Source organism: Lactuca sativa, chromosome 1, assembly GCF_002870075.4.
Source record: "Lactuca sativa cultivar Salinas chromosome 1, Lsat_Salinas_v11, whole genome shotgun sequence".
In the NCBI taxonomy this organism is placed as follows: domain Eukaryota; kingdom Viridiplantae; phylum Streptophyta; class Magnoliopsida; order Asterales; family Asteraceae; genus Lactuca; species Lactuca sativa.
In genome coordinates this window covers 236169859-236241947 of record NC_056623.2, presented here as the reverse complement: position 1 = coordinate 236241947, position 72089 = coordinate 236169859, and the positions used below count along the sequence as shown (strand labels likewise).

The 72089-nt window shown below is 39.4% G+C and overlaps 2 long non-coding RNA genes across 39 annotated transcripts; both read left to right on the top strand.

Moving 5' to 3' along the window:
• The first annotated feature begins 37113 nt into the window (after positions 1-37113).
• On the top strand, positions 37114-41353 carry LOC111906727 (uncharacterized). Of its 38 annotated transcripts, none has more exons than XR_006184532.2 (11): positions 37114-37272; positions 37424-37875; positions 37984-38087; positions 38348-38397; positions 38479-39098; positions 39286-39386; positions 39577-39837; positions 40127-40170; positions 40249-40366; positions 40666-40704; positions 40802-41353. It is a non-coding gene; the product is annotated as an uncharacterized LOC111906727 (long non-coding RNA). The 38 variants fall into 38 exon arrangements; XR_006184503.2 differs by having other exon boundaries at positions 38466-39098; XR_006184543.2 differs by having other exon boundaries at positions 38348-38401.
• Positions 41354-48330: 6977 nt separating this feature from the next.
• On the top strand, positions 48331-48942 carry LOC128131923 (uncharacterized). The gene is made up of 2 exons (XR_008229846.1): positions 48331-48615; positions 48708-48942. It is a non-coding gene; the product is annotated as an uncharacterized LOC128131923 (long non-coding RNA).
• The last annotated feature ends 23147 nt before the right edge of the window (positions 48943-72089 follow it).

Below are 72089 nucleotides of genomic sequence, written 5' to 3'. Positions count from 1 at the left end.
AGAATGACAAATTGAAGTTAAGAACCGAAACCGTTCAAAAATTTGACTCATTGAATGCTAAATTAAGTTCATATAATAAAATTGATGTTCAAAATGCATCGGAACTTAATGAGGATTATGATCTGAGTGAAATCTCTATAGAGGATTTAGTGGACTGTTCAGAATTTGTCAAAACCGAGCCTGAAACTCACAAAAATCTGATTTTTGAAAATTCTGTTGAGTTCGTTCGCTCATCAACAGACATGACTAAAATTCTCAAAGCAATATTCGTTGTGTATCAAAAGGTACAACCACTCCAAATCAAGTCTACACGGTTCCAGGTGTCACTCCACAACAAACCGCAAAATTGACAGCTATGGTGGAAGAAGATAATGCAGCCGGAAGTGACGAGTTCTTCTGGTCTGCACCAATAGACAACGCTGATGAGACAAAATGCCTATCTCAGAAGACCTCATGGAGAGTGAAAGGTAGATACGTTCCAGAACCACTAAATGAGCCTGCAAGATATGATGTGCGAAGCACAAGTGGAACCAAAACATCATTAGGCGAACCGATGCAAACTACCAGTGAAACATCCTCAACAAAGAGCAATAACTATGCTCGTGCTTCAAAAAAAAGGCTAACATCCACAGAAATCCAAAACAGGTGGTAGATCGAAAACGACAACGAAATCTGAGATATAAGAAGAATCTCTCAGAAAGAAAATAGTTTTGGAGATCACAAAATCCTCACTATGTTAGGAACAAAAGGAAGCATAAGTCACAAGAGGAATCAAGGAACCGAAAGGAGAGTTTCGGTCCTCAGAACAAAATCAACCAAAAGGGTAGTTTCAGTCCCTCGACTGAAAGGAACCAAAAGGAGAGTTTCGGTCCTCAGAACAAAATCAACCGAAAGAGTAGTTTCGGTCTTACGACCGAAAAGAACCGGAAGGATAGTTTTGGTCCCTCAACCGAAAGGAACCGAAAGGAGAGTTTCGGTCCTCAGAGCAACATCAACCGAAAGAGCGATTTCGGTCCTCCACCCAATAGCAAGCGAAAGAGCGGTTTCGGTCCTCAACCCTACAAATTCAATCAGACGAACAGACGATCCAATGTCACTTCTGAACCCAACTCTTCTCATTCTAACCCTCGTCCTTCAAAGTTTTAAAGGGGAAAGGAAAGCTCTTTGCAGAGGACATCAGACGTCCAAAAGAGATCCCAAAGGATGCAGACATCAGCACCTCAAATCCTACACCTACTGAAAATAAGTCAAACAAAATTAAAGTTTTCACTATAAAAAGAAAAGATAAAACCACTTTGATTAAACGTACTTATTTGGTTGATATCTCTCTTACTATTCCTTGTCCTGTAAAAGGCTCACAAGGACCCAAGAAACTTTGGCTTCCTAAATCTGCTTAATATTTTGCAGGTTATCCGTGACGAGCAGTTTGACGAAGAATGGTATATTGATAGTGGTTGCTCTCATCACATGACAGGTAGGAAGGTAGAACTGAGGGAGTTTCGGTCTCTCAAAGATGGTGGTATAGTGAAGTATGGAAACAGCTCATATGGAACCATCAGAGGCTATGTAATGATTACGAATGATGATTTCTCGATAAAAAAAAGTCACATATGTTGAAGGACTGCAACACAACCTCATCAGCGTATTACAGCTGGTGGTTGGAACTAGATTGAAGGTATCATTTGATGATGAAGGCTCTGAAATAGTTGAGAATAAGTCTAATAACATTCTGCTAAAATCGAAGCGCAAGAGGGAAATGTATCCATTGAACCTCAACCCAATTTGAGGTAAACCAGCGGTTTTCTTACTCATGAAGGCCCCCTCAGATGAAAGTTGGTTATGGCATCAAAGACTCTCTCATCTGAATTTCAAGGATATCAACAAGTTGGTTCTAGGTGATCATGTTTGTGGTCTTCTAGTTCTCAAATTTGACAAAGAACATCTATGTGCAGCCTGTAAAAGGCTCACAAGGACCCAAGAAACTTTGGCTTCCTAAATCTGCTTAATATTTTGCAGGTTATCCGTGACGAGCAGTTTGACGAAGAATGGTATATTGATAGTGGTTGCTCTCATCACATGACAGGTAGGAAGGTAGAACTGAGGGAGTTTCGGTCTCTCAAAGATGGTGGTATAGTGAAGTATGGAAACAGCTCATATGGAACCATCAGAGGCTATGTAATGATTACGAATGATGATTTCTCGATAAAAAAAAGTCACATATGTTGAAGGACTGCAACACAACCTCATCAGCGTATTACAGCTGGTGGTTGGAACTAGATTGAAGGTATCATTTGATGATGAAGGCTCTGAAATAGTTGAGAATAAGTCTAATAACATTCTGCTAAAATCGAAGCGCAAGAGGGAAATGTATCCATTGAACCTCAACCCAATTTGAGGTAAACCAGCGGTTTTCTTACTCATGAAGGCCCCCTCAGATGAAAGTTGGTTATGGCATCAAAGACTCTCTCATCTGAATTTTAAGGATATCAACAAGTTGGTTCTAGGTGATCATGTTTGTGGTCTTCTAGTTCTCAAATTTGACAAAGAACATCTATGTGCAGCCTGTGAAATGGGAAAGCAGAGTAGACAAGGTCATCCTTCTATTATCAACACAAAGGTGATAGAACTATTGGAGCTGTTACATATTGATTTGTGTGGTCCATCTTCCATTGAAAGCATTGGTGGAAACAAGTACATTCTGGTTATAGTGGATGATTTCTCTCGATTCACATGGGTGTTCTTCTTGAAGCTAAAATCTGAGGCGACTCTGAAGCTTAAGCTCTTCACAAAACAGGTAGAAACTCAACTAAGGAAAGTTGTTCGTTACGTAAGAAGTGACAACGACTTGGAATTCAAGAACAAAGATTTTGAAGATTTTCTTGCTGAGAAGGGAACGACTCATAATTTCTCATCCCCTTACACTCCACAACAGAATGGTATCGTTGAAAGGCAAAACCGATCTCTGTGTGAAGCAGCTCGAACAATGTTATACTTCGCATCCTTGCCTTTATATTACTAGGCTGATGCAATTGCTGCTGCATGTTATACTTAGAACAGATCATAAGTAAACAAGCGGTTCTCTATCACTCCTTATGAGATCTTGAACAATCACAAACCGAATGTGAAATTCTTCCATGTGTTCGGTTCAAGATGCTTTGTCTTCAACTCTAAAGAGAATCGAAAGAAGTTTGATGCTAAAGCTGATGAAGGAATATTCTTAGGTTACTCCCTGAATTCTAAGGCATATAGAGTTCTAAATAAGCGCTCTAAGAAGATTGAAGAAACATACTATGTCACTTTTGACGATAGTTATGTTAAGCAGATAAAGTCAACCGAAGGTACAACGTAGGAAATCTTTCCTAAGACTGGTCAGGTTACTGCCTCTATTTCAAATCTTTTCGAGCAATATATGCTTCTTTTTGATGAGCCTCAAACGGCAGTTGATTCTAAATCAACGGCGAAAGAAAACAAGCTTGACAATCTAAAACAAATCATCAACGATGCTGCTCAACAGATGGCTGATGATCAACCCAAAGCAACCGAGAGGCCTGAAGTAAGCGAACCTTCGAATGACCGTCCTGATGTCCAGGGGGAGGGTCCATCTCTACAACACGATCGAGGTTCTTCATTCCAGGGGGAGAATATAACATCGTAATCATCAAGCTCTTTTGAAAGTCCAAAATGAAGGAGAAAATACTAATCCAGATTCTGAACAAGCGTCATCCTTCGAGGGGGAGAATACCAACGTCACTGATGATGACATTCAATCAGAATTGGAAGAAGAAATCAATGCAGAATTGGATCCCTCTTGTGATCCAAATTACCCACCTCTTATTAAATGGACCAAAGATCATCCACAAATTCAAATCATTGAGGAGTCCTTAGAAAAGGTGTTAACTCGATCACAGATCAAAGCGAAACAAGCTGCACTCTTTTCACAAGTAGAATTTTGCATGTTCAACTCCTTTGTTTCCAAAATTGAACCAAACACTGTTAATTTTGCACTTGATCATTCAGACTGGGTTCAAGCCATGCAAGATGAGTTAAATGATTTTGAAAGAAACAAAGTATGGCGCCTTATTCCAACTCCAAAGGATGCTTCGGTTGTCAGTCTCAAATGGGTATTCAGAAATAAGATGGATAAGGAGGGGAACGTGATTCGTAAAAAAGCTCGGTTGGTTGTCAAAGGCTACTGTCAGGAAGAAGGCATCGATTATGAAGAGACCTTCACTCCTGTTGCAAGATTAGAGTCTGTTCGTATCTTTCTTGCCTATGCTGCACACAAAAACTTTGAATTCTATCAGATGGACGTCAAATGTGCCTATCTGAACGGAAAACTTGAAGAGACTGTGTATGTAGAGCAACTGCCAGGTTTCGTGAACGAGAAGTATCTAGATCACTGTTACATACTTGAAAAAGCGGTATATGGTCTAAAACAGGCTCCCAGAGCATGGTATGAAACTCTAACTCGATTCTTAAAAATGTCTAAGTTCAAACAAGGTTTGGTTGACCCAACCTTCTTTCGTAAGAGAGAAGGTAACCACCTTATGATAGTCCAAATTTATGTTGATGACATCATCTTCAGCTCCATGAATCCCAGCTTAATAGCTAAATTCAGGAAGTTGATGGAAACTAAATTTGAAATGAGCTCAATGGGTCTAATTAATTTTTTCCTTGGCTTAAACATTAGACAGGGACCCGAAGGCATTTTTATCAATCAGGAGGCATACACCAAGACACTCTTAGCTAAGTTTGGTATGATGGGAGACTCCAAAGTTAAAGTTCCAATGGATTTTGGGACAAAGCTTACACCATCGTTGGAGAAGCCAGCTGTTGATATGACGCTCTATCGTCAAATGATTGGATCACTGATGTATCTCACAGCTAGTAGACCTGACATCATGTTTTCAGTATGCTATTGTGCCAGATTTCAAGCTAACCCTCGCGAACCTCATTTGCAAGCTGTGAAAAACATCTTTCGTTATATGAAGCGAACCTCCTCTCTCGGTCTGTGGTATCCAGCCAACTCAAGATTCTTTGTCCAAGCTTTCTCAGACGCTGACTTTGGAGGTTGTGCATTAGATCGAAAAAGCACCACAGGAGGATGCCAATTTCTCGATGGTAAATTGGTTAGTTGGCAATCAAAGAAAAAAACTTGTGTTACTCTCTCCACTTCAGAAGCTGAATACATCGCTGCAGTATCATGCACATCTCAGGTTGTTTGGATACAAAGTCAGCTTAGGGATTACGGGCTGAACATGAAGAAAATCCCACTATATTACAACTCTGAAAGCACAATTAAGATTTGTCACAACCCAGTGCAACACTCAAAGACTAAACATATAGCACTTAGGTATCACTTCATCAAAGATCACGTGGAAGATGGCAACGTGGAAATTCATTTAGTAAGGACAACTAATCAACTGGCAGATATATTCACTAAGGCTTTACCTGAAGCAAGCTTCAACAAGATTTTGCAAGGCCTAGGAATGATGGAAACAGAATCCGTACCAAAATTGCCTTCGGTTCAATAAAGGTAAGAAGCGAATAGAGTGAACCGAAATGAACCGAACGCTCGGTCAATTTCAGGTTCGGTCTATTTCAGGTGAAGCTCGACCAAGAACCGAAATGAACCGAACGTTCGGTCTATTTCGGGTTCGGTCCTTCTGAACTTAATTGCTTCTTTTTCTTATCAAGGCATTTTGATTGTATTCCTCTGTACACTCTTTTAAATTCTTCTTTCTATATTCATAAAATCCAAAAATATTTTTCTCTTTCGTTCAATTGAACAACTCTCACAAAATACAAAAATATTTTTTTTATTTTTATCTAATGTTTTTCTTTGTATAAGTGTTATTCTCGATGGTGAAGCTAAAGCAAGTATATTTTTTTTATATTAATTAGTTAGGTGTCCCTTGAAGCATGCTGCTGCATGTTGCCTAAAGCCTCTACAGATTTTGAGTGAAGCCTTAATAACATGATATATACAAATCATGTTTTCCCAAACTAGGCTGTCGTATTCACTCTAATCATGAGCTACCTTACTCTTCTCAAATTGAGCTTAGAGTTTTCTGCTTGGTCCCTCTTTTTATAGCAGAGGTACATTTACTTCTTGTACCACCTACAATATTTTTCTTCATCATACTTCATCTCACCAATATAACCCTTGAGACTCTCAACATATACCACTGAGGTTTATGGTTATACAAAATGTGTGTCAATGATCTTTTTTTTGTGCCACTATGTACTAACTGAAACCCACCATTCAACACCATTAATGAATTGACGGTCAATGATCACTATGTTCCACATTTTAAAAGAAATCTTTTTTTATGATTGATTCTTCTGAAAATTTCTATTACCAAGAATTTTTCTCCCCCAAGGATCCAGTTATTTTTTTGATTTCTCCCTGTCCTCAAGTCACTAAAAATCTAACCTACTTGTTCAACATATCACATTGATCTCACAAGTACTTCGTTCAGTTTCGGTCTTATATCAAGTATCGAAATCATGAATTGAAGCGACAGCCACCCTTTGTAAACTTTAAAAAGATGCCTTTCAATACTTCTTAACAAGTTATTGATCGTTATTTAATGGGAAACCAAACAAACACTTTAACGTCTCTCTTGACTTTGAAGGAAGCGATTCGTGCCCATAATCAATCGTTTTATGTCTTTTTAAGACATCACATATAATCACAAAAAGTTTGCTTTATTTCTTTATCCTTTACACTCTATGCACGAAAATTTTTGATTTTCCACAATCTGGTTCTATTAATGATGTTCAATAAAGCATAACAGGCAATGATGATTCAAGTGAAATATGGGGTGACGATTGGGATAAAGTGAAGGCTGACTCAGCGGTTATCCAATCGTTTTGATGATTTGAAAAAGTGATCTTTATGGAATGGCGTGCAAAAAGGAAACGTCCTTTCTCTTTCCTACGTCATCATCGAGTATGACAACTGTTCATCCGTCAAGTCAGGCGATGTTTTTGAAATAATCCAAGATATCAGACGGATTTTTCTCTCTCCTCCTTGTATGTATAAAAGGTTTTGGCACGCTGATCTTTACCCTTTTATCACTTACAAAACTCTCTCAAAGAACAAAGGTGATTTATCTTATTGTTCATCATCTTCTCCAAGCTTCAACAATGGCTGACTCCTCTTCAGTTCACGACACATATGTTCGCCAAACCCTCCTCACCATCAAACCTCAACAAAACCTGATCATCGATCTCACTCCTTTTGTCTATGAATCCTACATGTTGTATGTAGTCGAGTGTCTCAAATACTCACCTCTTGTCAACGCTCTGTCCAAAGTCAAGGTTGTTCCGATGTCCTACCTCTCACTTATCTACTCAACTGCCTACTACGACAAGGTTCATGAAAGGATTCACTTTGAAATCCATAATGAGAAGACTTCCATCTCCAAGCACCGCTTATGTGCCCTAATTGGTCTTTCTCAAGAACAAACCTTGGTAAACCCTGAATCAATCACTACTTGTCAACTATTCTCAATGTTTTATCAAATGGGGTACACTGAAACCCTAACCACCATTACCAAGTTCAAGAAGTCTTGCCTTCCTCCTCAATGGAATGGCCTTTTCACTTTGCTGATCAAAGGACTCTCTGAGCGAAGTGCCGGCTCAGATGGAGCAAGCAAGTCATTTATGATTGTGTTTTATGGTCTATATCATGGGATAGATTTGGATTATGGAACCATTATTTGGAAACAAATGGTTCAAATCTTGGTCTCTTCATCAAGACACTCAAAGATCTCCTGTGGGAGATATTGGTCTATCATCACTAAGTGGGCAATGGATGTCTTCACGTTCCAATCATGGCGGACTCTCTTCTCTCTTCCATAGCCACCTTTCACACAACCAAGATTATTGTTACAGATCCCACTAAATTCTCCTTCATTGGATCCATACCTGACACCATGCTTGCCTGTGTGTCTACAGCAAGCAATGTTCTGCAACAATACAGGAAAAATCCTTCCTCGGGTCCAAGGGAGCTCACGCCAGCCATGATTCACTCCATTGAAGAGGCTGACAAGCCAGCCAAGAGGGGAAAGAAAGCTGACACTCAGAAGGAGACGCAGGTTACGAAACCAACCAAGGGGTAAACCCCTAAGAAGCGAAAGTCAGATAAAGCTACTCCATCACAACCTCAACCGAAGAAGCAGAGAAAGCCCGCTCGGAGACTCATACTCCAATCTTCAAGTGATTCAGACTCAGAGTATGTTCCTCCCAACCGAAAATCTGCTCCTCCTTCAGAATCTGACAGTGACAGTTCTGATGATGAGGCTTCGGGTCGTGGTGATACCCCGCCTCGCGCCCCTACCCCAGAAATTCTAGTTCGCTCCCAACCTCCTTCTCCTCCACCTGTTACCATCCCAATTTCCACCCCTCCAATATTTCCTATCCCCACCTCTCAACCATCAACCACTATTCCCATTCCTACTCCAATATTCACAGACACTACCACTACTACCACTACTACAGGGGTTCATTCTACAGCTCCAACTCCACCTATTACAACTGAACCACCAGTAACAACCGAACCTCCTACTACTACCAAACCCTTATCTCCTACCCCATCTACTGACACTGCCCTAGTTCTAGGCGGTGAGGACTTGGAATTTGATTCCACTTATTTCAGTCCTTACCGTGTATAGAGTGATGAAGATAATAATGAGCCTGTTACTAAGCGTCATCTCAAAGTAGTCAACGACAAACTTGATCAACTGCTTTCCGCCTCATCACCATTACTATCAAAATGTCAATGCTTTGGTTGATAACCTTCAGCGTTCTCTTAAAACTGAACGGTCCAACCTTGAAGCTGCACACCAAGCAATCGAAGCTGCCAATGCCACTCTGCATAATAATGTCAATGATCGATTGACCCAACTGGAGGTAGAGTTGGCTGTAGAGAATCGAATCATGGATGAACTTGACAGAAGAACCTCTCAACTGAAGATGCAGAATCTCAAGCTTCACACTGCCACTGTTGAGCTTAATGATGAGAAATCTGAGAGAGAGGTTATACGAAGCTCTGCTGGCGATGTCCACTCTATTTTACTTCATCTCCTTGATGCCCATGATCCCATCATCACCATTACTATCCGACGGCACTTGGCTGACAAACTCAGGGCAGCATTGGACATCCTTAGTCGTATTGAGGGTGTTCTGGTGACTCGTGTCCAGCCGAAACAAGGGGGAGAGAAGGTATCAAAAACTCAACTTCCTCCTGAACCGAAATCAACTACTGAACCGAAGGGTAATGAAGCTTCGGTCAGTAATAGAGACAAGAAGAAGAAGAAAATTGGAGAAGATGACACTGATAGTGAAGAAGATGATTACGAAAAGGATCCTGCTAAGCCTTTTCAGAAAACAAAACCTTCTGATAAAGAGCTAGCAGAGAAGTTCAAGAAACAACAGGTTGAGCTTGAGCAGAAGCAAAAGGAAAAGGAGCTCCTGGAAAAGAAGAAGTATGTTTTTCCTAATTGGACTGTTGATTCGCTCCAAAGGTGTGCCATTGATGAGCCAAGTACACTTTGGCTTGAACCTGTGATGTCGTTCGGGCTTGCAAATTCTAAGGATGAGTAGTTTGATATGCCAATCACTCGAAAGGCGTTCATCTTCACTGCTTCAACTCAACTGTTGTCATCCCATCTCCAGACCCGAAGGTGGATCGGGACCTGTTGGAATTCTATCTGGAGTTTGCTAAACCTCAATACTTGACATGGAGTTCACAGAAAATAACAACTGTCAAGGTACTGAATCCCTATACAGCAGGGAAGTTTGTGAATTTGAAATTCAAAGTAACTCGAGGATCTTAAGACTCGGTTCACAACTTCACTCTTGCTGATCTACCGGACCACAATCCCCACGACTGGATACTACTCAACAACATCTTAGTGTCCAATCCTCAGGAGTATCAGCCAATCATCGACCATATCAAGCGAATGCTTGTCTGCTACATTCACGAAGTAGCAAAAAGGGATCAAGAAATCGCCTCAGGCATTCACAAGCGAACAACGATCAAACCAATGGGAAGAGTTGGAGATGTTAACTCGATGATCAAAGGTAAGATTGATTCGAAGTACCACAATGTGATGTTCATTAGAGGCGAAGGTCAGAAATGCCTGTTCGCTCTTGTGGACAAACACCTATTCTCAACTGCTTGCTTGGAGCACATTTTGGAGATTATTCAGAGGTGTAATCAGAACACAGCAGCTGACAAGAAGATGTTCACTGATATGCTGAGATGGTACATCCAGTTTCGGTAGACACTTCTTGCTATCATCCCTCGGCTGTTCAAGGTGGTAAAGACAGTAAAACCAACTCAGAAGAAATAATTTCTCGCCTCATTTGACGCAAAGGGGGAGATTGTTGGGCTTATAGTGTTGCGTCATGGGCTCGGTCCTTAGCCCAGTTTTGGGTGCCGGTTTGTGCCTATCCAACCATGCATATTTTGTTCTAGGGTTTAGTATTTAAGTTGCATGCATGCAGTCTTTGTAGTTAACGCTTTCATTATTTTTCTCATTGAGTTTTTGTAAACCCTAGCTCGCCTCTACAGTGGAAGTTCTTCATCGAGCTCTGCTGAGGCGTGACTATATTTGAATCATAAGCACAACGTTGATTCCATTATGTGTTCATATTATTATTGTGTTTGTGTTGTTTGATCTTCATATTTTTACATGTGAAAGATCTAATCGATCTGAGATTTGTTCGAATCAGTTAAATAACACTCAATACAACTCATAATACTAGCCCAAATAATTATTTTAAGGACCTATTAACATTACTATAATTATTTAAAAGTTATATTAAAAATTGCGTAGGCATAGCTCACTTACAGCGAATTTTAGAGAAAACCAGGCTTTGCTCGCTTTTTCTCGGGACTCCGGGAGCCTCGGGCTTCCTTTAAGTGCTAGGGATTTTTCCTAGGGTTTTAGGGGGTTAAAGGGGTGGTGAGAGAAAGTAGAGAGAGAAAGAGTTGTGAAAATGTGTGAAAAATATGGGACCCTTCGCAGCCTATTTATAGGGCCGAACTTCGGACCTACGCTGCGTGTACCACTCAACTACGTTGGGCGTAGTTCGGGTAAGGGTGTCAGCTCGCACCAGCTGGCTCACACTCGGACTCGGAAGAGATAAGGTCAGGGTACGCTAGGCGTACTCATCTTTGGACGTGGGGATAATGCGAGGCGACGTGTAATCCATCCAAAGCGAAGCCTTGGGCAACAAGCAACGGCTCAGATGCGGCCACGTCATCTACTCCTTTCTCGCAGATTCACAATTTTGCTTCCGGACTTCTAAAAATAATAACTTTCACATACGAGCTTCCTTTTCGATGTTCTTTATATCCACGCGTAGGCGGGAACGTACTCTACAACTTTCGTTTAGACTCCGTTGGCTAATTTTGACTTTATTTTAAACGTTATATTTTTAATAGGTCGGGATAGGATTGGTCCGTTAAAAATTCATAACTTCTTCATCCGACGTCCGTTTTCATCTGTCTTTTTATCGTTATGCTACTATTAATGAGGTCTTCGATTCTCATTTAGGTTGTGTCGGCTAAAAACCGCTCGATCTAATATTCGAACTTCGGGTTGTACACTGCTAAGCCGAAACTTCGAAAGATCATAACTTCCTCATACAAAGTCAGATTTGGGCGTTCTTTTTATGGAAGCTCTCGGTTTAACATTTTATATGACTATCATTTAGATCACTATGGCTAAAAGTAGCTCTATTGTAAATTCACTATTTATGTCTCCCCGGTGCCGTGTCGGTTTTGCCGTAAAACTTCGACGGGTCATAACTTCTTCGTTATAACTCAGATTTCGGCGTTTTTTTATATGTACGGAACCTTTGAGACATATTCTACAACTTGGGTAAGATTATTTAGTCTAAATAATCTTTTGTCAAAAATTCGTTTGCGGCCCCTATTATCTCTAATTTGACTAGCCCGGATCTACGGGCGTTACACTAAGAGTCCCACAAAGCGCAAAGCAAGCAACATTTAGGAAACATAAAATCTAACCAAGATATCCCTAATCAAGCCATTCTATCCACTGATCTGGAAATCATACTAGCATGCAATTCTAAAAGCTCATATAATCAGGCATATAAAGGCATCTCTCCTATCATAAAATCCTAATCAGATCCTTACCCCTAATCTAGCATGCAATTCTCATAATCATATCATAATAAACATGTTTTGGTATTCTGGGAATGACTTACTTGAGCTCGGCCAATCGCACGCATCACACCCCTTCTTTGATTATAAACCCTTTTAATAAATAATTTATTTTATGAAAATTTTCACCAAACCATCAGTTTGAGACCGGGCATACCCGAGAGTAGGCCCGAACCCCTCAAACCAAGGCTCTAATACCAACTTATAACACTCCAAAATATGAAGGTACAAATTTCATTTTTAAAACAACCAAAACACCCATTTATCATTTACTAAAACACTTAAAGTTATTTCATATTAAAAACAGTTATCAGAGTACAATCCCAAAATCTCAAGGTTGCGAAAAATATGGGTGTATGCGGTGTGATCAAGTCGGGCCTTCCCTTTCGAACCAGAAGTACCTGAAACCATAAACAACAACTGTAAGCACATAGCTTAGTGAGTTCCTCCAAATACCACATACCATTCATAACATACGAGTCATACATATAATACACATTCTGATGGGTTTTGAGCACTATAACACTCCTATGGTGCACATGCAACCCTAGATGCTTTGGATCTAAGTTTTCTCTAGTTATATATGCAAACAATTTTTTCCAAAGCATGAAGCCTAATCTAGCATACAACATGACATATGAATTATAAAACTAGTTATAGAATGACCTCTTGTCGTAGCTTGTTGTGTTTGGCCTTTAAGAACTTAGCACCCCAAGTATGATGCCTCAAATGGTTCACAAAACACCACCAACAATTTGGAGAACTTAAGAGAGATTACTATGCGCTCAAATTGGATCTATGAACTCTAAGAACACAAGGGTAACTAATTTTAGGCCATAGGGGTCATATATATATATATATATATATATATATATATATATATATATATATATATATATATATATATATATATAGTGTAGGAATCCAAGGGTCATGGGTAAACCCTAATCCATACACTTGGGCTTGTAATGGACTAACACATTATGGATTCTTACATAAGCTTAGCCCATAACTAATCCACCATGGATTATTAGCCCAATATATATATATATATATATATATATATATATATATATATATATATATATATATATATATATATATATATATATATATCATTGATTTACATAATCAGCCCCTGTATATTTAATTAGTCTCTTTTGATCACTAAACTAATTCCAAATTAATTATTAACTAAATTAAATAATATGATTCCTATATTAATATATTATACTTATAATATATTAATGAATCATAGATAACCGCTTTCTCAAATGATCATCCTATCAGATTGTTTTGGTGAATGCAACCCAAAATTGACCATGCTACTATCGGGACAAGTACATACCAAGTATAGTTATGGACTTAGACACCTTATCCGACAGTCTCTCACTTGGATAAGTCTAATAACTATAGTTGCAAGTACGACTTCAGGAACCGACTAGCAATCGTAGCTCTTAAAAGCCGCTGTCGAAATCTGATGCACCATTTTAGATAAGGGATCATATAATCCTCTATTCTTCAAGATATCGTCCGGACAAATACATGGAACATAGTCATACTTATTGTCCAATAGTTTGTTTCTCGATTTCCGATTTGTTTGACATAGAACTTAATGGAACACATCAATTGAGTTCTGACCGGACCCGACACATAAGTCAAAACAAAATCATCGATGGGCCCAAGATATCGCTTTTAATCCTCCAAGGATTAAAAGGAACAGATAAACTTCTACTCATATGCTTGTAGTAACTACTCGTTACATAATACAAAATAGCATGTTTTATAGTATCAAGTTACTGATGCGGTTTCACACTATCAATGTACAACCAACTCATAGTCAAAAACTCATATCTCTTGGTTTGAAGAGTATATGATATTATCGTCTCACAATCACTCGTGATAAATTCCATGAAGTGATTCAAGTGAGCGTGGGTTTAAGCCAATACTCAGACCTTATGAGCACTCATGAATGTTATAGTAAACTTTGCTATGCCTAAACACTTTAGACAATCTACAAGCCAAATTCATGACAACCTTTCCTCAATACCTACTTCCAAAGTATGATCGACTGTGGATAGTTTGAATAAGTTAATTATTCTGGAAGTCAAAACATGCAAAATGAAACAATACTAAACAGCTGACACAAGATAGTAACTTTAATTATAAATAAAAACACCTTTTATTTAATCATGAAATGTCAATTACATTTTATCTATTACAAGTTTCTAAACAGCTATCTAATCATTGAAATTAATATTTTCATTTAGCCCAATGCTCCTCGCATGCTGCCAGTCCCTTCGTAAGGGGATCTGATGTGTTCTCTTCTGATGATACCCTCTTTGCTACGAGGAGTCCTTCTTCTATTAGGTGTCTTATGAAGTGATATTTTCTGTCGATGTGCCTGGATCTTCCATGATCCCTTGGTTCCTTAGCTAAGGCGCACTCTTGTTGTCATAGAAAATCTCCATAGGCTCCTTTATAGCTAGTACAACTCCAAGGTCTCCGATGAAGTTATTCAGCCATATCGCCTCCTTCACCGCTTCACTTGCTGCTATGTACTTTGATTCACACGTTGAATCAACTACAGTATCTTGTTTGGAACTTACCAAGTTATTGCTCCTCCATTTAGGGTAAATACCCAGCCCGAATGAGAGCGTAAATTATCTATGTCAGTCTGAAAGCACAGGGTAAGTAGCTAGTCCTAGTCCTCCGCAGGTACTTAAGAATGTTCTTTACCATAGTCCAGTGAGCTTTACCAGGATTCCCTTGATATCTGCCAACCATGCTCAAAGCAAAGGCCACATCAGGGCGAGTACAAGTCATATCATACATGATCGAGCCATCTGTGGAAGCATATTGTAACGACCCAAATTTTCAAAAGAAAATTTTCATTTTGAATTAATCAAACACATTTCCATAAACCATGAAATCCCAAAACAATTGTTTTCAAGCCTTGCTCTTGCCCTTGGGCTAAGATGTACCTGAAACAAATCCACAAACTGTAAGCTAATTCTTAGTAAGTTCACTAGAGCATACCGTACTTATAATCCACATATCACATAACATATTAGCCATAAAGCTACACATACCACATAAGCCATGCATACCAATATATAAGGAAGCCCTGGTAACCCTCCAGGGTCTTACTGATGGGTTTTGGCCACATGAACATTCCTATGTGCACATGCAAACCCTAATGCTTGGATCTAGGTTTCTCTAATTTAATCTTGCTTTGAATCCAAGACTTCTAATGACTAATTAGATATAAGAACAATACAAAATCAGATCTAGAAGATTACCTTTGAATCTCTTGTTTGATCTTGTTGTCTTGGAGCTCTAGAGTCACAATTATCACTCCTCTAATGGCTTACAAACACCAACTAGCAAGGAGGATGATTTGAGAGAAAGGAGAGGGACTAGAAATCGGCCAGGGTTTCTTTACTTTAGTAGAGGTGCCAATTTCCCTTGCCCATGGGGTCTATTTATACTTGTAAGACTCTTTGAGTTTCACTCTAAAACCTTGGCTGGATAACTATTACTCAAAGCAATCCAAATCCCTTCCAAGATAAGCCCTTGGACGAATTTGAGGCTATCCCAAGCCCTAGAATTCGTCCAACCTTTATCCCTTAAGGATTTACAGCCCAAAGTGTAACTATCAAACAATTGACAGTTTATACCCCTATGTTTAATTAATCTATTTAAGTCACCAAACTAATTCCTAATTAATTTATGACTTATATCAATCAAACAATAATATTATTATTCCTTATATTATATTTATAATATATTAATTATATTCCTTCTCTCATTATAAATCATCCTGTCAAGTTGCTATGGTGAAGGCAACCCAAAAGGACCATGCACAACCGGGTCAAATACTTGCCAAATATAGTTGTAGCCTTAGACACTATTCCAACACTTACTCCGGGTGCCATGGGAACCCCCTCATGGTCTTAGCCCAATGCCTCAGGAACCCCCCGAGGTCTTGAAGTAGGATGCCAAGGAAACCCTCTAAGGTCTTACACCTAAGTGCCTCGGGAACCCCCTGAGGTCTTTGCCTAGGATGCCATAGAAACCCTCCACGGTCTTATACCTAAGTGCCCCGGGAACCCCTCGAGGTCTTCCATACAAGATTCACAGATACAACTAGTACATTGCATATTAGATAACTTAACAACACATACGTAACAAATAATGGGCCGACCTTGGTGCCTTCGACCCATTGGCATGGTGGGGAGACTCACCTCTCACGAATGCTGAACTGACAAACTAAAATCAGATATGTCCCACGTGCTTCTCCAACTCAACTGCCTAAAAGCATCATAATATATACTTGTCATAAACCCAAAAATTACCCCCAACGTCAACCGTGGTCAACCTTGGTCAAAGTCAACGGTCCACGCTGACGTCAACACTTCGAGTGCATCTAGCGACTCGTCGAGTTCCTTCCAAGTCCAGAAGACCTGATCAAACCCTATCCAACTCGCCGAGTTGTTTCATCAACTCGCTGAGTTCACTTGATATCCAGAAAATAGGGAAACTCAACCCGACTCGTCGAGTTGCTAGGGGAACTCACCGAGTCCCCCTTCCTGTTTTCTTGTTGTGATGATACACCGAATGGAGGGACTCCAGGGCTTAGATCTGAAGCCCTAAGGTGTCTAGAAGGATAAAGTTTCCAACTTTAATTTCTAGAACTGTTCCAAATGCTCTAAGGCCCTTATCAAAGGTTGGAAAGCTCCAAATCTTTGCCATATGGTCCAAAACTCTAGGGATCTGAAATCCCTCATTTCCAGAAGAGTTTCTAGTCCTCAAAATGTTCCAAAGATGGAGGCTTTATGGACATGCATGTCCCTAGGTCAAAATGGCCAAAAATAGGGAAATATGCCCTAAAACCCTTGCATGGTGTCCTTGCTCGACCAAAGGTCAAATCTAGCCCACCTTGGGACCATTTTGCCTTGGAGATTCATAAAGTTGCAAACTTTTTGAACCCCATGCATGCAATCAACAATAAGGATAGGAATTGAAGAGTAAACTCAAGATCTAGCCATATTCTATGATAAAATTGATTCTTGAAAACTTACAGTAGTCCACAAGATGGCCAAGCTCAAGGATGGGTGCTTGGTTTGCTGGATCTTCACATTATCTCCTTCTTCTTAAGCTTCAAAACCACACTAACTCACAAAATGGAAGAGAATGGGGATTATGGTTAGCATAAATGTTCTTAGGGTTTACAGGCTAATGGGAGGTCAGCCTCAAGGATATTAAGGAGATTATATAGGGTGAAAACCCTAAAATCAGGGTTTTATCATTACAACACCTACTCGTCGAGTAGGGTGTAGATCCTACGTCCTTGAAATGCCCTTTACTCGACGAGTTGGACTCCCAACTCGTCAATTCCACACACCAAAGCCCAAGATTTTAAATAAATTAAGTAATACCTAGAACAGGTGTTACAAGTCTCCCCCACTTGCACTAGACTTCATCCTCGAAGTTTGCTGGTGCAAACAAGTCCGGGTAGTGATCTCGCATCTCGTCCTCCGGCTCCTAGGTCCACTCGGAGCCCCTATAGTGCTGCCATTTCACCTTAACCAACTTCACTTCCTTGTTCCGAATAACCTTAGTATTCCTCTCTAAGATGGAAACAGGCCTCTCGATGTAGTTCAGACTCTCATACACCTGGATGTTGTCCAGCGAAACTACTGCGGACTCGTCAGTGACACACTTCCGAAGTAGTGACACATGGAAGGTGTTGTGAATCTGGCTAAGCTCATCCGACATGTTGAACCTTTGGATAAGGATGTCACCTTTGGTGGAATCCTCCATGTTCACCCTTTTCAACACCTTGTCCAAGTAGATACTCTAAGTAAGTTTAATTAGTCTTTTACTCCTATTTCTCAATATCCTTATCCCTAGGATGTAAGCAGCTTCTCCAAGGTCCTTCATGGCGAAACACTTCCCAAGCCAGGACTTAACCTCCAGCAAGGTTGGATGCCATTTCCTATGAGAAGTATGTCATCCACATATAACACCAGAAAGCTAACTTTACTCCCACTAGATTTGACATATACACATGACTCATCCTCGCTTCTCGAAAATCCAAACTCTTTGACTTTCTCATCGAAACAAAGATTCCATCTGCAAGATGCTTGTTTCAATCTATAAATGGATTTCTCAAGCTTACACACTCTATTAGGGTACTTTGCATTGACAAAACCCTCTGGCTGACTCATGTAAACATTTTCAGCTAACTTTCCATTAAGGAAAGCAGTTTTGACATTTATTTGTCATATTTCATAGTCATGAAATGCATCTATGGCTAGCATAACCCTTATAGATTTAATCTTCGCTACTGGTGAGAAGGTCTTATCATAGTCAACTCCATGAGTTTGAGTAAAGCCCATCGCAACCAGTCGTGCCTTGTATGTGTGTACTTTCCCATCCATGTTGCTCTTCTTCTTGAAGATCTATTTGCACCCGACTGTCTTACGACCTGGTACATTGTCAACCAAGTTCCAAACTTGATTGTCATACATGGACTGAATCTCACTGTCCATAGCCTCTTTCCACTTTGCAGACCCGAGGCCTACCATGGCTTGCTTGTAGTTGTTAGGTTCATCCAAATTTACCAGTGTGTTATCACTGATAAATGTATCACCCTCAGATGTTATATGGAAACCATATAACACAGGTGGAACACTAACTCTACTGGAACACCTCAGAGGTATGAACTCTTCAATTGGTTCAACAGGAGTTTCCTCTTTAGGTTGATTGCTAGTGTTTGAGGTTCCTCCATCACTTAACTCTTGAAGCTCTTCAAGGTCAATTTGCCTCCCACTGTCCTCTTAGCATATGAGTTCTCTCTTGCGAAAGACTCCTCTCCTCGGAACGAATGCAACATTGTCACTCGGTCTGTAGAAGCAATATCCAAAAGAATTATGTGGGTAGCCGATGAAAATACAACACTCACTGCGAGGTTCGAGCTTGTCGTGAGTCTCATGCCTCATGGAAGCCTCGCAACCCAAAACCTTGATGTGTGCTAACGAGGGAACCTTCCCTGTCCACATCTCGTGAGGTGTTTTGGCAACCTTCTTAGTTGGGACTAGATTAAGGATATGGGTGGCTGTCTCTAAGGCATACCCCCATAATGAGATGGGTAACGAAGCTCGACTCATCATGGAACGAACCATGTCCAACAAGGTTCGATTGTGCCTCTTAGCCACACCATTAAGCTGTGATGTCCTAGGTGGCGTCAATTGTGAAACAATTCCACATTCCTTAAGATAATATAGGAACTCAATACTAAGATACTCACCAACCCGATCGGATTGGAGGATCTTTATCTTTCTGCCTAGCTGATTCTCCACTTCTTGTTTAAACTCTTTGAACTTTTCAAAAGTTTCTGACTTATGCTTGATTAAGTAGACATAGCCATATCTGTTGTAATCATCAGTAAAAGTCACATAGAAGCACTTAGCATCCCTTGTGGCGGTTCTGAAGGGTCCACACATATCGGTGTGTATAAGATCCAACAAACCTTCACCCCTTTCACAAGTACCAGTGAAGGGTGACTTGGTTATCTTTCCAAGCAAACAAGATTCACAAGTATCATCCGACTTTAAGTCGAAGGACTCCAAGACTCCAGCCTTTTGGAGTTGGCCTATGTGTTTCTTATTGATATATCCAAGATGACAATGCCACAAGGATGCTTTTGTTGGATTAATGTCTAAGTCCATAACTATAATTGGTAAGACTTGACCCGACCCGGCATGGTCCATTTGGGTTGCATGGCATTGGGACATTTGGATTGACAAGATGAGGAAAAAGGATACTAGTGATTTTTATTTATATATTATAAGTTCTAATATATTAATATATAATCATATTATTTAATTAGTATTGATCAAGAATTAATTTATAATTAATTAAGTGATCAAAAAGGGACTAATTAAATATGGACTCTTAGATATATATGTGCGATGGGCCAAGTTCATTTAGATATATATGTGCGATGGAGTGTTTAACCCATGGATCATATGAAATGAAAGGTCATGGGTATTAGGGTTTAACCCTAATCTCCACACTATATAACAAAGTCCTTGGTTGGTGAAATTGGCACTAGTGTGTGTACACGAAAGGGCAAGGCCGATTTCACTAGAGAAAACCAAAGTATCCTTATTCTCAAGGTTATTCCAAGTGTTCATGGTGTTGTGTGAACCTTTCGAGGTGCCACACTTGGGGCACTAGGCACTCAAGCTTCATGAAGACAAGTTACATAAAAAAGGTATGTATTCTATCTATTTTATTACCCAAGTATATGATATTTGTATGCTAGTATAGGGTAATATCTTGGAAACTTCATATTTGCATGTATGATAGAGAAAACATAGATCCAAGGTATTTAGGGTTGTATGTGCACCATAGGATGCTGTAGTATACTAAAACCCAACAGTGGTATCAGAGCCATGGGTTGTTTTCTGTTATATTTATGCAAATATTTTATTTTCAAAGTTGAAAAAAAAGGGAAAACAAACATGACGTTTGTCAAATTTTAAGATACTTACTTGTTTTTGTGAAAAACTAATTATTTGTAAAATTTGAATCATTTGCTATATGAGTTGAATTATGTCAAATTTAGTAAGAGATAAAATGATATGATTATTTTATTAGTTTTAAAAGTTTGATCTAAAGAGTTTTTATTTTTTTTGAAACCTCCATAAGTTATAGATATGAAAAGGTTTAAAAAAATTGATTCAAAGTTTTTATGGAGTTACAAAATTTGGTGTTAATGTTTTAAAAGAATTCCATAACTTATTCTTAAGTTATGGAACATGAAAAGTTTCATCATAAAACAAGCATTTAACTCCATAAGTTATGGATTACCAAAAGTTTTATGTTTCCTTGATTTATGAGTTAGTTTAGATTAATGAAAAAAATTGTGTTTTAGTTGTTTTCAATCCTAATTAATCTAGAGGTAATTCATAAAATGTGTTTTTGTAAGTTGTCCTCAAGTTACATAAAAGGTCACATTTATGAATCTTAAAACTCATAAAAGTGTCATAGGTTACATAAAAAATGAAGAGTCTTTTTCATTAAATAGTATTATGACTCCACAACTTGTCCTCTAGTTATGGATGTTTAAGAGTCACTTCTTTAAAAGTGTTATTAAAGAATAAGAGGTTATATAAAAAACGAAGAGTCTTCATTTTAATGAACCACTAAACTCATAAGTTATGAAATGAAAAGTTTTGAATAGTTTCAAAAACTTGCCCTCAAGTTTTGGAATTTGCAAAGTTTTCCCATGAATACTTTAATTCCAAGTTAAGTCATTATAACTTTAAAAGTTAAAATTCAACCCTTATACTTTATAATATTATAAGTTAATAATATATATATATATATATATATATATATATATATATATATATATATATATATATATGTGTGTGTGTGTGTGTGTGTGTATAAGAGCAAGTCATCTTACCATTAGTAGGCCTCATTCACGAAGCTGGTCTATAAGGGGGGTATAAGGTTGATGCCTATAAAATGGCAGTTTAATGGGTGTCCACTCTCACCCACCGCTTCCTTGACTGGTGGAGGGTCGTTAGCCGAACAGATAGGAAAAGGACTATAATTCTCCCTTCATTAAAAGTATTAATGATAAATATAAAGTAACTAAATGTTTTTTATAATTCCCAATCTTAGTTACTTTAGGAAAATGTGAATAAGGTGCTAATCCATGAAATTACACTTTGCACTTTGTTTAAGTCGGTTAGTGGAGCGTATGTGGTTAACCGGCACACTAACTCGTATTTAACAAGGTAGGCAAAGGGTAACTTAATGTTTATCATAGTATCGATGGAGCGTGTGTGGTTAACTGGCACATCGATTGAGGGGTAAACACTTAAGAGTACCAAGTGATTTGCATGGTTACTTCACACCTTGTTTTGTGATCCTCGACATCCCAGTCACAAAACCTGAAGGGCACACTCGAGATTGAAACATGCCATTGAACAGTTCAATGAATCTCAAAAGATCTAGGAGTTTCAAATCCAAGTAAAACCTCATTAAATTATTTCGTTTTCATGGTGGAAATTGGTGAATCGTCATTCGCCTACCTTCAAATATTTTATGGCTTGGATTATGACATCTTTCTTCCAAGTTATAAAAGTATTGTGTTGGGTCCTATCCTTAATATTTCATATTGGGTGTTATATTAAGGACTTTAAATCAACTATCTTGAATATCTCCCAAAAGATGTCTAGTTCAGACATCTATGATCTTCCCAAATCTCTTGGAACTTCACTTCCTCCATCTCCTCGAATTATTCTCCCTAACCCACAAGTTCAAGGTCACTCAAGCCCTATTGGCAAGCAAAGTCTATGTGGGCTCACATATTGGAGATAAAGTCACATATTGAGAAGCCATGAGAGTTGGGTATCAAAGTCTTGAGAAAGTTGGACGTTCAGTCACTTTCTATGTCACATAGTGAGTTCCTTTGGGACTACTATGGAACAAACTATGACATGACCCTTAATGATCTTATCTATTTGCTTGGTGCTTCTAAATCAGCAATGATTAGGAGGACTAGTAAAGCAAATTTGATTAGAAGATCAACTTCCCAAACTTCCATGGACAATGAAAATGGTACATGGTAAGGGGCATTGGTTGCGAAGCTGCTAAATTTACCTGAAAGATCATAAGGCTGATAAAGTCAATAAGTTTGACTCTACTTCAGGTAAAGTCCACTATTTAACTCGATTAAGTTTCAATTCTGAGATTCTTATTACATGATGTGACTGGGTCACATGTTGATGTTTTAAGAATCAAAGGAAAAGTGAAGGAAACTTAAAGAAAGAGTATGTTGAATCTGATCGCGAAGATGAATTTTTATCGCTTGATTGAAGATCGGATTCTTGAGCTAATCTTAGGAGTTATGATATATTGCTAGGAAACATGTAATAATATAGTTTTCATTTAAAGTTTCATTGCAAGGAAAAGTTTTTTCCGCATTTTATAAATAAATAAAAGTTTGTTTTGTTTTATTTTATATCTCCTTGCAGTGAGATTTATGAAAACGTGATGTTTGTATGTTTCTAGCAATATTAGAAATATGAATTTGATTCTTTCTTTTATGGTAGTGTCTAAATTTACCAAATAAGGAAAGCTTCTCCTCACCCAAGTTTTCAGTTGGATAGAAACTTGGAATCATACAAGTTGTACAGTATGATGAATGAGAACTTTCAGCTTTGGAAAATTAAGACTAGTTCCTTGTTCACATGTATATGTGAGTCAAGTGAAGGACTAAGGGATCAAGTACACATTCTTTTGCACTAGTCAAAGTCCACCACAAAATGTCGATAAAACTATTCGTCATGTTTTACTAAAGTTTAGCAAATATGGTTACACTTACAAGTTTAAGTGTAATTCTGATACATTGAAAAATTTCAATGTATGGCAGAATGAATGAGAAGAATCAAATTAGGCAGAAGGATAAAAGTTTCTCAAATCTGAAAAGATGGGAGAGTACTTTAGTATCTTGTTATATGATAATCTTAATGATTAAGAGACCTTATCACAATTCATCCTCTAAGAGCATTCTGATAGCTAAGAAGAGGAGCTATGAATTGTTGAAATGGTCAAATCAAGAAGATGATTCATACCTCGTTCCAAAAACAATTCTTAGAGTCATACTCCAAGATTGTAACTTGAGTGACATATCTTAAAGGAATGTTTCTTAACACTGGTTAAATGTAAGAGTAAAAGTATCCTACTCTTATACATTTGAAATTGGTAAGTTGTTATGTTTTGGATAAAACAAAGACCAACTAAGACCAATTGTGTGAAGTGTTTGTCTTGATAAAGAATCCAAACTATCTCTTAAATATTTGACAAGATAGTCTTATATGTCAAGAGGACATTGGGAGTCTTAAAGATCCTAAAAAGAATTTCAAGATCTAATCAAGAATAAAAACCTGTAGTTTAACACTAGCACACGACGTGAGGTTTATAACCTATCGTGTTGACATATTTCTATTTTTGTGCCCATTCTAGTTAAAGTTGGTTTTGCATATGAGTTCTTAGAGTTCTCAATTGGTTACATAACAAATTGGAAGCAATGGCAGACCCTTGTGCTGCCAGGTGGCAAGAAGTTAAGACTGCACAAGTTCAATCCATATGGGTTTGGATTTGTCATTAACCGTGTCTTGTGATTATGGTTTTGACAAATTCACATGGATAAGAACACATACACCATAAAATCTAAGGGTCATAAGGTTTCTCTCCGATTCATGAAAATGATGGTGAGGAAACACTTCTACCAAGTAGATTTGAAGCAGATAGCAAAGATCTAAACAACTGAGACTATGATTACAGCATCTCTTTTCATAGTTCTAAAACTGTTTAGATACACCTGTGAGCTATCTAAGATAAGGTGTAGGATTTTGATAAAGTCTTATCAAGTCAATATCGTTTTAGAAATCTGAACTTTGGTAAGAAAGTCAGTAAAGTATTAACTTCTAGAAGTCCAGCTGATTTCTGAGTACATGTCAAAGCTAGTAGGAGCATAAGTGTTATGATAATAATCATCACGTTAGTGGGAGCACAATAATTATGATAAAGGTTGCAAGTTAGCAATTTTAATTATAGAAAACAAAAGTTTCAATTCGTGGAGTTGCAGGGGTTGAAAAGTTGTTTTGCTATAATTAAGGGAGAGGAAATTATACTTCATTTCAATTCTAAAAGCATAGATTGAGGTTTTAATCATTTTTAGTCAAGGATATATATGAATTTTGTATTGGAATGGCTCAACATAAGGAAATTATATATATGGGTCTATTATTTACGTTCTAAAATTCGATTATGATTACGACATCCCTTTTCATAATCTGAATTATGAGAACTTGGAAAATAGAAATATTGTAGAAAAAGGACAGGTCTAGTATCATGTCTTTATGTGAGACATCATGAATCGTGTCCTATATTCTTCGGTGTCACACCCCGAAACCAATGGCGGAAACGTTCCGGGGCGGAGGACGATATGAGTAGTATCACAACCAATGTACATAGTAAGCATAGTAAACACAAAACATTACATTACATATGATTAATTACATTTGTTTGAGAGTAAAGTGATGCATGTTTATCTATACAAAAGTTTTGAACAAAAGTAAAGACGTGTCTTCTAAAATGCTCCGTCTTCTCCAAAAGATTGCGGGTACCTGTCTAATGTGGACCTGAGAGTACAAGCAGTTTGAAAATCAGCATAAAGCTGGTGAGTTCATAAGTTGTTTGTTTGTGTAAAGAGATCACGTTTCCTCTACGTTTTCTGATAAGTTGTTATCCAAGAAAATCCCATATTTTCTTATAAAGACATTTTAGTTAAAGTTTTGAATTTCCATTCAATACAACAGTAGATAGTTTAATACGTAAAACTATATATTGAAAGATCCCTGGGAATACCATCTAGGACAACAGTAGGTAGTTTTAATACATAAAACTATAGATTTAAAACCAATGTGAATACCATCCAGTAAAACTATAGATCAAGAGAAGATATAGATTCTGTGAATAAACTTATATTTTGGTATTAATACGTATTGTGATTCGGGTAACCATGCTAATATGACAACGAGACCTCCTTGACGTTCTTCAGGCGTCGGACGATATCCAGAATTTGGCACCCTAGGCGTGCCCGCCTAACTGTAGCTAGCACCGAATAGATCTATTCACAAATTCCACGCTCTCCTTCCAGGAGACTCTGGTTACACTTCCGGGGAGGATTTACTGATGACCCGAAGGTTTTAATGAAGATAAATCTCACAAGCTAGTATTAAATTATTCACGGTATACTCGGTGGTTATCAAACATCATACAGTAAAACAGTTTAATACAATGAAATTATCTGGCATGATATTCTAATTTAAACAGAGATAAACTGAATCAGACATGGTTTATCTATTAACTTTGCATGAAATCTGTGTCCGTAAAACAAGAACTAAAGATCCCAAATTATTACCATAATAATTTGATTGGGTTGATTGTTTCCTTTACTGTAATTGAAATTCATGTCGTTATATTCGATAAAACATCCCTTATGCTCCGCATAATACATAAGGGGTAAAGATATCTAAAAGTTTGCCAGATATTTATAGAATTTCATCAGATTTAAGTTTTGAAAACATTTATAGTTTGCTTGTATTCCCCCCTGAAAACATTGAAAATACGGAAAAGGCGTAGGGGTATGAACTCACCAGTCGAGAAACGAGTCGGTTTGGATGCTAAGTGTCAGTTCGGGGCTTGATAATGCGCGAGGTTCCTATGTAATATGAAATGATACATAAATGTATCTAATTAGAATTCGAACCACTAACTAGATAATATTAAACACTTCTGGACGCGAAAACACTTCAGTTCAAGTGTTTGGAGTGACCCGGGTAGCATCTATGGACGAGTATGGCTTGGATATGGAGTTTACTCTTCAAGAGTAAACTCCTTTAGGAGTTTATGGTCCAAATGACCAACTCCCCATGAGTTTACGGCCATAAACTCATGGTGGGGGTGTTCTTGGTTGCTAAATGGCCTTAGGCACTCAAGCTTCATCAAGACAAGTTACATAAAAAAGGTATGTATTCTATCTATTTTATTACCCAAGTATATGATATTTGTATGCTAGTATAGGGTAATATCTTGGAAACTTCATATTTGCATGTATAATAGAGAAAACATAGATCCAAGGTATTTAGGGTTGTATGTGCACTATAGGATGTTGTAGTATACTAAAACCCAACAGTTTTATCCAAACTATTGGAAGAATCAATGTGCAACACATTATTTCCTAAGTTGTCTAAAACCATCACAGTTTCATATACACCGTTACAAGGAAATGCTTTAACATAAAATACACGATTATAAAAAGCATTAATAGAACCAATTTGACTATCAAATGAAAATCTAAAACCTTGTTTGTACAAACCATGAAAGAATATAATATTTCTCGCCATATCGGATGAGGAGCAACAATTATTCAAATCTAATTCTAACCCACTACTAGGCAATAAAGAATAAACTCCAATCTTGGTGACAGGCGACATTTTTCTATTCCACATGATCAAGTTCATCTTCCCGTGCTCCACATCCCTACTTCCTTTAAGTCCATGCAAAACAGAACAAATGTGGAAACCACAACTTGTATCAAGTACCCAAGAACAAGAATGTGATGAGTTATTAGTTATAATAGTATAAATACCTTCATGGGTGGGCTTAACCTTCCCATCCTTGACATCGTGCAAGTATTTGGGGCAACTTCGCTTCCAGTTCCCTTTATCATGACAATAGAAACATTTTGCTTCTTTCGGATTGGTAAAAGGATTAGCAGAACCAGCTTTGGTCCCACTAGAAGAGGATCCATCATGAGACTTTCCCTTGCAGCTATTCGAAGGATCCTTCCTTTACTTCCCTTTCCCATGTCCAATTGCCAGGACTGGGGCAGCAGCAGTAAGAGTAGGAGTAGATACAACAGATTTTCCTTTTAGACTACGTTCAACAATTCTCAAAAGGGCTTGAAGCTTGCTAAGAGTGACCTCCTCCTTGTTCATACAATAGGTCATACAAAACTGATCATAACAGGGAGGTAAAGAGTGTAGAATGATATCTATGGCCAACTCTTCATCGAAATTCACATTCAACTTCAGCAAGCGTTCCACAAACCTTTGCATTTTCTGCAAATGGTCCGTGATGGACTCTCCATGTGACAACTGTCAAATTCAGGTCATTCTCGGACTCATGCATCTTTTTATAAAAAAAAACCATATATGCACAACATGCCATGGCCTAGTAGTATAAATTAGGTCAAAATCTTACATAAACTAGGATCCAACTAAAATCTAGGACTAATATACTTGACTCTTACGATTCTAGTAAGTTGTTTAGCTACTGTATCAAATTTAAATAATCAAATTATGGGATATAATCAAAGACATAAAAATTTAAATTATCAAACATTAATCCTAATTTATTAGTTAAAAACAAAGTTTTTCAAATAAATCAAGAATTACATAAAGAAGCATTTTTATAAAAATTAGGGTTTTATAAAAATTGAAGAGTGCATATAATTTAAATTTTAAGAGAGAGGGAGCCTCTCTCACTCATAAAGTCGGCCACCTCCTCCAAGGCACCCCTTTTCCCCAAAAAATACTCAATCATTTTATTCTTCTCTTACACTTCAACTTCCCCTTCATTCTCTCTCTCACACTCCACTCTTTACAACACTCAAACTCTCTCTTACTCTCTCCAAACCTACGAAATTCTCCAGCCAAGAACACCTCTCAACCTTCAAATCTTCATCTTCTAAGGTTGTTCTTCAAGGTAATCACAAAAATCCTTCATTTTCCTTCATTTTTCTTTCTTGTTTTAAAGGTTTTTCTGGTACTTCTCATTCTTCTACACCATTCTTTATGAACATTCATGAACAGATCCATGAATATCGAGTTTAATGATGATGGTGGTAGGGTCTCACCCAAAAACAACATGCATGTTGTTTAATGGTGAAATCCAAGGACCAAAACCTATGTCAAATCCTAAAATACGGATTTTTACAAGTTTTAAAGGTTCATATACCTTATGCATTCAAGTATCTCCTTTGAAAACATCACTATGACCAACATATATCCATGCATGGTCTTCAAACTATGATGCATGTGATGAACACAAGCTAAAGAGCTTGATGATCAAAGTACATTGTTAATAGTGCATGTAAATGATTTTATTTATAAAAAAATCTAAAAACCCTTTTTAGTTCGAAACAAAATTTCCCCAGATTCCCAGTAAGATGACATGAATATTTGGAAAATCCCAAGAGTTTTTATCATTTCCTTGATTTACTAAAATTGTTACAAAAAAACAAGGGCTTAAATCATATAAAATACTTTCTAAGGTCTATAAATCGTAGATAAATTAGTGGATGACCCCAAAAGTAAACGATAGCACGTCATTAAGTTTTATCGATTTTTGTTACTGTTTAGTATGACTTTTGATTTTCTTTTTGTTTAGTCCCAATAAATCTCAAAACCACTTTATAGAGTGTCAAAATGGTATCTAACAATTTCCGCAGCTCTTAAGATAGTTGGGATACTCATAAAAATATTTTCATAATTTTTCATAATGCATTCCTATTTTTCCCTTATTTTTGTATTTATAATGGACTAAAAACAAAAGAAATAGATCCGCTCATCCAAAATTCATGAAAATTTACCAGAACACCTTATATAACATTAGGAAGCTTCATAAAAAATTTTATTACTTTTTTATTCTGTGTGCTATTTTTCTTCTATTTTCCCAAGATTAAATACACTTAAACCCATTTCTTATTAGAATAAATGCACAAAAATCATAAAATTGGGTTAAAAGTTTAGAAACCATTTTTATATTTTTCCCAGCTTAATACGTTTTAATAAAAATAATACAAAAAGTTTGGGTAATTTTGGAAACTGTTTTCTATTTATTTCATTTCAAATTAGAATAAATGCACAAAAATCATAAAATTGAATTAAACAGTTTAGGAAACCATTTTAATATTTTCCCCAGCTTAATAATGTTTAATAACAATAATACAAAAAGTTTGGGTGATTTTGAAACTGTTTTCTATTTATTTCAATTTTTATTAGAATAAATGCACAAAAATCATAAAATTTAGTTAAACAATTTAGAAGACCGTTTTTATATTTTTCCCAGCTCAAGTACGTCTAATGTTAGTATTATAAAAAGTTTGGGAATTTTTATGCTTTTTATGTTATTTTTCATGAATTTATGTTGTTATGAAGGCTTAAAAATTTAGAAAAATAGTTAATCACATCAAAAATTCAAGGAAAAAATTTCTGGGAAACCTCTACTGTATTTAGAATGAAAATACAAGGTTTGACCAATTTTGGAAATTGTTTGATAATATTTTAAATTTTACGGAGTTTAAAACACCTTTAAATGTGTTGAAATACCCTCAATTATTATTACAAAAATCTGGAAAATTAATATCCAAAAATTTTCTTAATCACATGAGTTATAAAATTTCACCATTTCACAAAAATTGCAACCAATTAATATAAAACCAATATTAGAACATAAATTTGGCATTTCTTTATATGTAGAGTTTAGTATATTTGCATTAGATTTCGACATAGAAACTCACTAGCGTGTGTTTGATGTCATAGGATCCCGGTAGTAAGGCGTTGGTGTATTCCAAGGCACCACTTGTACCTGCTTGAAACATTGTGAGTATTCACGCACTCCCCTATTTTCGGTTTTTATGTTTTGGGGTGGAAAAGCATGTCCGAAAAGCTATTTATTATTCATTGTATTTAATTGCTAAATTGTGCTATATTATGCTATGTATGTTTATGCATCTTGAAACATGAGGCCTTATCGTCTTAAGTCCCTTCCCTTCTACTTTACTCCAACCATTAACCCTTTGAGCCAATGATCATTATTGATAGCGCTATTAGGAATTGACAACTCCTCACTCGCCCGATTGACTGAGTACATGATACCATATAATCTATGGAACGATAAGCATAGATCTTGATAGGGCATCAATCATAGGCTTGGTTGGGAACTCATTGTTTGCTCATATCGATACAAACTCGTTTATCAATCATAGCAATCAACTATGTTTCTCATTATAGTAATAAACTTTATTTCTACTTAAAGCAATGTACTTGTAATTATGGAAAGTCTTATACCAAATCTTGATTTTATAAACTTGTGAACTCACCAACTATTTTCATAGTTGACACTCATTTTACATGCTTTTTCAGGAAATAATTAGTAAGTGGATATAAAGATTCATCATCATAGAGCATGTTGCATCGTGTGGAAGTTATTTTACGAAGTTATCTTTTGAACAATGTCATTTTGGAAAATTTGTACTTTGTTTTGTTAAATTATGGGTTGTAAACTTTTAACTATTACTATGTTGATGTATCTTTACCTTTTGCAATGAAACCTTTATCGCTGTCATATCTTGCATTTCCGCTTTAGCGGGGTGTGACAGAAATGGTATCAGAGCTAAAGTTATAGAGAACATCAGTTTTCATTTAAGAAAACACAACCTATAACCAAAACTTATCAATATTCTTTCTACATCAAACATACTACTAATATAATTAGGTCGGGAGTTGTATCACTGGACCTCAATTAAACATAGTCTGATCACCTATGTTTAGTTAAGGAAAGATTTATACAAAGCTTGAGTTAATTATAATGGGAATATATTCAACCAAATTTTTGAGAAAACTTTATTTCAAAATTTCAAAAAAAAAAGGGTGAATTTTGGTGTGTGTGTAAGCATTGCATATTATAGGAATTCATAGTTATTTATTTCATATCTCATTGAAACTATGTCTCAGACCACTATGTCGACATCGTCATCCTCTCGCGCTACCCCTCGGCTTATGAGTCTGACTATGTCACCGTTATCCCTCAACGTGATCCCCCCAACTCGGTGGAAGAAGACCCCTCGGGAGACACAGAAGATACGGGAGACTCGATGAAGATCAGCAGCGACAGCGCCCCGAGTCGGCAACACGAGGCATCGCCCGCATCGGTGTTACCACAACCACCACTTTATGGGCTTCGTATTCGGAGGACTACAAGGAAGAGTGTTCCTATCCTGGGAAGGATAGCAACCGGTACAACAGGACATGGTACAGCAGGACCCAGTAGGGTAGGACCCAGCATGGCAGGACCGAGAGCACCCCCACCACAGTGAGTTATAGGGATACCTATCAGGCAGTCAAGTATGACCCCGAAGGAGTCCCGAAGAATGCAGTGGATGGCAGCGGACCTACGTCACAATATCGCTGTGATAGCTGGGCATCAGGAGGTTTTGGATGAAGTGTTGATAGGGATGGACATCCTGTTTCAGCATTTGATGGAGGCTACTGATACTGCTAGTGCTGTTACACGAGTGGCAGGTTGTGCGATGACATCATATTATGTGTTTGGATGGCTGTTACTGATTGTGGTGTGGATGTTTCTTGTTGGGATAGCGATTCGTATTTGGTTCTGATGTTAGTATTTTTTTCATATCATGTAATGAAAACCCATGTAGGGTGTATTTTGGGAGAAACATTAAAACTTTATTTTGGGATTGATGTATTGTTTTGGTTTTAAAACTATTTCAAATGGTAATGAAAAAGTTTATTTTTATGTTTGAAAACTTTTACTATGATGTCAAACCCTAGAATTTATTTAGTCAATGGTTGAATAAAAAGATTTTTCTTTTTCTTTCCTTTCTTAAATCAATATGCATAGTATTGATGCAAACCATTAATTTGACAACACTTATGGTTTTCAAAATTAGTAGTGAACTAAATATTATACATTATTTTATATATTTATATGTATTTCTTCTCTTGTGTTTTAGAACCATGTCAGGAAGGCCTAATCATGGGCGTCTACAAAACGAAACACCCGATGTTGCTCAAGTTGTAGCACAACAACTCATGGCAGTAATCCCAAACATTGTTACTCAAGTAACTGCGGGTCTTAATGCTAACCAAGGAACTAGAGGAGCAAACCAGGGAAGCAATGAAAGAGAATGCAACTACAAGTCCTTTATGGCCTGTAAACCTAAGGAATTCCATGAAAAGGAAGGTGCGGTTGGGTTGCTGAAATGGATTGACAGTATGGAGTCGGTCCTTCACATTAGCAAATGTCTCGAACGCAACAAAGTGGAGTATGCAACTTGTCTACTCCAGGATAGAGCATTGACCTGGTGGAATACCCTAGTGCAAACTCGAGGCCGTACAACGGCATATTAGCTGACTTGGGAAGACCTAAAGAAGCTACTGATAGAGGAGTATTGTCCCAAGGATGAAATTTAGAATCTTGAATCTGAGTTTTGGAACCATTCTATGGTTGGAACACAAATAGAGAAGTACACAGTTTGATTTCATGAACTAGCAAAACTGGTACCTCACATGGTTACTCCTGAGGAGAAACGGATAAATCGCTACATTTGGGGTCTGGCACCAGAGATTCGGGGAATGGTTGCTGCAGCAAACCCAAATACCATTCAAAGTGTAGTAAGTCTAGCAAATCGACTAACCAATGATGTGATAAGAACGGGAGCCTCGACAAAGGAAAACTCTAGTAGTAAGAGCAAGCCAATAGATCAATGAGAGAAGAAGTATGGAGGCAAGTCAGGGAGGAAGCAGAAAATCTCAAGAAACTTTATGGTAAGAGCCCAGGAGCAAGAACCAGTTAAAACCCAGGAACAGAAAGTCGTGGAAATGCAGGAGCGAAAGCAGTACACAGGACCGCACCCAAAGTGAAATAAGTCTAACTTCCATCACAAGGGAGCTTGCCCTGTGTGCCAAAAGTGTAATCAGACAGGCCATTACCTGAAGTATTGTAAGCCAGATAAGGACGGGAAAAGGGCATGTTACGAGTGCGGGAGTACTGATCACCTTCGTAATGTTTGTCCTAAACTGAACAAGGGGCCTGGTAACAATGGACAAGGTCAAGCTAGGCAAAATTTCCAAGGAAATCAAGGTGGGCGACCAAGTGGTGTAGCCTTTGTGATTGGTGTGGAAGAAGCTCGTCAGAACCCTGAAGTGATAACAGGTATGTTTCTCCTGAATAATCATTTTGCATCACTAATATTCAATGCAAGAGCAGATAGGAGTTTCGTTTCTTTAGCATTTAGACCATTAATTGACTTGAAATCAAGAAAGATAAGGAATACTTATACTATTGAACTTGCTGATGGGTATGAAATTAGGGCTAATGAAATAATTTCTGGCTGTACTCTGATCTTAGCTGATAAACTCTTTAGCATTGACCTAATTTCCATAGAGCTAGGTAGTTTTGATGTAATAGTAGGAATGGATTGGTTATCCAAGAATAGAGCGGACGTTGGTTATTATGAGAAAGTCATTAGGGTACCTTTCCCCAATGACGAAACCCTTATCATACACGGTGAGAAGCCAGGAAGAAGTTTAAACATTGTGTCAAGCATGAAGATTTACAAGTACCTGAAGAAGGATTGTATTGCATTCATGGGCCATGTAGTAGAAAGAGAACCTAAAGCTAAGCAAATCAAAGAGATCCCGGTGGTTCAATACTATCCTGAAGTGTTTCCAGAGGAATTACATGGTCTACCCCCACACAGACAAGTCGAATTTCAGATCGACTTAATTCCTGGAGCAGCACCAGTAGCAAAAGCACCATATCGTCTTGCGCCATCCGAGATACAAGAATTTTCCGGACAAATTCAAGAACTTCTAGACAAAGGGTTTATACGACCAAGTTCTTCACCTTGGGGATCCCCGGTGTAGTTCGTCAAAAAGAAAGATGGGTCATTCCGAATGTGTATTGATTACAGAGATTTGAACAATTTGACAATCAAGAATCGATATCCTCTTCCTCGAATTGATGACTTGTTCAATCAGTTGCAGGGCGCTTCATACTTCTCAAAGATCGACCTCCGATCAGGATATCATCAACTAAGAGTTCACAAAGAAGACATTCATAAAATAGCATTTAGAACCTGTTAGGGACATTATGAGTTCTTAGTCATGACTTTTGGACTAACGAACGCGCCAACTGTTTTCATGGATTTGAGGAACAGGGTCTCTAGACCATACCTGGACAAGTTCGTAATCGTATTTATTGATGACATACTTGTTTACTCGTAAACCAAGGTAGATCATGAACAACATCTGAAGCTAATGTTGGAACTATTGAAGGAGAAAAAATTGTATGTCAGGTTCATGAAGTGTGATTATGGATTCGGGAAGTACATTTCCTTGGCCATGTAGTCGGCGAAAAAGGAATTCATGTAGACCCAACTAAGATTGAGGAAATCAAGAAATGGGAAAGCTCCAATTACCCCAAGATTTAAGCACCATTCATGACACATTCCATGTCTCCAATCATAAGAAATGTTTAGTCGACAAAGCACTGATAGTACCTCCGGAGGAAATTAAGATCAATGATAAGCTAAACTTTGTTGAGGAACCGATAGAAATCCTTGACAGAGAGGTGAAACAACTTAACCGGAGTAGGATTCCGATTGTGAGAGTTCGATGGAACTCAAAGCGCGGTCCGGAGTACACATGGGAGCGTGAGGACTTCATGAAGGAAAAGTATCCACAACTTTTTCAATACGATGACAAATGATGACATAGAATGAATTTCGGTACGAAATTTTTTTTGAGTGGGGCATACCATGACATCTGTCAAATTCAGGTCATTCTCGGACTCATGCATCTTTTTATAAAAAAACCATATATGCACAACATGCTATGGCCTAGTAGTATAAATTAGGTCAAAATCTTGCATAAACGAGGACCCAACTAAAATCTAGGACTAATATACTTGACTCTTACGATTCTAGTAAGTTGTTTAGCTACTGTAGGAAATGCCAATACCCGAATTAGAATAAACTTCAAACTATGTAACAATTGAAAAAGGGTATAATAAAAATAAATTAAAATATTCTAATTTCATTTCAATATGATGGTGAATATCAAACAATGTTCCAAAAACCCTAAAGAGCCCAAAAATCCAAATTTATAAACTTTAAAACCTAAAAACTCTATAAGATTTGCTATGAACCTCCTAATATCAAATTTAAATAATCAAATTATGGGATATAATCAAAGACATAAAAATTTAAATTATCAAACATTAATCCTAATTTATTAGTTAAAAACAAAGTTTTTCAAATAAATCAAGAATTACATAAAGAAGCATTTTTATAAAAATTAGGGTTTTATAAAAATTGAAGAGTGCATATAATTTAAATTTTAAGAGAGAGGGAGCCTCTCTCACTCATAAAGTCGGCCACCTCCTCCAAGGCACCCCTTTTCCCCAAAAAATACTCAATCATTTTATTCTTCTCTTACACTTCAACTTCCCCTTCATTCTCTCTCTCACACTCCACTCTTTACAACACTCAAACTCTCTCTTACTTTCTCCAAACCCACGAAATTCTCCAGCCAAGAACACCTCTCAACCTTCAAATCTTCATCTTCTAAGGTTGTTCTTCAAGGTAATCACAAAAATCCTTCATTTTCCTTCATTTTTCTTTCTTGTTTTAAAGGTTTTTCTGGTACTTCTCATTCTTCTACACCATTCTTTATGAACATTCATGAACAGATCCATGAATATCGAGTTTGATGATGATGGTGGTAGGGTCTCACCCAAAAACAACATGCATGTTGTTTAATGGTGAAATCCAAGGACCAAAACCTATGTCAAATCCTAAAATACAGATTTTTACAAGTTTTAAAGATTCATATACCTTATGCATTCAAGTATCTCCTTTGAAAACATCACTATGACCAAAATATATCCATGCATGGTCTTCAAACCATGATGCATGTGATGAACACAAGCTAAAGAGCTTGATGATCAAAGTACATTGTTAATAGTGCATGTAAATGATTTTATTTATAAAAAAATCTAAAAACCCTTTTTAGTTCGAAACAAAATTTCCCCAGATTCCCAGTAAGATGACATGAATATTTGGAAAATCCCAAGAGTTTTTATCATTTCCTTGATTTATTAAAATTATTACAAGAAAACAAGGGCTTAAATCATATAAAATACTTTCTGAGGTCTATAAATCCTAGATAAATTCGTGGATGACCCCAAATGTAAATGTGTTCCTATTTTTCAGAATTTTTGATAATGCGTTCCTATTTTTTCCCGATTTTTATATTTATAATGGACTAAAAACAAAAGAAATAGTTATGCTCAGCCAAAATTCATGGAAATTCACCCGAATACCTTATAATACATTAGGATGCTACATAAATTTTTTAATGATTTTTCTATTCTGAATGCTATTTTTCTTCTATTTTTCCCCCATTTCTTATTATATATAATATAAAATCTTAAAAGGTTAGGGAAAGTAAACTGTTTTCTCTTTCCTGTTTTGCCACGGAGCTTTCTTCTTTTCATTCAAACCCACACCACTTCACTTCACCTGCTTTCCTCACCTGGGTTGCAATCCATGAATCAGAAGATTGATCGACGGTGGTAAGATGTTTACGCACCACCACTAGGTACATCGTTCTTCACCCTTCTAAAAATTTACCTCCGTCTCCTTCAATTACATCGGTCTCAAAAAAGATTAAAGAAACCCACTTCGTTTCTATGTTTTGATTTCTGCTCCATCGCTCCCTTTTTCTTCTTATCCTGTTTCCATTATCATAGGGTTGTGTTCAGTACGATCTTTAGCCTTTCTTCGTAAGATCCTGAGAACGTGGGAAGAGCTCAAAGCCGAGGAGAGCCATGTGTCCCGCTGATAGAATGCTCTTGCCACGCCTTTCACACACTCGCTTGAGTCAGACTCAACCTCTTGGCGGTCTCTGTTTCTTCTTTAGGTATGTGTTGTAATTCCTCTTATAGAATCTCATGTCGGCAGTTTTCTCACCTTCTAGATACTTCCAATCCATTAAAGGTATTATTTTGTTACTTCACACTATATTTCATTTGGCACGCCAGATGTTCGATCTAATGTTCGATTAATATCAATTTTAAACTTGAAGAGTGTTGTTGCTGGAAAAAAAATTATGATGACGCTTTGACGAGAAACACATCTGATGCTACTGGTCTGGTCATGTATCTATCATTCTTATATGCAGAGCACAATTCATGCAGGGAAGGTAGGAATCGAGGGGCTTATGCTCCATAATTTGACCAGTTACCTGATTATATGATGGTAATAATTGCAACACACAAGTTAATGGGTTTGTTGATGACTTGATGATCAGTGCATGTTAGGGTGGCGCTACGGTGGTTCAGCTAGCTATGTGTATTAGTGAGGTTGTTGAACATCAGGTTAGTTGCAGCAGAAAACTCGGCTGTTGAACATGAGGTTAGTTGCAGTAGAGAAGTCGGTTCTTTTTATTCCCTTTTATAACTTACAAACATCGAAGTGTTCCTTCTTTCTGATATGATAAATCAGGGAAGAATACATAGATTCATGGACAGATCTAAACGAAAGGCTTTGTTAAATGAGAGCCATGATGATTGTTTAGAAGTTGTGAATAATGACCCTTTATTGTTTCAACTTTGTATTTATTTTTTTTTCTGTAGTAGATTGATTTATACATATGGGTTGTCATTCAACCATAGATTGAAGATTGAAGTATGTAGAGGCTTCATTCGGTCATGAATGGAAGGAAGTAGGTATTTTGTTTTTTTTCATTTTTATATCAAAGGTTTTTTTAAATCGATTTTACCGCTTCCTCAGTTCGTCTCTACAGTGAAGTCAACTGGCCTATAACAACAAAAATGTCAACCCAATTTGTCAACATTATCTTCACTAATATCGGAAGGATCAGCGTAAAGTTTTTTTTCTTTTCTCTACTCAATTTTCAATTGGGGACTAATATTTTGCTGCTTTGGTTCTTAATTTTAGGGATGGTAAGTTTGATTAAATGTTTACTGGTTTTCCCAGCAGGTGAAAAAACTCTCCAGCACCATCACTAAGAAGCAATACAATCTAAACAAAAAAAACTCATTCTTATTTTACACTTATTAGCCCAAAAACAAAAAAAATAAAAAATAAAGAAAAAAGGAAAAAAAAACCTTATATGCGTCGAACTGTTTTTGAACCGGCTTTTTCTGAAGTAAAACCGAACCGGTTTATATAAGTTCGGATTTTTTTGGGGTTGGACCGCTTTGGAACCGAACCGGTTTTGACTTGATAATTATAGACTGAAAAACTATTCATACCTTTTTGTTTCCAACGTTCTTAACATCTTCATTCTGTTCATCAGCATGAGAATGAGGAAAACCATAGAGTGGCTAAACGTTGGATTGAACGTGAAAAAGGCAGCATGTGGTTCAATATTCCTCTATGTATCTAATATATTCAGCCTAGGTTTGATTCTTCACTGTACACCATAAAGAAAACATATGTGACTCAGTTATCAAAATTTTCATAAGCTTCTATTAAATGTTTTCCTTAAATGTTGATGTGTTGATGTGTCCTGCATTCAATTACTCAAAATTAAAAATTTTATAGAGAAAGCTAATATCCATTCCTTACGTAACTTACGTTACTGCAGAGCTATCATAGCAACTACAAGGTGCAACAGAGAATTCCCTAAAGATAACTATGCCACTGAAGAAATTTGTTTCAAAATTAAGGATTACAAGTGTCGATGAGGTAACTTTATAATTTTTGTAACTTTATCAATTATAAGTAAACGTAAGTTTTTTTTGGTTAATTTTAGCATCTTTAAACTATTTTTAAGTAGCACCATACTTTACAGCTAAAAGATTGTATTTGCAAGTATTTGCTTCTATGTGTAAAGTAACATAAATAGACTAACTTTTCTTCCTAACCATATAAAAAGAGGATAGTCAAAATGGGCAGATGGTTAAAGAGTTTGAAAGGGAGGGGCATAACTGGAAAGTTGTGGCTTAAGTTCAAGATAAGCAAAAATTCAAGAGTTGGTGTACATTAAAGTCAAAATGGTGAAGTCTCAACTTTCACATCTTAAATTTATTTATTTATTTTATAAATGATCTACTTTCTTGCATATGCCAAGATAACTGCTGAATGTGATGACAAAGTTCAAATTGTTGGAGATGATCTTTTGGCCACTAACCCAACGGTAAGTTTTCCAAAAGTCAATTTGAAGTTTTGTGAAGGGAAAAATCGTTATTTTAAAAGATTTAACGATCCATAGACCATCAAGGGGGCCCAAAAGATTAGTGTACCAAAATGACCTAATTTAATGTTCTTTTTGGGGGTTTGGTGAAGGGCAGAGTCGTGTTTTTTGAAAAAAAAAAAGTCGGTTGGGTAGTTAGATTTTAAGAGACCTTATGATTTACTCTTTAAACTATCAAAATTCCTATTTTACCCTTCTTGGATATTGTGTTTACAGACCCTTATTGTTGTAGGTCATCTCTAAAAAAAAGTAAGAGAAGCACAATATCTGGTGAAGGTATCGTTTATAATTTCATAATTCAATCCACCATTAAATTGTTTTTAAATAATGCCATTTTTTTATAAATTTATTTAGGTATACTTGGTGAATTTGAGACTTAAAGGAGTTGAGATAGATGTAGTTATTACTGCATACGAGCCTGTCTTCATAAATTATATCTTCTTCTTTAGAATTGAAACATGATGTGAGCCAGGTAAATGGAATCTGTTTTTGGAAGGAATGGAATCTGTTAAAGGAATCAGAATATGCAAAAGTTGTAATATGTCATATGTTACTTTGGTTGGTAGGAAATGGAACGGAATGGAGTTCAATCTCATTCCTTTGCTATGATTGAGCCAATGAACAAACATGTTTGTGTTTTAATTTGTATTATGAAAAATTTGTCTTTTAATAAAAAATAAAGTGAATTTTGTTTCTTACAACCCACCTTTTTTTGTTAATAAAATTTTCGGTATGAATTTAATGGCTAACATTTTCCTTTCTTCTTTTCAGCAAAGAAGAAGAAAAAGAAGAAAGTTAACATGCCAAATGGTAGGGTTCCAGTTACTGTTATATACCTTTAGTAGCTTCTCAATTGTTCATATGGGATCTTTTGTTAACATTTTTTTTATATTTTTTACATTTTCAGCAGTAGAAATACAGTGGAGGCCATCTCAGGACTTTGCAGCTGAAAACTATATGATGCCGCCAGGTCCTTCCCCTTACAATCCTTACTAGAATGGGATGCAGCCTGGAATGGATGCATTTATGGGGCCATATGGTGGCAGCATGCTGCCATACATGGGTGGTGGTTATGGATTTGGGCCAATGGATGTCCCCTTTGGAGGCATGTTTCCCCAAGACCATTTTGGTGCATCAGGCCTTATGATGCCTCCTCGTTATATATATATATATATATATATATATATATATATATATATATATATATATATATATATATATATATATATATATATATATATATATATATATATATATATATATATATATATATATATATATATATATATTAGTTTCTCTTAATAAGCCCATATATTCATAACTAATATCAGATTCAAAATTATTCTGTTTTTTTGTTTGATGGATTTCATTATTTCCATGGCAAATTCTGATTCCTTTAAATACGCATTTAATCCCCAAAAGATATAAAATTGATATTGGATAATTTTTAACTTCAAAATGATTTTGGAGAATTTTTTTAAAAGAGAAAAGCCAAATGAGATCATGTAAATGGCCATTGAAAATGGAGCTCTTTTCCAACCGAGATATTATACGACTGATTTAGTGATTTAAGTATGTATAAATTCCAGATTTTGTTGTGTAATGATTTGGGTGTTTGCATTTTTTACGTTTTGTTGGTCTGTTTTCGATGAAGTTAAAGATGTAACACCGTAAAATTTAAAACAATTTTTCGCATTTTAAAACACATTTATTAACAAAATCCCATTGTATCATATCTTTGTTTCACAAAATATTTCCCAAGATCAAAATACATAAATCCCATGCGTGTGTACGAACCATGCCGGTGCCTTCCCGCGATCATCACTAGTATCTGAAACACATAACACATAACACAGTAAGCATAAAGCTTAGTGAGTTTCTCAAAATATCATACATAACATATACTAGCCACTCGAGGCTATAACTCTGTGGGCCCTTGGGCCCTAACTCTGTGGACCCTCTGGTCCTAGCTCTGTGAACCTTCCGGTTCTATCTCTGATATACTCTGATATACACATGACATAAATCACATAGAAATGATGCAGTACAACACAACATATAAGTAGCATACAATAACTCTGTCACATAACTCTAATTACCACTCAAGGTAAAGTATAGTGAGAAGACTCACCTCAGATGTCTCGGTAAATCTCTAACTCGGTAGAAATACGATCTAGCCTCCGCCTAATCATATAAAGTAATACTCTCATAAATATAACTCTCAGAACTAGAATCAACCCTCTCTTGGCACCCTCAGAAGGGTAAAAGACCATTTTATCCCTCTTTTGGCTCAAAGGCCCTCATTGTTGACCAAACCCTAAAAGACAACGGTCCAACTTTGATCCGACTCGTCGAGTGCACTTGGGCAACTCGGTGAGTCTACATGTGTCCACTAACTCCCTAGTCTCGTTTGGCATGTTGAGTCCCTCACCTTGCTCGACGAGTCACACCTGGCATGAATCGCGGGACTACCCCGACTCAACTCGCCGAGTCTCAAGATCAACTCGGCGAGTTCTGCCTTGAACTCCAATCCTCTAATCCCTCTCTGACTCACTGAGTTATTCCCCCAACTCGGCAAGTCTACTCACTAAGTGATTTACGGGAAACCCTAACCCTACTCGCTGAGTCTGCCCTTGGACTCGGTGAGTTCATGCCATGCACAAACTCAATTGACCTCCTAAGGTCAGATCTGTTCCTTTGGTCCATAGATCTGACATTCCAAAGCCTGATAAACACGTAAAGCCCGAATCTTGACACTCATGGGACGTCTAGAAGGTTTCACTTGGTGATTTAGCCCCAAAAATAACATCCTAAGCTCAACACCTCTATAGCTCAACATAAAGCAAGCTGAGATAAGCTCTTTAGACCACTATGGGTCCAGATCCGAAATCTCAAAGTGAATAAGGGCCATGTTCTCACAATTTCTTCCATTAAAGGACATGAAAACTCTACATCTATGGATTCCTTCAACACAACAGATAAAGGGGCGATATATTACCTCAAAGATGAAGTCTTTAGCTCGAAATCCACAGATGCACCACCTCCTTAGTCTCCTCTAAGCTAGAAACACCTCCTTCTTGCAAGAATCAACCACAAAGATCAAGAAATGGCTCCTTTCCTCTCACAATCACTCTAGCTCTTTTAGGGTTTCTCTCTGGGGTTTGGTAGCCGCAAATGACAACCCTAAGTTCCTTTAAATAGGTCCCAAACCCTGGAAATTATGGTTTCATTAAACAACATGGACTCGCCAAGTATAGTCATGGACTCGCCGAGTCCAGTCATGAACTCGGATGAGAATCCGCAACCCTACTCGGCGAGTCTAAGCACCAACTCGCCGAGTCCCTCCACAAACTCCAAAATAAATGAATAAAATAATATACCTGGGAATCCGGATGTTACAATTCTCCCCCACTAGAATCAGACTTCGCCCTCGAAGTCTCACTCTGCAAACAACTCTGGATGCTGCTCACGCATCTCGCGTTCCGGCTCCTAAGTCAGCTCTGACCCTTTCCGATGTAGCCACTGGACCTGCACCAGAGGCACTTCCTTGTTCCTCAGAACCTTGATCTTCTGATCTCTAATTGCCACTGGTCTCTCAACATTGTTCAGGCTCACATCCACCTGAATATCCTCTAATGGTACCACTGCCGACTCGTCGGCTATACACTTTCTCAGCTACGACACGTGGAAGGTGTCATTAATCTGACCCAACTCTGCAAGTAGCTCCAAACGGAAGGCTACCCTGCCTACTGTCACGATCACCCTGAAAGGACCAATATATCGGGGCCCCAACTTGCCCTTCTTCCTGAATCGGATCACTCCTTTCCAAGGAGAGACCTTCAGGAGCACGAAGTCGCCGACCTGAAACTCGAGCTCGGACCGGCGCCTGTCCGCATAACTCTTCTGACGACTCTGAGCGGTCAACAACCTCTGTCTGACCTGTTGTATCTGATCAGTCGTATGAAGCACGATCTCTGTACTACCCATCACACGTTTCCCTACCTCTCCCCAGCAAATAGGGGTCCGACTGTTGTAATAGTGTCTAAGGCTGCAACTATATTAGACAAGTGTTTAACCCGGTTGTGCATGGTCCTTTTGGGTTGCCTTCACCATAGCAACTTGATAGGATGATTTATTAAGAGAGAGTAAATATTATTAATATATTATGAGAATAATATAATGAATAATATATTTGTTATTTGATTAATATAAGTCATAGAATTAATTAGAATTAATTTGGTGACTTAAAGAGATTAATTAAATAAAGGGGTATAAAGTGTCAATTGTTTGATAGTTAAGCTTTACACTGTAAATCCATTGGGATATGCTTTGGACGAATTCTAAGGGTTTTAGGATAGCTAAAATCGTCCATATAGATATCTAAGGAATGGATTTGGATAGCCTTAAGAGAAGATTATCCAATTAGGGTTTAGGTTGTAACCCTTAAGGAGTCTACAAGTATAAATAGACCCCATGGCATAGGGAATTCGACACATCTCATAAAGTAAGAGAACCCTGGCCGAATTCCTCCCCTCTCCTCTCTCCTAAATAATTCTTCTTGCTATTGGTGTTTGTAAGCCATTAGAGGAGTGGCATTTGTGACTCTAGAAGCTCCAAGACCTCAAGATCAACAAGGAACTCAAAGGTATGATTCTAGATCTGTTTCAATGTTGTTATTTAACCTAATTAGTCATTAGAAGACTTGGATTCAAAGCATGTTTATTAGAAAGCCTAGATCCAATCATTAGGGTTTTGCATGCGCACATAGGAAAGTTCTTATGGCTAAAACCCATCAGTGGTATCAGAGACTAGCTTGGTTTTCTTTAAATTGTTGCTTGATTAACTGAAACAAACCTGCAAAATTCGATTTTTAGGTTTCTGAGTCACTGACTCGGCGAGTCCCAAGGTGGACTCGGCGAGTAGGCCTGACTCGGCGAGTCCCCTTGTGCACTCGGCGAGTCCAGGCGTCAGGAATGGCCAGATTCGGGATTTTTTCATAATTATCTTATGGAAACTTACCTTAATCATAATAGATCAATCTTAATCCGATTTTTTGATATATATATGACTATTATCTTGATCTAATTAAAGGTATTTATCATCTAATAAAATATTTAATTTCCTTATATGATAATTAATTAATTATTTTAATTATTTTGGTAATTATCTTGAATAAAATCAAATATAGATAATTAGGATATTAATTGTTAATTGGAATTATTTGTTATTTGATCCTCCATGTTTTTAAATGTTTAAAACCTACCCTCAAGTTTTGAAATTTATATTTGTGATTAAAAGTTTTAATTTAGACAACTTAAATTTCAAACCCTAGATTTTAAAAGTTTTAAAATACAACCCTATACTAATATGATATTACTAGAATAATATATATATATATATATATATATATATATATATATATATATATATATATATATATGTATGTATAACTAAATGCTAGTCTTACCGTTAGTAGGCCTCATTCACGAAGCCAATCTATAAGGTGGGTATAAGGTTGCGGCCTATAAAATGGCGCTTAATGGGTGTACACTCACACCCACCGCTTGCTTGATTGGTGGAGGGTCGTTAGCCGAACGGGTAGGATAGGGCAACCTCATCCTCTCATTAAAAGTATAATAAGAAATACAAAGTAACTACACATTTTTTTTAAAATTTCCCAATCCTAGTTACTTTAGGAAAAGTGAAGTGATGCAATCCCATGAAATTACACTTTGTACCTTGCTAAGATGTTAGTGGAGCGTGTGTGGTTTACCGGCACACTAATTGGTTCTAAGCGAAGGTGGCAAAGGGTGATTCATTGTTTATCATAGTTCGATGGAGCGTGTGTGGTTTACCAGCACATCGAATAGGTGATCTTTACAATGAAGGCACCATGTGAATTTGCATGGTAATTCACACCCGCTTTGTGATCCTCGGCATCCCAGTCACAAACGAGAGGGGCATATCGAGATTTAAACATGCCATTGAATAGTTTCAATGAATCTCATCCGAGCCTAGGAATTCTCAAAAACACTTAGGACAAATAGTTTAAGTTTTGTGATGGAGAATTAGTGAATCGTCATTCACTTACCTTCAATTTATTTGCATGTTAGATTACGGCATCCCTTTTCTAGTATGTAAATGTTATTGTTGGATCCTAGCCCTAATTTTTCTTATTGGGTGATAATTAGGGATTCTTATTCTAATCTATCTTTGTCCTTTCTAATTGTAGATGTCAAACGCAAACAATGCTGCTGCTAGTTCTTTCACGTTGATGAGCCTTTGCCAAAAGGTCACCTTCGATGGAACGAACTTTAGCGAATGGATAAGATACATCCGCACCATTGCTTGCTATGAGGATAAGGAGTATGTCCTCGATGAGAAGCTCGAGAAAATCAACCCCGAAGTTGCTACTCCCGCCGAAATCACCGCCTTTGAAACTCATGAGCGAGATGCAACGAAGGTACATTGCATCATGATCACCACCATGAACTCCGAATTCCAAAAGTCCTACGAGGACATGTACCCGTACGAGATGCACCAAGACTTATTGGAGAGATACCATCAAAACGCGAGACAAGAGCGTTATGAGAATTTCACCAACATGATTTCCGCGAAGATGGGTCATGGAGAATCTCTTACCGTGCACCTGCAAACGATGCAAAGGTATGTCGACCGCCTTCGCAAGTTAAATGTTGACTTCGGTGAGGACTTGGCGATCGACATGGTGCTTCACTCGTTGCCTCCGATGTACAACCAATTTAGGATGACCTACCACATGAACAAAGAAGAGGTCACCCTAAGCAAACTCCAAGGTCTCTTGATGTAACAACTCAAATTTTTCAAACAAATTTTTCATTTTTAAAACATAATTATTTCCATTAAAAACAAGGCATAAACAGTTTAATTATTCGGTCAATACAATTATTCTAACTCCCAAGATCATAAAACAATCTTCAGTGTGTATCGATCATGCCGGCGCCTTCCCACGGTCCTCGCTAGTACCTGAAATACATGCACAACAACTGTAAGCATAAATGCTTAGTGAGTTCCCCAATATACAACTTACGCACATACGCCTTTCCAGGCCCGACCTTCCGGTCCATGTGTCTCAGGGGACTTCCGTCCCTGCTGGGTAAACCTTCCGGCCTTACCCACGCCGACCTTCCGGTCCATCACACATCTTCCGGTCCATGTGTCTCAGGGGACTTCCGTCCCTGCTGGGTAAACCTTCCGGCCTTACCCACGCCGACCTTCCGGTCCATCACACATCATATCGCCTTCCGGCCCATAATACATAGCACATATAACATATAACATACCACATATAGCATACATATCACATATCATATCCGACCTTCCGGTCACACAGTCAAACCCTTCCGGGTACAGTATAGTGAGAAGACTCACCTCGTAAATGCTGAAAGCTAGCAACTCCTGAAATCACTCGCGCACAAACCCACGAGCTACAACCCTCCTATAACATTACATAACTCATTAACACTCATATCATCTAAGTGTGACTATCCCTAAGAAGTCAGACTTAGGTCAACTCTGGTCAACGGTCAACGGTCAACTCGACTGGACTCGGCGAGTACCATGGCGACTCGGCGAGTCTAGTCGTCCTCACAAATTCCTGAATATTCCCTTTCTACTCGTCGAGTATTCCTCTTGACTCGACGAGGTCCTCGTGGAAGAATCGCGGGGCCACCCCGACTCCACTCGCCGAGTCTGATGAACAACTCGGCGAGTCCCAGTAAATCTTCAAGCTACTCGCCGAGTCTGAAGAACAACTCGGCGAGTCCATGCCATGCAGACGAGTAACTGCTTCCTGAGATAGGTCTCGTCCCGAAGTACACATGCATGGGACCTTCTGGACCTCTAAAGGTCCTAATACAAGATTATAATCGTGGGGTAACAAGGCATTACTTCATCAAATCACTAAATGGGTTCTATAAACCCTAATTTCATAAATACATCAATATAGCAGAGCATACACGAATTCTTACCTGGATGATGTATTCTCTGTATTCCCAATCCTCAGAATGTAACCCCTTGCTGCTCTTTTAGCCAATCATTCCTCTTCCTTGCACACCCACTCTTCTATAACCAACAATGGCCTAAGATCCTTGCTCCTGCTGCACTAAATCGATTTAGGGTTCTTCTCAGAAGGCTAAAACGAACAATGACGGCCAATGGACCCCTTTTATACGTCCCAAACCTGAACGGTTAGGGTTTCCGCTAAACAGCGTCGACTCGCCGAGTCCATATCTGGACTCGTCGAGTCCAGTCGCGGACCCGCGACCAAGTCTGCGATCCTACTCGGCGAGTCTAGGCTCCAACTCGCCGAGTCCCCTCTTAAATTACCCCAAAAACATAATTTTAATAATACCTGAGATTCCGGGCTGTTACACTTGAGGGTCGCTGAGAGCAACTTCAAGGACAAGTCTGTTGCACCTACTCCCAATCCGTCCGCTGCTCCTGTCTTGGCTATTGGTCAAGGGAAGGGAAAGAAGAGGAAAGCTTCATCGAAGAACTATCGCAAGGCGAAAGCCCGAGATGGTGCCTCTTCTAGTGGGACCAAAGTTGATCCCGCTAAGCCCTGCTCTAACCCGAAGGAGGCAGAGTGCCACCACTGCCACAAGATAGGACATTGGAAGAGAAGCTGCCCGGATTACCTGCAAGCGATCAAAGAAGGAAATATCAAGCCATCTTTCGCAGGTATATACACAATCAAATCTAACGATTCTAATCATGCTATTTCTTGGGTTCTTGATACCGGTTGTGGTTATCACATTTGTTCTAATGTGCAGGGACTAAGAAGAAGTAGGGATGTGGAGCAAGGAAGGATCAATCTAATCATGGGGAACAGAAGATCGTCGCCTGTGACCAAGATTGGAGTGTATTCTTTAGTGCTTAGGAATAATTTGTGTTTAGATTTGAACAATTGTTGCTATTCGCCAGAAATGGCTAGAAACATCATTTCATTTCATGGTTTATATAGACAAGGATTTAGATTTTCTTTTAATAATGAGAATGGTTCTATTTTGGCTTATCTAAATGGTGTCTTTTACTTTGAAGCTATACCATGTAATGGAATATATGAAACCGTTATGATTGTTGATAACTTAGGAAATGATGTTTTGAATATTGATTCTTCCACTAGTATGGATAAAGCATCCTTGTGGCATTGTCGTCTTGGACATGTCAACAAGAAACGCATAGCCCAACTCCAAAAGGATGGAGTGTTGGAGTCATTCGACCTTAGGGAAGATGACACATGCGAGTCTTGTTTGCTTGGAAAGATGACTAAGTCACCCTTCACGAGTACATGTGAAAGGGGCGAGGGTCTATTGGACCTAATACATACCGATGTATGTGGACCGCTTAGATCAACCACGAAGGATGGGAACCGCTTCTATGTGACTTTTACCGATGACTATAGTAGATATGGGTATATCTACTTAATCAAGCAAAAGTCAGACACCTTTGAAAAGTTCAAAGAGTTCAAGAATGAAGTGGAGAATCAATTGGGCAGGAAAATCAAGATGCTTCGATCCGATCGAGGAGGAGAGTACCTAAGTCTTGAATTCCACGATTTTCTCAAGGAGTGTGGAATAGTTTCACAATTGACGCCTCCTAGGACACCGCAGTTGAATGGTGTGGCAGAAAGGCGTAATCGAACCTTATTAGATATGGTTTGCTCTATGATGAGTCGTGCTTCACTACCAATCTCTTTTTGGGGGTATGCCTTAGAGACTGCCACCCATATCCTTAACCGAGTCCCTACTAAGAAGGTTGCCAAAACACCTCACGAGATGTGGACAGGGAAAGCTCCCTCGTTAGCACATATCAAGGTTTGGGGTTGCGAGGCTTTCGTAAGACGAGATACACACGACAAGCTTGAACCTCGAAGTGAGCGATGTATTTTCATCGGCTACCCGCAGACATCCTTTGGATATCTCTTCTATAGACCGAAGGACAATGTTGTCTTCATTGCGAGGAGAGGAGTTTTCCGAGAGCGAGAACTCATAGGCCAAGGAGACAGTGGGAGGCAAATCGAGCTTGAAGAGATTCAAGAGTCGATAGATGAAGGAACCTTTACCGCTGGCACTCAACCCGAGGAGGAAACTCCAGTTGAATCGGTTGACGAGTCCTTACCTCTTAGACGTTCTGAAAGAGTTAAAGTTCATCCCCAGTTTTATGGTTTTCATATTACTACCGAAGGGGACACGTATATTAGTGATGGTACACTAGTAAATCTTGATGAACCTAATAGCTATAAGGAAGCCATGGCAGGCCTGGAGTCTGTAAAGTGGAAAGAGGCAATGGATAGCGAGATCCAATCCATGTATGATAACCAAGTTTGGAATTTGGTTGACTACGTGCCTGGACGCAAGACCGTTGGGTGCAAATGGATCTTCAAGAAGAAGACCGACGTGGATGGGAACGTACACACATATAAAGCGCGATTGGTCGCGAAGGGCTTTACTCAAACTCCCGGAGTTGACTATGATGAGACCTTCTCACCAGTTGCGAAGATTAAATCTATTAGAGTGATGCTAGCAATTGCCGCATTTCATGATTATGAGATTTGGCAAATGGATGTCAAGACCGCTTTCCTTAACGGAAAGTTGGCTGAGGATGTTTACATGGCTCAGCCAGAGGGGTTTGTGGATCCGAAGCATCCGGATAGAGTGTGTAAGCTTGAGAAGTCCATTTATGGACTTAAGCAAGCGTCTCGCAGATGGAATCTTTGCTTCGATGAGAAAGTCAAAGAGTTTGGATTTGTATGAAGAGAAGACGAGTCTTGCATATATGTCAAAGTCAGTGGGAGTATAGTAAGCTTTCTCGTTCTATATGTCGATGACATATTACTCATAGGAAACGACATCCCGACTCTGCAGGAGGTTAAGTCCTGGCTCGGGAAGTGCTTCGCTATGAAGGACCTCAGAGAGGCTTCTTACATTTTGGGAATAAGGATAGTAAGAGAAAGAAGTAAGAGACTAATTGGACTTAGTCAGAATACTTACTTAGAGAAGGTACTAAAACGTTTTAGTATGGAAAACTCAAAGAAGGGAGAATTACCGATACAAAGTAATGCCAAATTGAGTAAGACTCAAAGTCCGAGTACCGAAGCTGAGATAGCAGAAATGAGCCGAGTACCATACGCTTCCGCAGTTGGCTCAATCATGTACGCTATGACTTGTACTCGCCCTGATGTAGCTTTCGCTTTGAGCATGGTTAGCAGATATCAAGGGAATCCTGGCAAAGCACATTGGATTGCAGTGAAAAACATCCTTAAGTACCTTCGGAGGACGAAGGAATGGTTCTTAGTCCTCGGAGGGAGTGATGACTTGAAGGTGCGAGGGTATAGTGACGTCAGCTTTCAGACCGACAGGGACAACTACCGTTCGCAGTCAGGCTGGGTCTTTACCCTAAATGGAGGAGCAGTGACATGGAAGAGTTCCAAGCAGGAAACCGTAGCTGATTCAACGTGCGAATCAGAATACATTGCAGCGAGCGAAGCGTCGAAGGAGGCAATATGGCTAAAGAACTTCATCGGTGATCTTGGAGTTGTATCTGCCATAAAGGAGCCAATGGAGATTTTCTGTGATAATGAAGGCGCGGTTGCCTTGACCAAGGAACCGAGGGATCATGGTAGATCAAGACATATCGACAGAAAGTATCACTTCATTAGACATCGTGTAGAAGAAGGACAACTCGTAGTGAAGAGGATATCATCAGAAGATAACCCAGCAGATCCGCTTACGAAGGGACTGAGTAGGGTTAAGCACTTGCAGCATGCTAGGAGTATTGGGCTGAAGGATGATATTAGCATAGATTAGATAGTATAAGAAACGTGTAATAGATAAATGTAATTGACATTTGATGATTAAATAAAGGAGTTTTATTTATGAGTAATGTTACTATCTTATGTTAATTGTTTAGCTATTGTTTCACTTTGCATGTTTTGACTTCCAGAATAATTGAGTTTATTAGGAATAATCGAATTGTTCAAATGGTCCACAATCGTTCATATGTTGGGAGTAGATATAAATGAAGATTGTCATGAATTGGTGTGTAGAATATCTAAATGGTGTTAGACATAGCAAAAGATTGCTGCAACGTTCATGAGTGCTTATGAACTAGTTTTGAGCATTGGAATAAACCCGCGCTTGCTGGAATCACCTTATGGAATACGATATAAAAGGTGATCGCAAGACGATAATATCATATAGTCTTAAAACCTAGATATATGGTTTGTTGTTTGTTAATTGATTGTACATTGATAATACGAAAACGCATCAGTAACTTGGTGTTATAAAATGTATTGTTGTGTATAGTTGGTTAATGAATAAGTAATTGCATATAAGTCGAAGTTTATATGTAACTTTTATCTAAGAAGGTAAAAGTGATATCTCGGCCGCTCGATGATTTGATTTGACTTATGTGCCGGGCCCGGTCAGAACTGAATTGATGTGTTCGATTAAGTTATATGTCGAATAAATCAGAGATCAAGAAACCTAAATGCATGACTAACCATTCCATAGGATTGTCAGCATGATATCTAACAGAGGACTGTACGTTCCCTTATCTAAAGGACAAGATTGATTAGATCAGAGTTGACAGCGTCTTTGAGAGCTACGATTGCAAACCGAATTATATTTGTGAATATAGTTACTAGACTTATCCAAGTGGGAGACTGTTGGAATAGTGTCTAAGGCTGCAACTATATTAAACAAGTGTTTGACCCGGTTGTGCATGGTCCTTTTGGGTTGCCTTCACCATAGCAACTTGATAGGATGATTTATTAAGAGAGAGTAAATATTATTAATATATTATGAGAATAATATAATGAATAATATATTTGTTATTTGATTAATATAAGTCATAGAATTAATTAGAATTAATTTGGTGACTTAAAGAGATTAATTAAATAAAGGGGTATAAAGTGTCAATTGTTTGATAGTTAAGCTTTAGACTGTAAATCCATTGGGATATGCTTTGGACGAATTCTAAGGGTTTTAGGATAGCTAAAATCGTCCATATAGATATCTAAGGAATGTATTTGGATAGCCTTAAGAGAAGATTATCCAATTAGGGTTTAGGTTGTAACCCTTAAGGAGTCTACAAGTATAAATAGACCCCATGGCATAGGGAATTCGACACATCTCATAAAGTAAGAGAACCCTGGCCGAATTCCTCCCCTCTCCTCTCTCCTAAATAATTCTTCTTGCTATTGGTGTTTGTAAGCCATTAGAGGAGTGACATTTGTGACTCTAGAAGCTCCAAGACCTCAAGATCAACAAGGAACTCAAAGGTATGATTCTAGATCTGTTTCAATGTTGTTATTTAACCTAATTAGTCATTAGAAGACTTGGATTCAAAGCATGTTTATTAGAAAGCCTAGATCCAATCATTAGGGTTTTGCATGCGCACATAGGAAAGTTCTTATGGCTAAAACCCATCACCGACACCTCCTCCCATACAACAGCTCAAAGGGTGGCATACCAATGCTTGAGTGATGGTTGTTGTTGTAGGAAAACTCCGCCAAGGGCAAATACGTGTCCTAACTCCTGCCGAAATCCAATACACATGCTCAGAGCATGTCCTCGAGCGTCTGAATCGTCTGCTCGCTCTGCCCATCAGTCTGTGGGTGATATGCGGTACTAAAATGCAGTCTCGTACCCAATTCCTCATGAAATTTCTTCCAGAATCTGGAAGTGAAACGCACATCTCGATCTAAGACAATCAAGATCGGTACTCCATGTCGCGATACCACCTCCCTCACATACATCTCTACCAACCTCTCTGCGGAAGAGCTCTCACTGATAGCAAGGGAGTGAGCGCTCTTCGTCAACCTGTCTACAATCACCCAAATTGTGTCGACGCCCCTTGCAGTCCTTGGAAATTTGGTGATAAAATCCATAGTAATCTGTTCCCACTTCCACTCGGGAACCTCTAACGGCTGCAACTTACCATGCGGTCTCTGGTGCTCGGCCTTAACCATACAACAGGTTAGGCACCTCTCAACGAACCACGCGACGTTCCTCTTCCTACAGGCCACCAATACTCCTTCTTCAGGTCCAAATACATCTTAGTGTGTAGCACCTGGTTCCCGGTATGTAAATCTTATTGAGAATTTTCCTTCTTTTTAACCTTGGACTCGGCGAGTCATAGGTCCGACTCGCCGAGTAAGGACGGGATCCCGGACATGTTTAAGTTGGCGACTCGGCGAGTCACCGCTGTTGGATGAAGCCCTAATTTTTAGGGGTTGCACCCTATTTAAACGACGTTTTGTGCCTCATATCAGCCCCCATTGCGTCGAGAACATTCCCTCTCGAAGCTCTAACCCCCTCTTTTGGTGTTTTGGGTGATTTTGGTGCATTTCTTTGAAGCTTTGGAGAGAAGAAGAAGGTAGATCAAGAGGAGAGGAAGAAGATCCAGAATCTTTGTGCCATTTCAGGACTTCTAGAGGTATTGGACTCGCAACCCTCTCTGTCCCTTCATTATTATCTTGTTGAGAGCTTGTGATAGCCATTTCAAGGCTTCTTCTAGTCTTGACCTTTGTGTAGTGAGCTTATAGTGTTGAGGGACTTCGGATCTAGGCATGTTTGGGCTCTAAGGGCTCAGATCTGTAGCCTTTATGGACCCTCATTGCTTGAAAACCTTGGATCTACCATTTTAAGTACATTTTGAACCCTAAAGTCCGTATTGGTGAATATCTACACGTAAAGCTGGAAACTTTACGTGTGATTCATGCTCTAGGAGTCCAGATCTGTGAATGGCATGGACTGGAATCGAGCAGATCTGTGTATTTAGTGGGTGCATGGCAACGACTCGGTGAGTCGTTCATGTGACTCGGCGAGTCTGTTCGTGAGTCTCCGAGTTTGTCCCGTTTTCGTAGTGTCGAGTGAGCAGTGAGTCACGGGGTGTGACTCAGTGAGTCGGAAGCTGAACTCATCTATGGAGGAACTCGGCGAGTCAATGCCTGACTCGGCGAGTTTAAGGCAATCTCCTTAGATCAAGAACGGACTCGGCGAGCTGTTCATACAACTCGGCGAGTCGCCGCATAATTGTTCATCGGATGAAGATGAACTCGACGAGTTGTTCATACAACTCGGCGAGTAGGATGAAGGACTTAAATATCAGTTTAGAAGAAGAACTCGTCGAGTCATCGCCTAACTCGACGAGTAGAAACGGGATTTAGGACGATCGTATGGGTGGGGACTCGGCGAGTTGGAGAGCCAACTCGGCGAGTCGAGTCAATTGAAAATTGACTCTGACTTTGACTTAGGGCATGATCAGGGGTAAAATGGTCATTTTACCCAAAAGACAATTGGCAGTGTTTGATTAAGTATGATGTGGGATTTGCAGCCGGAGGATTTCCGGAGCAGCAGCAGCAGCAGTAGACAGTCAGTTCCCGATCAGATCAGCAGCTACTTCGAGGTGAGTTACCTTCCAGTAGCGGTGGGTCTAGGGCCACAATGTCGGCCCACCAGTAGGAGTTGTATGTAGATGATTATCTCTGTGATATTCATCTAAGGGATTACTACTACCTGTGTTGCATTTATGTGCTAGTGACAGTAGGGGGAGATAGTCCCCAAGATATCCGGTCGGTAGGGCCGAAGGGGTAGTCATACCCAGTCATGTTAGATAGATTCTGATATTGTGATACATGTTATGTGGTAGTAGTAGAGGGGAGAAATAGTTTCCTCAGTATCCGGTCGAGAGGACCGAAGGGGAGGCCAACACCCATATATGCTAGGCAGTATCCGGTCGAGAGGACCGAAGGGGAGGCTAGCAACCAGATATGTTAGGCAGTATCCGGTTGAGAGGACCAAAGGGGAGGCCAGCACCCAGATATGCTAGGCAGTATCTGGTCGAGAGGACTGAAGGGGTAGGTCGGGCACCCAGATATGCCTGACAATTTATGTTATGTGATTATGTGGTATGTGGTACAGTGGGAGAACTCACTAAGCTTTGTGCTTACGTTTTACAGTTTTGGTTTCAGGTACCTCTTCATCAAAGGGGAAGGAGCTGGCGTGGTAGCGGTACATCATGCACACACTCTGGTTTCCGCATTTACTAGATTTTCTGGGATTTGTACTCTGATATTTCGATTGGTTGTATGATTTGGCTTTTAGACATGATTACGTTGTGATGTGGTTTGATCAAACAACATTTTAATTATTAATGTTTACTAAAGAAACGTTTTAAAAACGAAATTTTTGGATGTTAAAATTGGGTCGTTACAAGTTGGTATCAGAGCCCTGGTTTAAGGGATTTGGACTCACCTTCGGGGGTGTCTGAACTCAAATCGAGGGATTAAAGGATTTTCTAAAAGAAAAAGTTTTCTAAAATCTGAGAAAAGAGTTTAAGAAAGAACGGAGTGTGTGATGTGCGCGACCGGCCGAGCTCAAGTAAGTATTCCCCAAAGTACCCATACAAGTTTATGTTATGTTTATCAGCTTTTGTAGAACAGCATGCTAGAATAGGACTGAGGATTTAGGAGTGATGTCTTATGTGCCTGCTTTATGTGTTCCAGCTGTATGAGAATTGCATGCTAGTATAGAGTAGACAGCAGTAGGGTAGCATGTTAGGGTTGTGCCTGATAGTATGAGTTAGCACTGTGTGCTAGTTCAGTTTCTCTCTATGAGAGCGGAATTGCTTGAGGTTGTTTCCCTTGTCTGAATGCTGCTTGCTTCGTGCTATGTGGGACTCCGAATAATAGGAATTAGCCATTAGGCGAATACGTCACGTCACATGTGATCAGGGTTGAATAATCTTAGGGTACCAGATTTGATCCTACTGCGCAGCTCTTGTCTGAGTCCAACCGTTGTAGGGACGAGTCGGGTACTCGAAGGATTATCTGAGTCTCGTCGCGTGTGATGGTATTCGGGTGATGGCTAATTGGCATTACAAGGAGGCCTGCAGCAGCTGAGGACTGGATCGAGTATAGTCGGAGATTTCTTAGGGCGAGCCTAGGATGAGTATAGTGGTGATCAGCCCTAGTGGAAGGGATCTGGTGGAGTCGAGGCAGTCCTTGAAGAAGGTACGGATAGATGTGGAAGGTAGTATGGGTCCGTACTACTGGAAGCAGAGGATCCGTACCCGAACCAAGGAAGGCCAAGATAAGACCAGGGAACTTGTAAGTAGTTGAGATCCCTCAGGAAGTATCAGTATCACTAATGATTGTTGTGATGTATTGCAGAATGGTGGTACTTCGATCGAGGCTGGTAGATGGCGGTTCAGGAGAGGGGTCAGGTTCGCGATCAGGTTCTGAGAAGATAGATGAGGGACTACGCGAGTTTATCGCATCAGAGATCACCAGAGGCATCCTTGAGTCGACCCCCATCCTCTTTGGGTCGATCAAGGAAGGGATCATGGAGTTGATGGAGGATCGCCTTCGGGCATTCAGGAGTGATATGGCATCTAGCCAGTTGGGATCTCGCACACTGTCCTTCAAGGACTTCAGGGGCAGTGGTGCGCCGGATTTCCATGGGGTGAAAGACCCCATTGCTGCCAGGCGATGGATTGCAGACATCGAGTCTGCACAGTTGACTAGCTTCTGTCCCGAGGGGTCGAAGGTGAGGTATGCAGCAGGGTGTTTACGGGACCGAGCCCGGGATTGGTGGGAGTCAGTGGGTGACTCGTTGGGAGCCTCAGCTATCGAGGCTATGACCTAGTCGGACTTTGTGACCAGGTTCAGGGCAGAGTTTGCACTGACGTCGAGCTTCAGCAGCTGGCCAGGGAGTTTCTAGACATGAGACAGACGACGGAGACCGTGGCGGAGATCACCGTCAAGTTCCAGGAGAGGGCTTTGTTGGTGCCCCAATATGCTGGTGACGAGGATATGAGGAGGACCCCTTATCACGATATGCTACGGGCTGACATCTGGGAGCATGTTAGTTTTTCAGCTTGCCCCACCCTGGACTCCATGATTGCCAGGGCGAGGGAGAGGGAGATAGATTTGGAGCACATCCGGAAACGAAAGTCAGAGGAGGGTCAGACAGGAGGGGCTTCGGGAAAGAAGCCCACGGGATCAGATGTGGGGCCGAAAGGCCAACAAGGACGGGGACGCTGCAGGAAATGCGGCAAGTCGCACGAGGGGGCATGTAGGTTGGGATCATCAGGCTGCTACTAGTGCGGCAAGTCTGGGCACTATAGCAGGGATTGCACTACTCCGTCAGCAGTTATTTAGACGTCTGAGTTGCTGTGTTTTCACTGCAACCAGAGGGGCCACAAGAAGGCCAATTGCCGCCAGTTGACAGTTTCTATGCCGGTGAAGGCGCCAGCTCCAGCGACCCTGCGGATCACGGATGGCCGGCAGGGCAAGGCAAAGGCTCCGATGGTGAGGAGCCGAGCATTCCAGTTGACTACCGAGGAGGCACGCGCCGCACCCGATGTGGTGACGGGTATGATTCTTTCCTTCTATCTTATTTTTATGATGTTATGATATTGATATGTGCTCCGTATGTATATATATGCATTAGGATCGTTCCATGTGAACGACATCCCAGTTCAGGTATTGTTCGACTCGGGTGCATCCCGATCGTTTGTTTCTCTTGCGCTTAGCAAGAAGTTTCATGAGACTTCGGGCGAGTTAGATTGCCCTTTAGAGGTAGAGATTGCTGATGATCGATCAGTGCGAGCATCGATGGTGTTTCGAGATTGCGTTCTGCGTTTGTTTGGGGAGCGTTACTTGGTAGACTTGGTTCCCATTCCGTTGCACGGGAACAAGGTGATTATTGGCATGGATTGGTTGAGCCCTAATGGGGCGTTGATAGATTGCACGCAGCAGCTAGTGCGGGTCAGGACCCCAAGCGGGGGAGAGTTAGTGATTCATGGCGAGAGGCCGCAGTGTGGACCCACTGTATGTTCAGCAGCGAGGGCTAGGCGCTATCTTCAGCAGGGATGCGCAGGATATGTCGCGTATGTGATGGATACCCGGGAGGCGGGTAAGGCGATAGTGACCGAGGTTCCGGTGGTTTGAGATTTTGCAGATGTTTTCTCGGAGGAGCTACCTGGGATACCTCCAGAGCGACAGGTGGAGTTCAGGATTGACCTTATTCCTGGTACGGCTCCGATAGCCAAAGCACCATATCGGTTGGCTCCTCCCGAGATGCAGGAGTTGTCTACGCAGCTGCAGGAGCTGCTAGACAAGGGATTTATTCGTCCGAGTAGTTCGCCTTGGGGCGCCCCGATCCTATTTGTGAAAAAGAAGGATGGGTCGCATCGGATGTGTATAGATTACCGGGAGCTGAACAAGGTAACGGTGAAGAACCGTTACCCACTCCCGAGGATTGATGACCTCTTTGACCAGCTTCAGGGAGCATCTTGGTTCTCCAAGATTGACTTGCGTTCGATTTATCATCAGATGAGGGTCAGGGAGGAGGATACGCAGAAGACCGCATTTCGGACGCGCTATGGCCACTATAAGTTTGTGGTGATGCCGTTTGGGCTCACCAATGCTCCTGCCGCGTTCATGGACCTCATGAATCGCGTGTGCAGACCGATGCTGGATCGGTCTGTGATAGTCTTTATCGATGACATCTTGATTTATTCCAAGACTCAGGAGGAGCATGAGGAACATCTGAGGGAGGTGTTGGAGACCCTGAGGAGGGAGAACTTGTATGCCAAGTTCTCCAAGTGTGAGTTCTGGTTGCGCGAGGTGCAATTTCTTGGACACCTCGTCAACCAGAATGGGATTCTGGTCGATCCGGCCAAGGTTGAGGCCGTGATGAGATGGGAGGTTCCGAAGTCTCCATATGAGATTCAGATTTTCCTGGGATTAGCGGGCTACTATCGGAGATTTATTCAGGATTTCTCCAAGATAGCCGTGCCCCTGACGCAGCTGACGAATAAAGTCGTGGTCTTTCGGTGGGGACCCGAGCAGCAGGCTGCGTTCGAGACGCTGAGACAGAGACTGTGCGAGGCACCGATCTTAACCCTGCCAGAGGGCGTAGAGGATTTTGTGGTATACTGCGACGCGTCCATTTCAGGGTTGGGCGCGGTACTGATGCAGAGGGGGCATGTTATTGCCTACGCTTCGAGGCAGCTCAAGCCTCACGAGGCGAACTACCCGACGCATGACTTGGAGCTGGGGCGGTGGTTTTTGCCCTCAAGATTTGGCTGCATTACCTCTACGGGGTTCGATGTACCATCTACACGGACCACAAGAGTCTGAGGTACCTCATGGATCATCCGAATCTGAACATGAGGCAGCATCGATGGTTGGATGTGGTGAAGGATTATGATTGCAAGATCCTTTACCACCCGGGGAAGGCCAACGTAGTGGCCGATGCGCTTAGCTGCAAAGCGGCGCCGATCAGGGATGGTTGCATGAGGATGACCGTGGTGACTCCCCTATTGGAGCAAATTCGGGAGGCTCAACAGGAGGCTATCAAGGAGGAACATCGGAAGAGCGAGCGTGTGGTGGGACAGGTTTGTCACACCCCCGAACCAGACGGCGGAAACGTTCGGGAGCTGTTGTGACTCAATTGAATACCATAACATTGAATATATATGAAACGTAACAACATTCGTCACCATGCATTAATATAATACAACCAATAAAGTTTACATGAAGTACATTGTCTCGAAGCATTACATTCCCAAAAATAAATTGTTCAGTTCGTTAATAAGTAAACTGCAAGCCATCACTGAGTACATTTTCCTTTGATTCACTGGTTACCTGAGAATACAAGTATTTTGAAAAACGTCAACATGTGAAATGTTGGTAAGTTCATAAGCGGTATTTGAAAAACAATGTTTCGTGTCGTTTGAAAACCACCAGAAAATCCGATATTTTCTGAAAAGAAAAGCTTTTGAAAACGTTTGTGAAGATCCATAGGTATGCTTGTTTGTTTCTATACTTGTAAAAATTGTTCATTAAACTTGTATACATTTCGAATCCGTATGTATTGAAAAACCCTAGGAAAACCTGATGTTTTCCTAATTCTTTGAATTCCATGAATTTACATTGAAACCATTGCAACGCGTGAAGTTATCAATCCCAGGCGACGTTGGATTATTTTTTAGCATGATTAATTGCTACAAACACGCGTTACACAAACGACCAGTTTATAGCTATACTAACGATCCCGTAGGCGTCGTCCGTACTAATCACGTTATCCAACCGCCCTGACTACGTGTAATCCCACATCCGAAGAGAAAGAGGACACGAAGACCCCGATGACTCCATTAACCGGTTGGGGATAAAAAAAGTACGAGGGGTCCCTGACCCGCCTCACATGAAATATCGACTTTACTAGCAATACCAAAGGACCCTTGGGGACCGATAGTATACAAGCCATTGAAAGTCCTTTTACGTTGTGTTAGATCGGTAAAACCCAACACCTCGTAAGGTAGAAGTCTTCGGGCCTTAAGATCAGGTCATTGGGCTAGCTAGGCCCAACAAGCAAGATTTTACACTTTGGGGCCCAAAGATGGTGCGTAGACTTCTGTGCACACTCGCATGTATATTGAATTCCCAAACGTTACTTGTATGAATCGAGATATCGTCACGTTAGTAGTTTCGGGTTTTTATTGGTTCGAGACCGAACCAATTCGTTTAGCAACGACTTTTGGTATTGTTGTGTATTGTATTTCGTCGATAGTCGCAGTGCCATTGTTGTGTATTGTTGGTATTGTTGTGTATTGTACTACGTGTAATCCCACATCCGAAGAGAAAGAGGACACGAAGACCCCGATGACTCCATTAACCGGTTGGGGATAAAAAAGTACGAGGGGTCCCTGACTCGCCTCGCATGAAATATCGACTTTACTAGCAATACCAAAGGACCCTTGGGGACCGATAGTATACAAGCCATTGAAAGTCCTTTTACGTTGTGTTAGATCGGTAAAACCCAACACCTCGTAAGGTAGAAGTCTTCGGGCCTTAAGATCAGGTCATTGGGCTAGCTAGGCCCAACAAGCAAGATTTTACACTTTGGGGACCAAAGATGGTGCGTAGACGTCTGTGCACACTCGCATGTATATTGAATTCCCAAACGTTACTTGTATGAATCGAGATATCGTCGTGTTAGTAGTTTCGGGTTTTTATTGGTTCGAGACCGAACCAATTCGTTTAGCAATGACTTTTGGTATTGTTGTGTATTGTATTTCGTCGATAGTCGCAGTGCCATTATTTGATCAAATTGCGTGTATTGAATTAGCCTTGGAAGTTTTCTGTTTTCAGCCCCTCATTGTTTGTAAAATTTACATTTTTCAACCCTTTAATTAAATAACTTTCCGGTTTGGTCCTTAAATCATTTTTCTTGACATTTTAACACCAAAAATTATTTAAATTAATATTTTTCAGCATATTTTTCATTGAAAACAGTTTAAGTCCCTGAAAATGCAGTTTTCTCGGTTATAACCCGTCTTTTTTGCAATTTTGACAATTTTGGCCCAAATTGGAAATTTTTTGCAACTTTGGTCCTTTTTAAATTTAAAAAGCATTTTAAACCTTTGAAAAGGACTTGGAACACTAATAGTCCACTGTTTTACAGAAAAACACAGTTTTGGCCCTCCAAAACAGAAAATTTCGCATAATGGGCCTTATTGGGCCGAAAATGTCATTTTTAGCCCATTAAGCTTGAAATTTATGTTTTTAATCCTCCAACAAGCATATTTTCAGAAAATACATTATGGAAACTGTTTTGGCTCATCTCCCCCATCAGATTTCGAAATATTTGTATTTGGGCCCTTTAACTTTAGATTTTTAGCATTTTATGTCCAAAAATTGAGTTTTTAGCCCAAAGAAAATGTTACTAAGCCATTTAGCTATTTTTCTTGGAACACTTTGTATGTAGGAATATACTTGATGCTAGTATCATTTAACTTAAGGTATATCTCGGTTTTGAGGGGTTTTATGGCTAGATCCAACATTATAACACACAAAAACACACATATAAGCATGGAAATCATACAAGGCATACAAAACATATATAGATCTACACTTTCACTTGTATTACCCCCCCCCCCACAAAACTCATAAAAACAGAAAATAGGGGGTATGAAGCTCACCTTGGGTGTGGCTTCGGTTTTGGAGAGAAGATGGAAGAGAAGTGAAGTGATTTTCGGCCCTAGCACCTTTCCTTGGTAGATCTCGAGTTTGGTGACTTCTAAGGTGCATGATCACAAGTTGGAATAGATTTAGAAGAGATTTTTGATGAAATGAAGTTGCTAGATCATGGATTAGTCATGAACCTACCTTAGATGATGATTTTGGTGATGGATTCTCCTTGAAAGCTCCTTAAATCTCGAAATTATGGAGGAGAAATGAGAGAGTTTCTTTGAGAGAAGAATGAGTGAATTTTGTGTGTGTGTTTGAATATGGCCGAGAGCAAGAGAGAGAGAGGGAGAAGAAGAGAGATGCATGAAAGGATGGTGCATGGAAGTATGGGTCTCTTGCATGGAAGTCCTTTGGTTAATAGTGAGGTGGCAAGCAAATAGTCAACTCTTCCATTTTTTCTTGGACTTGGGCCTTGGGCCGAGAGTTTGGAAGGGAAAAGGAAAAATTTGGGCTTTTTGCCCCTAAGCCCAATATTAGAGTTTGTTTGGGTATGTTTTAAGCCTAAAAGAATGTGGTAGGATTTTTGCATTTTTGTTGGACTAGTTTAGGTTATTCATGGATCAAAGCTTTTAATTCATTTCATTCTAGGCCTAACATGGCCCATAATGTTGAAATAAATTAGTGTGGGTCCAATTAGAGCCCAATTAGGGTTCTAAGCCCATGATAGTCAAATTGGAAGCTTATTGGTCCATTTGGATCCAATAAGGAAGTTCTACTCCAAGGTGGACCTAAATAAGAACTTCTAGGGTTTCCAATTGTTTGATGACTATTTGTAGTACTTGTATGATGTATTTGATTGAAGTTTTTGATGTCATAATCATAGGTGTCACACATGTTCTTAAGTTTTTGATTCACATTAACTTGAGTGTATAGATTACATGACACAAAATTTCCAGTTGTGACATCATCCCCCCGTTAGAGGGAATTTCGTCCCGAAATTCTGTTTGAAAGCTAGATTTGAGAATGCTAGAATAGGTGAGGGTACTTTTGCTTCATTTGATCTTCGCGTTCCCACGTGAATTCTGGCCCACGCTTTGCGTTCCACCGTACTTTCACGATCGGGATGCGACTCTGCTTAGTACGCTTCACCTCCCTGTCCATGATTTCGATTGGTTCTTCAACAAACAGGAGATTCTCATTGATTTCGATTTCGTCAAGAGGAATGACAAGGGTTTCATCTGATAGGCACTTCTTCAGGTTAGAGACATGAAACACGGGGTGTACACCGTTTAGCTCCGCGGGTAGTTGTAGTCTGTAGGCTACCGGACCTATTCGGGTGACGATTTCGAAAGGTCCAATGTATCGCGGGTTCAGCTTTCCCCGTTTTCCGAAACGTATTATCCCTTTCCAGGGTGAGACTTTCAACAGTACTCGATCACCGACTTGAAATTCTAAGGGCTTTCGCCGTTTGTCGGCGTAGCTCTTTTGTCGGTCACGCGATGCTTATAATCGAGCTCTGATCTGGACGATCTTTTCTGTGGTTTCGCGAATGATCTCCGGTCCCGTTAGTGCCCTGTTCGACGTATGTGTTCTTGCTAGCTGGGTATCACCTACTTCGGCCCAACATAACGGTGATCTACATTTACGCCCGTACAGTGCTTCGAAAGGAGCCACCTTGATGCTCGAATGACAACTGTTGTTATATGAGAACTCGATCAACGGTAGGTGGGTATCCCAAGACTTCCCAAAGTCTATCACACATGCACGAAGCATGTCTTCAAGCGTTTGAATGGTTCGTTCACTTTGACCGTCCGTTTGTGGGTGATACGCGGTGCTCATGTCGAGATGAGTTCCCATTGCCTTGTGGAGTGATTGCCAAAAGCGCGATGTGAACCTACTGTCCCTATCCGAGATAATAGATTTTGGCACTCCATGGAGTCTCACGATTTCCCATAGGTACAACCGCGTCAGTCTCTCCATCTTGTAGGATTCTTTGATTGGCAGGAAATGGGCAGATTTCGTCAGTCGGTCGATTATTACCCATATGGTGTCCAGTCCGTCCGACGTCTTGGGTAATAATGTGTGTAAAACCCACTTGTTTTAAACCTACTTTTAATTATCAAATAACACACAAAAGGCAGTGAACCTATCAATTGTGGTATAGCTAAATAAGCAGGGTATCGAACACAGGGAACGACAAATTAAACTAAAAACTAATTTAATCTAAGTTAATTAAAAAGCAGGGGTTGTTCTCTAGTTTTACAAGACTAGAAACTTACTAATTATTACTAATTTAAGCTAGAAAATAAAGACTTTGACTAGATTCAATAACGGAGAAGTACTTCTATTTAGTTCAACTTAATTGATCCTATGGTTGATTTCAAGGTAAAAGTGCAATGGATTAATTCTTTTGCTAGTTACCGATTCAATTGATTAGTTCCGTATTCACTTCATTAATCCTTAGCAAATAAATCAATTTAAACAATGGCCAGTTGTCTATTTCAATTAGATTTACTAGATATAATATTCGGGTTAAGTTAGACTTGCAATAGCTAATTAATTTATCCTTTTAATTAACTTCTTGTTTAATGGTCATCTCACAAGCTTGCACATAAATTTACTTGATTTTCTTATTAATCCTAGTTTCATGTTCACTACACTAGACATATGACAAAAAGTGTTCACTAAGCATATGAGATTGATAACTAATAGATGTTCATGCTAATTAATTATCTCCCTATTAACAGAAAATCAATTATCATTCACACACAAGGTTCTTTAGCAAGCTAAAATAACTAAATTAACCAACATAGAATTAATCCTACCAAGAATCAAACCATACTACCAATTTCGTATCCCCAAATAGAAGTTTAAAGGGTTTAGCTCATCATTGAAATAAAATTCAGCAAACAAACAGAATCTAAATGTTCAAACATAGTAACTAAACACAAAGATTTAAGAAGTATGATAAATTTTGCCTCAATGCTCCTTCGGAATTGAACTCTAGCTCGCTTTGACGATCTCTAAGGGTCCTCTGGCTTCTCAATCGCAGCAAAACCTCTCTGAATCGTCCCAGAACTCTCCCTTCTCGATCTGTGGAATTATCTTTAAATAAGCGATCCGAATCGTCGAGTCAAGTGGTGACTCGTCGAGTCCCTCTCACATTCCCCGTATTGCGATAACTATCTAGGATCCCGAGTCATTATCCTTCTGATTCCTCGACCGGACTCGTCGAGTAGCTATCTGACTCGACGAGTAGAAGCTTTTTTTAGTGTTTTTTCCTTCTTCATTCCACTCTCTAGCTCCTAACCGCTTCTCTTGCTTCCTTTTGCTTCCGAGCTTCATATTTGGACTGAAAAACATAATTTAACAATTTTAAGCACCTTTTGTCCATAATATGCGATAATTTAGCTAATATATGAATAAAAAACTATACTAAATACACACTAAATATGCACATATCAAAATACCCCACACTTGTCTTTTGCTTGCCCTCAAGCAAAACTGAATTTTAACACATTAGAATTATGTATAACAACTCCAATCTAACCCAACCATTATGCCAAGACCGCAACGCATGCATTTGTGTCTAAAATTTTTCCTAAAGAACCCCCCATATTCCAAATACTCACAATCCTCATAAACATTCGCCCACTCACCCCGAACTATGCTCATTTTATGCAACCCTCCGAATCCATCCTCAGAAAACCTCTTTACCCTCAAGGTATTTTTAATTGAGCAACCCAAGCATACATATTCTAGGAAATTACAATTTTTCGATACCACTATGAAATTCTTTGAATTCTTCACTTTCTTGATAATTTGATCTTTGATATCTTTGAATTCACCAACTTGTATTGACCTTTGGTATCTTCAACTTTTTTGGATTTCTTGGAATTTTGATCTTTTGATCTTCACTTTGATTGCTCCAAAATTCTTACAACTTTTCTTGCAATTCTCTCATTCTTTTTTTTTACATGTATACCTTACTTTTTTCACTCAAAACCCTACATGCTTAAGTAGGGGCGCTCCATCTCAACCTTTATTGGCTAATGATAAAAATTTTCCTGGATACATTTCAGGTTTAGGCTGCTAAACATATTGCATCCCTCGGGCTGAGCAAGGTCGTGTTTTTGTCTCATGATTTCACTGAAATAAGGAAGCCACAAATGCACTAGAACGTGTATAGGCTCAACTAAACATTTGGGTTTTCATGCAATTATTAACACAATCCTAACATGGAATCCTAATTTTTACCAAAGTTTTCTAATTAAGGACCTAAATAATACTTTTGATATGCAAATTTTTTTTTAAAATTGACTATTATGTAAACTATTATGTAACCAACCCCTTACCCCACACTTATGTGATGCAATGCCCTCATTGCATATGATGCATAAAAAACATAAAAAGAAACTACAGAGGGAATTGGAACAAACTCCCCTGGGATAGCAATGGATAGGCTGATCACACTCATTTAAGCTCCAACTTCAACTTTAGACATGGTAACATCTCATCCATGCCTTGAGTGTCTCGTCTCGTGTGGGTCGCTCCAAATACGCGGAAACCAGTGTAAGATCTTCAAGAATGGATATGGAAGAATAAGTGAGCAAGTGGGACAAGTAGCAACATCAAATCAACAGTCCGTCGGTATAAAAATTGACCGACTCGTCGAATCTTATGGTGGACTCGTCGAGTACCAGCACGCCTTCTCAGAATATGTAGAAATACAAGGCGACTCGTCGAGTCAGCTTAGTGCACTCGTCGAGTAGGTCACTGAACGAAAAAACTTGGTATTTCGCAACTGTTTTAGCCTCTAAAAACGTCTCTAACTCCTCCCCATGTTTAGACTCAATTGCTCATACCCCTAAGACCGGACTCGACACTTTGACGTTAAAAACCCGCTTCCTTGACTCGCTCTCACTCGCGAAAACATCCATGCGTTACATCTCTAAATCATCGTAAGCAAGCAATCATAATTCAATCCTGAAAAATAACTAAAGCAAACAACCATTAAACATAATAAAATCTCAAAGCATACACACCAAATAAAAAATAAAACAAAACAAAAATTGTCTAATTAAAACACAAAAATCAATCCTCGTCCTCCTCATCATCATTGGCGGCTCCACTTCCCCCGGCTCCACTTCGTCTCGCACCAATCACCTCATCCCAAGATGGAATAAAGGGGTAATTTTCACCATCAATATGTGGGATATTGAAGTGGTCAAAAAGTCGTATATGGGATTGGTTGCTAAAGTTAAGCGCCCTCGCCATTTGATCCTGCATCCGCCTCATCTCCACATTGTACCAATCCATTGGTACATCTTCATTTTCGACCGGAATCACTGGCGGCTCGTCCTCCACATCCCGCTCTCTTCTTGATCTCACCCTCCTTCTTGGTGCTTCGGGACCAACAACGGGGTCATCGTTTGGAATGGCATAATGGCCACCACCATAGTCTTCAATAAACCGTGCTCTTCGGAAAAGAATGGGATTAAACGGGGGCGTCGGGATCATTGTCATGAAGTTCCAGGCACCGCGGTTCATCAACCCGAATGAGTTAGCCAATCGGGTGACAAACATCCCACCATTAATACGGGAGGTTTTGCGATCTTTGACCGCACCCTCCGAAAGGTATGAAGCAATACACCATGGGATGTTGCAAAAGACGCCGGGTATTATTATGCTCCATAAGTAGAAAACGTCAAGGTTGGAGACCTTGTCATTGTCTTTCCTTTGGTTGATGGTGGAAGAAATAAGGCGGTGAATGAGGCGGTGAGTTGGGGATCGGATGCTCCCTTCTTGTGCAGACTTTGGGATGTAAACTTTATTTCCTATGGTATTCCACCAACCCGTGCTTGTAACTCCATCGAGAAATGCCATATGTGCTTGTGCTAAAAAGGCCCGAAAGATGTTTGTTGAAACCAAGGGCTGATCGTAAATCCCTAGTCGGCAGGCAAGATCCACTACCGAGCATTGACGAAATTCTCCCCCGAGGCAGAAACTAAAGCTTGTTGGGTGAAAGACATCCACTCCCCCGGTGAAAGACACCGTAGAGAAAAACTCCAAGCAAAGCTCTAAATAGACCGGCTCTTGTATGCGGAAGACCCGGCTCCATCCATCGCAGATCATTGTTTGGCCTTCATGTTGGAACTCCTTTAAAAGGTAAGGAGCTAATTCCTCCTCATATCGAACACTTTGCAGCCACTCCCAATCAATCCTGTTTGGCACATAAACCTCCTTCTTCTTAATATCAGATAGCTTCTTCTTCCATTTCCGCATTGTTGAAGCGGACTCAATTTGCGGGAAATTTAGCCATGGAAACTCCCCTTGGTTGCCACTTGAAGTTTGTCCCCTTCTGAACATGATGTCTGCAAAATAAACACACAAAACCCAGAAAACACAGAATATAATTAAAAAAAATGTCTCCTGTCTGTAAGTCGACTGGACTCGTCGAGTCCAGGCCCGACTCGGCGGGTCGCGCAACCTGCACGAGTCAGTCGACGGGTCGCATGAAATTGGACCATAAAACCTGTAATTTCTGTCAAGGGTTTTGTTCAGGGACTTCCTACTAAGTAATAAGGCCAAAATAAACGTTCAAAACAACAATATTCATGAAAAATCGAAACCCTAGAATTTCATTACTTTTCAAAAACGGGTTTTTCATGCAATTGCAGGTATAGATGGCCTTATAATCACATTCTTACTAAAAATCAAGAAGAAAGTTGTTACCTTTTGAGTTTAAACTTTGAGAAATTGGAAGAAAATTTGAAGAAAACTTGAATGCTTGAGAGAGAAGAGGTACCCGGCGAGTGTGGTGTGGAAACTGAATCTTAGGGTTAAAACCCTATTTACCAGATGTAAAAGTAATTTCGAAGTTATTTTTTTTTTCTGTAAATAAAACCGACTCGACGAGTCAGGGTCAGACTCGGCGAGTCTCTTGTAAAACATTACTGATTTTCAAAATTTTGTTATTTATTCAAAATCTTTTCACCCCACCCTTAAGCTAGGCACACTCTCAAGCAGACATGTCTGATGATTTGGAAGATTAAAATTGTGAAACGGAACAAAAACTAAAAAAAAACTAAAGAGTAAAAGAAAGCAAACTCTAACGACGGGTTGCCTCCCGCCAAGCGCTTCTTTTTAAGGAGTCATTAGCTAGACTCCTTCCCATTTACGTTTTGTCATCTTCAAGCATCGGGAATGTACGCCTCACTTTTTGTGGTTTATACTTGGTCTTGTAGGCGTGAATCTTTTTCTTGTAAGCCCTCTTCAATTCGTCTCTTCTCCTTTTCTCAGTATCATCCTCAGCTGTTTGGGCTTCTCTTTTCCTCTTCTTCTTTTTCAACTCATTCTTCTTTACCTTTTCTTGCACTTCCCTCTTTTTGAATGTAATCATTTCATATTTTGTAATGGTTCGTGCTTTAGGTTTAGTAGTGAATGGTTGATTAACTTCCACTCTGCTTCCCTTTATGTCTTCATCCTCTTTAGTGCTCAACTCTTCTCCAAATGGCATCGTATCAAGGCATGCCACATCGGCGTGTTGGACCTCCATTCCTTTTACTTCTTCTGCCGATTGTTCTTCCAAAGAATCAAAAACAGTAACTAAATCCAGGGTATGTGAAGAACTATCAACAAACAAATCAGCTTTGGTCAAGTTTTTATCCAAATCGATCGGACTCATCGAGTCCATTATGGTGACTCGGCGAGTCTTATCGGGTTCCATCAATCCTGGAGTCTTTTCTGAGTTGGCTCCTTCCAGTAGCTTTTCTAGCTCCTCCAAGTCTTTGTTAGCATCTTCAACTCCTTCAGAGTGTAGCGTGAACTTACTTGGGTCTTCTTTTAGTAAAATTTCAAGCTCCTCTTGTAATACCTCATCATCCAATTGGATAAATGAGATTTCTTCTCTCTTTTCCTCTTCTTGCTTGACTTCTGGAATAGCTTTAAACATCACCGACTCATCACCCACTCTTAATGTCAATGTAGACTCACATATGTCAATTAGGGCACACGCGGTGTTTAAGAATGATCTTCCCAAAATAATTGGTATTTTGGGGTCTTCTTCCATTTCCACCACCACGAAGTCTACTGGAAAAATAAACTTGTCCACTTTGATAAGGAGATCTTCACAGATGCCTTGTCGATGAATTATTGTTTTGTTTGCCAAATGGATTCTCATATTTACCGGCCTTGGTGCTGGTAAATTCAGCTTCTTAAAGAATGAATAGGGCATCAAATTAATGCTTGCACCTGAATCAACCAATGCTCGTGTAGAAACTTCATTACCAAATTGGCACGGAATTACTATGTTACCCGGATCACCCTTCTTCTCAGGCAGCTCACTCATCAATATCTCCGCGACTTCAGCCAGATCTTTCCTAGCAGCAAAAAGGCCTTTAAGCAAGTTAAAGTATTTAGGAGTTTGGAGCATTATTTCCACAAATGGCATATTGACTTGTAAAGCTTTAACATGCTCCATGAAGGTTCTATAGGCTTGAACTTTTTCTGCAGGCATGGATCTGGTTGGGTATGGCAAAGGAGGATTGTATGGCTTTAGAAAACTGGCAGTATCTTCATTCCCGACTGGACTCGTCGAGTCCATGAGAGTGACTCGGCGAGTCTGGTCGGGTTTTTCTGGTTCTGGTTTTTCTTCCTTTTCTGCCTTCTTCTTGGAGACTCTTAGTGTTTCTGTAAATTTTTCTTCACCGCTGGAGGTTATTACGCTCACGTTCTCCATTCTTGGATTGGGCTCGGTGTTGCTCGGAAGTTGACCCGGTCTTCTTTCATTCACTTGATGTGCAAGCTGTCCCAGGTGTTTCTCAATGTTGAGAATGGAAGCTTGCTGATTCCTCAACATGTTTCCTGGTTTCTTGCATTGCTACATCGTGATCATTATGTCTTTTCTCGGACGCGGTTATGAACCTTGTGAGTATATCTTCTAAATTTGCCTTCTTTTCCGTCACCGGCTCTTCCTTTTGATAGAATCCCCTCTCCCTCTGTTTGTATTTCTCCTCCTTAGCCTTTTTATACTCTTCGTATGGGAGTCATTCCTTCTTTGGTTTCCTCCAGTCTTCATCGTATCTATCGCCACTGGAATAGAATACTTGAGCCTTTTTATTTCCATTCTCGTCTCGATCACAATCCTTGGTAAGATGGGGGCCGCCAC